The sequence below is a fragment of the Ahaetulla prasina genome, chromosome 2 (genome assembly GCF_028640845.1).
Source record: "Ahaetulla prasina isolate Xishuangbanna chromosome 2, ASM2864084v1, whole genome shotgun sequence".
Classification (NCBI taxonomy): domain Eukaryota; kingdom Metazoa; phylum Chordata; class Lepidosauria; order Squamata; family Colubridae; genus Ahaetulla; species Ahaetulla prasina.
Window position 1 is genome coordinate 82,056,202 of NC_080540.1, and position 69,115 is coordinate 82,125,316.

Sequence of the window (69,115 nt, forward strand, 5' to 3'; positions counted from 1 at the left end):
GTAGCTGGGAAGCCCTCGTCGGGTGAAGGATGTTCAGCGCCTACTGGGCTTCGCCAACTACTACCGGACCTTCATCCCGGGCTTCGCCACACTGACAGCTCCACTTACCCAGCTCCTCAGGAAGAAGGTTGCATTCGGTGGGGTCCCCGCAGCAAGAAGCATTCACAGCCCTCAAGAAAGCCTTCGTCACGGAACCCGTCCTGAGGCATCCCGACCCGCTCCGGCCTTTTGTGGTGGAAACGGACGCGTCAATGTGGCTCTGGGAGCGGTGCTGCTACAGGCTCCGGCGAATGGTGGCACACTTTTCCCTGCGCTTACTACTCCCGGAAACTCAACCCTTCCGAGCGCAACTACACTATCTGGGAAAAGAGTTGCTGGCTATCAAGGCTGCATTCGAGGCTTGGCGACACCATCTGGAGGGCCCGACATCAGGTGGAGGTCCGAGCGGACCATCGGAATCTCGAGCACCTCACCACAGCTCGGAAGTTAAACCAGCGGCAGATCCGGTGGTCGTTGTTTTGCCGGTTCAACTTCCGCGTGACCTACATTCCCAGCGGTCACAACCGGAGGCGGATGCCCTGTCCCGCAAGCCAGAGTACCTCTGCGCCAGGACCCCTTCCTCCACGGACAGTGCTGCGGCAGAAGCCTTGGCCGCAGCACGGAGCCAGTGGACTTGCGGGCCCAGGTGCGAGGCGCAGCGCCAGGACGCCTGGTCGCAGCAAAGGAGAGCGGAGGTGGGCCCCGTCTCCTTGGACCTTGGAGGAGGACTTACTCAAGTTTGGGCGATTATATGTGCCCACAGGACCACTCCGAGCCCTCGTCATGACCCAGTGCCACGACAACCCTGCAGCAGGACATTTTGGGTTCTTCAAGACCCTCCACCTGGTGACACGGACCTTTTGGTGGCCCCGAGTGCGGCATGATATACATGCCTACGTGACATCCTGCGTACCGTGCCGGCAAGCCAAGACCGCCACGGGGCCCCTCCGGGCTCCTCCAGCCCTTGCCGACACCCGACAGACCCTGGGGGGCGATCTCTATGGATTTCCTGACAGACCTGCCGCCGTCCTCTGGGTTCACCACGGTGCTGGTGGTGGTGGACATGCTCACCAAGATGGCACACTTCATCCCATGCCGCGGACTGCCCACAGCCGCAAAACGCCCGTCTCTTTCTGCAGCACATCTTCCGCCTCCATGGTCTACCGGACAGGGTGGTTTCGGACCATGAGTTCAGTTCACAGCCCGCTTCTGGAAGAGCCTGATGGCGCGTTGGAGGTGCAGGTATGTCTGTCGTCATCGCACCATCCGGAGACCGACGGGGGTACAGAGAAGGTCATCGGTATACTGGAACAGTATCTCCGTTGCTTCATCAACCAGCAACAGGACAACTGGGCCGACTACCTGTCTCTGGCGGAGTTTGCTTTTAACAACTCTCAGCACACCTCTACTCAGATGACCCGTTCTTTGCCAATGTGGGGTACCATCCGGCTCTTCCCTCTGGCACCACGGACTCTCCTGTTCCCGAACGCAGACCTTCCTGACGGAATTGCATGCGGTCCAACAGTTGGTACGTCAGCAGCTGAATCGGGCAAAGGAGGACTACAAGCGGTCCGCTGACCGCTCCCGGCAACGCCCCGCTGGCAGTTGGAGACCGGGTGTGGCTCTCCACCAAACACCTCCCGTCCGACCGCCGGTAAAGAAGTTGGACCACCGATTCATCGGCCCGTTCCCTGTCGAGGCAGTCATCAACCCGGTAGCCTACCGACTGACCCTGCCACGATCCATGCGGATCCACCCGTTTTCACGGTCCCTTCTGGTTCCTGAGGCCACACGAGTCCCCTTCGGTGCCCAACAGCACCCGTCACTGTCGCCGAGGGCGGGTCGGAGGAATCTGAAGTCCACAGCGTCTGAGACTCTCGCTGGCTAAAGGGTCGTTTCCAATATTTGATCGCGTGGAAGGGATACGGGACTGATTTCTCCTGGGTAGATGCCTCCGGCGTTCATGCCCTGACCTGGTGCAGGCCTTCCATGAGCAGAACCCAGCCCGACCGCATCCCGATCGTCAGCCCCGGGGGAAGGGCCCTGCGGTGAGGGATAGTGTTGTGACCCAGGTTCCTGGACCCAGACTCCTGGACTCGGATGATTCAGAAAATGAGGGAGAAGACCTGGCAAGCCCTGCTTCTCTTGAGCCCTCTCCCTCCCTGGCACCCACTCAAAGGGAGGGGCCGGCAAGGCCTGATTCTCCGGGCCTTCTTCTGATTTGTAGCGCCCCAAGAACAGTTTTGGAGGGACGCAAGATTACGAAGGCTTGATCGGCGTGCGCAGCAGCGGAAGAGTTGGGACAAAGCCAAGTCATAATTGTCATGCAGTGACATCTGCAGAGACTATAAATAGGAGGCGGGACTTCCTGGTTTTTTGTCTTGGACAAAGTAATGAGTTGGCGCGAGCTAATGAATTGGCGCGAGCTAACTGTTTTAATGGAGGGAAGAATATATTCGTGAGTAATTCTGGCCTTATCTATAATTTCCTCGTTATCTCCAGAAACTTGGCAGGCCCGTGGGTAGACGTGGCCAGGACATGTATCTATGTAAATAAAAGGAAAAAAGGAAGGCCTCTGACGGACTCTTTGCTGGGAGTATTGGGGGAAGGGAAACAGAACATTGGGTCTGGTGTCATTCCTCATGTTAGGGACTCGTTTGTCAATAAGGGCGGGTTTCCAAATGGCTGGTAGGTGGGAGGTATCATCTCGTTTGTTCATGCTGTGTGGGTGTTTTTCTATCTCAATGACTTCTCTGATTATTCTGTTGTTAAAGTGTTCAGTTTTGGCGATAGTTCTGGTCTTTTTAAAGTCAATATCGTGTCCTGTGGCTTTAAGGTGTTGGACCAGGGAAGAAGTTGGTTCCTCTTTTTTGACTGAGTTCTTGTGTTCTTCAATGCGTGCACTTATTCTTCTGTTGGTTTGTCCGATGTATGTGGTGGGGCAGGCGGTGCATGGGATTTCATATACTCCTTGATTTTCTAACTCAATTTTGTCTTTGGGGTTTCTTAGGATGGTGGATATTTTTTTGGTTTGTGCAGAATGCTGTCTTGATGTTATGTTTGTGGAGGATCTTGCTGATTCTGTCTGTGGTGCCTTTTATATATGTGCTTTTTATATATATCGAAATGTCGCCAAGACATTTCCAATTTTACGCGGGAGAAAACCCGAATAACCAAAGACCTACATACAAACACCCGCGAAAACCTCAGAAAACAAATATATATTTATATATATATTTTATATATATATAAAATCTCAATTACGTATTTGATACTGTTGTGATTCCTGGTGCATTATTATGCTGTTCTTTTCATTGCAGCCATAACCCTTCTATGAAAATAACATTAATAATGACATGAAATAATGTACATTTAAACTATGTAACATATACAAAATCAAGATAATAAGATGAGAATGAAGCGGTTGAACTGATAGCAATAGCAATAACACTTAGACTTATATACCGCTTTACAGTGCTTTACAGCCGTCTCTGAGCAGTTTTACAGAGTCAGCATATTGCCCCCAACAATCTTGGTCCTCATTTTACCCACCTCGGAAGGATGGAAGGCTGAGTCAACCTTGAGCCTGGTGAGCTTTGAACTGCCAAATTGCACTCAGCAGAAGTACTGCATTCTAACCACTATGCCACTGACGCCACTGATGTACGTCATCAGGACATGGGTGAGATTGGACTGATGCAACTCTTCTTCCCTTCCGTACCCAGTGCAGAATCAGCACTGATTGGTGAAGTGGGGTGGAGTAGCTGCAGTGCTCTCAGAAGAGGAGTCCCTCCTTCCATGTGGGACTGGCATATTTGCACGAGCAGTTGATCTACTGAGCTAAAGTATGAATGCTGATTGACCCAGAACATGGCATTTCTCCTGGAGATAAGTTAAATAATCTTCCTTTCATCCCGTGTCTATTATTTTAAATAACCAAACATTCTGACATTTCACTCCCATTTGGATTAGTTCAGTCCCCAGAAGCTATGGGTCAAGTGTGTGCTGCTGTCTGAAGTCATTCTTAATAGAAAAACTGAAGGTGGATCTTCAGTAGATGCTGGCGTCCTCCTTGCTTGGATGTGGGAGATGACTTTCCAGGACTGAGATATTGTGTTTGAGGAGTGAATGTTTTGTGCTGTGCCCAAATGGATGTGTGCCTCGATGCTCTTATGTCCTTTTTACTGCATCTGAGGATATGACAGCCATCCTTTTTCATGGAAGGAGCTCCTTTGACTGCAGAGGAATTCTGCCAATGTCCCTTCCTACAGGCAAGGAACCTGTCACAGCTGCCCAAATCCACCTGCTGCAGCGCTTGCATAAACAACTTGACGTGAAGGCTGACTCTAAAGGCTGATGGTTGGGACAAAGAAATGGAAGGCAAAGTGGGGGGAAAAAATAGTAATTCCTTCGTGCACTCGGAGAAGGGCTGGTTGCACATTAGCTCTGACAGCGCCAAACTCACTCACCAGGGTCAGTTGTGACAGAGTTGGCATTATGAACAGAGGGGGCAGGTGGGAAGAGGGAATCTAAGAATGACAGCATGCAGTTCCACTTTCCAAGACCCAGCCTGCCACCTTCAAACAGGTCGGGTTCTTTCTGAGCTTTGCTGTGTTGATCTTAGAAGACATTTTGCCTGCCACATGCCCAGAGAAATCACGGCATGAATCATCAGGACAACCAAAAGGGTTGGATTCCAACTCCCATGATCGTGACCTTCAGCCACGGGAATTGCAGCCAAGCCCATGAAGCCGGCCCTGGTTCCGAAAACTTTATCTCTTCTTGTACAATGTGTGTGTTGCTCATTTATGAGCGCCAATCTTGGGGAGAAAGAGTTGAAGGAAGACAACCATTGCAGAGCAATGCTTGGGTTGCGCAACTTGGTGTGCTTATTCAATGTGAATGTGTGCTGCATATGGAGTTGGAGTGTATAGGAAAATGCCAGGCTTAAAGTGATTTCCTTTTAAATGCCAACAATTCCAGAGGCAATTTCCCAATTAAGCCTGCTGCTCTTCACTGAAGCAACGTATCATGCCAAGGAAACGCTGGAGAGGTCCCACTCAAGAGCTCTTCCCAGCCCACGTTTTCTCTGGCAGTGTTCCTCAGGGTTCAGGTGCAGCGCTACTTCTGCGAAACGCAACCCACTGCAGCTAAAGTAAAAGGCGAGGGAGAACGATGAAATAAGCAAACAACATTCATTTGGGGAACACATCAATATGAGTGCTGAAGTAAATATTGTTATGAAAAGCTCAGGGGAGAAACGGCGTGGAAGGCAAAGAGCTACTGGCCTTAGCATTTGGCGTGTACCTAAAACATCCAAGAAATGGGCACTGTGCCAAACTCCTAAAATGGGGAATAAGGATGTTGGGGGGGGGGAATAAGGTGATGGTGGGGGGGGAGAGAGAGAGAGAGACAGAGAGACGGTTCTCATGATTGAACCATGTGCGCCTCCAAGTGGCAGTTCCTATTTTCATGTGAGCTTTCGGCAGGAACAGCCATTTCCAGTATTTTTTTTATGCACAAACATGCAGCTTCCTGACACCAAACCGTGAAAATGCTGAAGTGCAATAAAATCACTCCAGGATCAGGGGCTAACAAAGGAGGAGAAAATTAATTTGGAAAAAAGGAAGTTGCTGGACCGAAAACAGAATAGAATAGAACAGATTTTTTTATTGGCCAAGTGTGATTGGACACCCAAGGAATTTGTCTTGGTCCAGTATGCTCTCAGTGTACATAAAAGATATCTTCATCAAGGTACAACACTTACAACACTTAATGATAGTCATAGGGTACAAATTTAACGCTTAATCTTAATTAATTAATTACTTAATTAAGCAAAGAGTCAGGAGCCTGGATCTGGCCATGGGAGCCTGATGTGAATCGGATGCTCTCTTGAGGCCTGTTCCTTGCTAGCTTTCCATGACACTCTGTTATTGGAGGCTTCCTGACCTAATAAGATTCCTGTCTCCTTCACACCAAGCAAGAGGGATACCTCACACGAAGTTATAGAGTGCGATTCCTTTTACTTGGAGTCTTGTTAAGTAATCTAGAGCTTAGCATGATGTGAGCACAGTCCATCTGCTGTATGCTCTGCGGTAATGCTCTTACAGTCATAATCTGGCTTACTCTTGCACATGTCATGATGGTGAGCCAGCCCAGATCGTTGTTCCTTACAAGATTTTAGCTTTCACTTCTTGCTTCAGTTTGCTCTTTTCCAGCAATTTACAGGTTTGTTTTGTGCTTTTATTTGTAGGTTCTAGTCACTGAAGCATCTTTTAATCTAGATTATTTACTTTTCACTGATATCGGTGGTGGGAGGAGCACATTCAGCCAAGTAGTGACAGTACATGGTGTAGGTGAGAATACACACACACACACACACACACACACACAAACACAAACACATACATACACACACACACACACACACACATATATTTTGAGAATTACCATTACATTTTTGTAGTAGGAATATTACCAGTCAAATTACTCTATTATGTTAAATGTTTAGCACTTCAATCTAAGGAAAAGTAGGACAATCGGTGTAGGATTTAGAAGGGTTATTGATCACCCTACTTCGCTGTGTGAAATGTGCGCACAGATTTGGGAGGTGAGCATTTGTCAGAGATTATTATTATTTTTTTGCATAGAAAAAAGGTCCATCTTCACTTCTGTTATCTTCAGCTAATATTCATTATCTTTGTCTAGCAATTTTCATTATTACAAATCTCACAGCTCTTTCTGCCAGGGCTATTTGGTAGGACGACTTTGGTCTCCGAGCTGCTTCTGTTCTACTCAAATAGTCTGGCCTGTGTAATTTAGCTTGTCACATAAGCCTCCGCTCTTGCTTCTACACATGCTTGTAAGGTCATATCAGGAAATTATCCTCTAGTCTTGTGATGGTTTTAAGGTAAATGGAAAACTCTCAACAATTTCTTCCTGGATAGATGATCAGTTCCCGGATCACCCAAAGTGATCCAATAATTAAGGAATCCAAACCTGATTCAGTATAGAGTTTTACTTGGAAATAAGCTAGCTATATGTATTGTAGTGGGACCTGCATCAAGTAAGGATACATAATATTGCATCCCATTGCTTTGCTGCACATATCTCTTCAAAACATTGTCTCCACGCTACGTAGTGTGAAAGTAGAAAAGACAGAACATATTAACTGTGTAAGAAGATAAATAAACAGATGCTGAGCAAAACTAGGGTTATGATATCAGATGTTCAGCAAAAAGAGGACATGTCTTCCTTTTATGTCCTCCATCTAGCAGGCATAGCCTTAAAATCAAGTATTATCTGGTTGTTTGGGGGTCTTTTTATTTTTTGGACCATTTTCACAACACTAGTCATTCAATGATCATGTATTATGACCTTGTAAATAGTCTGCTTCTTTCTTTCCTTCGTCTGTTGACAGATTCAACAGTCTAGATTTACTGGTACATTTTAAAATTTATTTCCCGATTCTGGCAATTGGATTTAATCCAGCCCCTTCAAATCTATGAACATGGTGGTCTGTAGGTCACATGTGTTGTCACTTCTATGGTGAAATTTGAAGAGTGTGTTGTCGATTCTACATTATTGCTTAACATGCGTTCTTGAAAATAAAGATTTGTTGGACAATATATTGCAACTGATAATCCTTTCTGATGCTGGAAAAGGTTATCAGAGGCCACAAAAAAGGCTGGAATCTTTTTGATGTTGAAAAAAGCAGTTTAATATACAGGCAGAGTACATTTCTGCATTTTTTTGCTGTCACAGATACCAAGGAAGTCAAAGATTTAGAGTGTCCTCCTTCCATTGTCTGGGTCTTACCCTAGACAAACTCTGTCTTCTTTCAAGCTATTTACCAATCAAGATTTTTCTTGTAACGTAGTACAGGTAGTCCTTGACTTATGACCCCAATTGAACCCAAAAGTTCTGTTGTTCAATGAGACATTGGTTAAATGAGTTTTTCCCCATTTTACAACCTTTGTTGCTGTAATTGTTAAGTGAATCACTGCAATTGATATGTTAGTAACCCGGCTGTTAAGTGATTCTGGCTTCCCCATTGAATTTGCTTGTCAGAAGATCGCAAAAGGTGATCCCATGATTTTGGGACACAGCAACAGTCACAAATATGGACCAGTTGCCAAGCATCTGAATTTTGATCACAGGATCATGGGGATGCTACAAAGGTCTTAACTGTGAAAAATGGTCATAAGTCAATCTTTTCAGTGCTGTTTTCACTTTGAATAGTCACTGTCGTAAGTCGAGGACTACCTGTAGTTGGACAGAAGGCCAGTCTATGGCTGTATCTTCAGTTTGAATAGTTTGCTGCTGCAGTTACACAGGATGAAGAAGGTCGGTTTTATTTTCCCTTGGTTGATTTGTTTGCATCATGTCTTGATTGGCTGAGCATGTGGCTTTGTTGAAATCTGCTCATGCTCACTGTCTTGTTCATACCCATTATGTATATTTAGCAGGCTAACAATTCTAACCTGGGCTTCAGGTTAAAACCGACTTTTTCTTTTCTTTTTCTTTCCCAAGCAAAATTGGTTCCCAGCTTTCTTGCTTGTTGAATTCCATACTTTCTAGTGGCTTGGATAGTGTAAACCCTGCTGGTTGTGGATTTGCCAAAGAGGAAGGCAGTTTAGCAGTCATAAAGTACAACAGAAACCATTCCAATTGATTTCTTGAAAATGCTCCAGCATAGCACTTAGCACTAGCACTTAGACTTATATACCGCTTCACAGTGCTTTACAGCTCTCTCTAAGCAGTTTACAGAGTCAGCATATTGCCCCCAAGAATCTGGGTCCTCATTTTACCAACCTCGGAAGGATGGAAGGCTGAGTCAACCTTGAGCCTGGTGAGATTCAATCTGCCAAACTGCTGGCAGCCTGTGATCAGCAGAAGTAGCCTGTAGTAATGCGCCACCATGGCTCTTATGGGTTGCAATGGCCACCAACAAGGCATGCTTTGCTTTTGACTGTACAATCAATCTCTTTCTCAACCGCGAGATGTGAATTCCACTGGGTTCCATCTGGTCTTGGGTGTGTTACAGAAATGTGCCAGCTATGCCTTAGGGCAGCATGATTTCTGAATGCATGTTGACTTCCTTTTTATTCTAATTCTTCCTCTGGGATATCAGTGGTCAAGGAGCCTTCCTGGGCGGGAGCTGTTCTTTGTAAGGGAGCAAGGAGGTACTTTGAAATGCTATTTTAGAAGTTGAAACATTCAAAATAAAATCATTTTCAGTAATAGAGAATCATCTCATTTTGGCTAAGGACCAGTTCAATTTAATACTTTTAATTTCTAAACTGAACTTTCTATATGTCTTTTCTTCCTTCCTGTCATTGCCAATTGTTTTACCGAGGACTGAGGTGGTTTTGAGCCTCTATTTGTTTGCTCCTTAGAATTCTCAATACTTTTCCATGTGGACAGGCAGTGAACATTCTTGGCATGTTCTATTGCCTGTGGATTTAGAGGTAAAATTAGACAGCCCAGAATTTTGCTATAGCAGTTCTATAATTGATGCGTCAAAGGCAGCAGTGATTCAGTCAAACTCATGACACACTTCGGGATTAAGCCAGTACAGTGGGCTTCTGCAGTTAGTAACCTCTAGAAGGGTTGGAAAAGAAGAGGAAATGGCACACAGCCAGCACAGGTGGGGGTTACAGGTTTTTTAGTCCAAACATCTCTGGAGAATACAGGTGTGGGATGTGGGGATACAGAATATACGTTATGCTGGTATATTTATGAAGCTATTAAATAAACTAAGTCCTTGAGAGAAAGCTAGTGCAGTCTGATGTGACCAGAATGAACATTCAATTTCCCTGAATCGTATTGTGATTGGCTTGGTTTGAAAATATAAGGTAAAGGTAAAGGTTCCCCTCGCACATACGTGCTATTCGTTGCCGACTCTAGGGGCGGTGTTCAAAAATTGTTATGCTGTAATGCACCAGGAGCAGAAGCGATTTCGACTTTCTGCTAGCTTCCTCTTTGATTTCACTTGTGGGAAGCTGGCAGAGAAATCATGATCACATGACCATAGGGATGTGGCGATGGCTGGAAATGTTCAAATGGAAGTGATGTGAACGGTGTAAAAATTTCAATTCCACAAGAGTAATGGGTCGAGGAATATTTTTATGCATTCTTTAAGTGAGCAGATTTGAGCTAACTGGATTCAGAAATTGTTCCAGTACAATGTGTAATTTGGGCTAATTGGAAGGTACAAACATATAACAAGACAGGAGAGATTTAGTAGTATACAGATTGTCTCCATTAAATTTAGCACTAATCAAACACATATCTTTGAGCGTCTGTTAAACTACATTCCAGTTTTTTTCAGGTTTTTCTGATGTAATCTTTCTCCTGTCAATATTACGCAGCTACAGGGTCCAGTTCAAAAGTCTCCCTTTCTCAGCTACACCTATTGTTCTTCCTTACTGAGCAACGATAACACAAACAAAAAAGGAGTCGGGGGCTTTTGCTGGTAATGTCTCCCTTTGATTGTAGCATGGATATCTGCAAAAAACAAACAAACAAAAAACAATGCAAAGGCTTAGGTGGTGCATGACAGCTATTTTAGAATGCTGCAGGATGTACTATTTCAGTTCCAAAACACAACAATGTTCAGGTTTCAAGGCAACGAGTATGATGTGGCAAACAGAACTAAGATTATGAAAATAATTACAGTCTTTGAAATTGTAAGGAACACAAGCGAAGGTTCATATCTATAAAAAGGGTGGTTAAAAGCTGTTGCCATGAGACGGAGTCGCATTGCTTGGCTCATACTGTCAGATTTAGCAGGACACTGTAATCCCAACATGGCACAAGGAAATAGATTTCTCTTCTAACTGCACAGTAAATGAGCTCCAGGGTTCAGAACCAGGGCTGTAGCTAACCACTGGCTTGTACAATTCCTCAGAAAAGTCTAGGCATCCTGCTCAAATGCTTCCATGACTCCTTAATAAGATGACACAATTCCTACACGGTAGAAAGTTAAACACAACATCTTTTTGCAAATGTAAAAGCATACTTAGCAGTTATGGATACAGATTTGAAATAAAATAACATAACAGTAATTATGGCCGGCGAAGATGTTTGGACATCTTTCTATCCTTTGGAGCACCTCATTTGGCAGAAATAACACTTTCTCAACATTTCCTGGATCCACTCAATATTATTTCTGGATTTCTTCCCCCCACTCTTCCTTGCAGTACAGTTCTAGCTCAGAAATATTGAGGTCTCTGGCAGGTACTGCATGTTTAAGGAACTTCTCGCAGATTTTAAATAAGATTCAAGTCTGGAGGACGTGAAGACCATTCTAAAGCTCCTATAAGTACTTCGTGGTTGATTCAGAAGTGGGGGGGGGATTGGATCATTGTCTTGATGAAACATCCAATCTTCTTTCATATTCAAATTATTCACTGACTGTGGGATATTTTAATCTATTTCTACTTTCTGAAGCAGAAAAAATGAATATATTAAAACTACAGATAAAAGACAGTGGTATTAGTGGGAGGATGGGAAATGACATTTCTTCCATAGTAGATACACGCCCTATACTAGCCAAGGACCTGCAGCAAAGCCAGGTCTTCAGGGTTTTCTTGAAGGACAGACACAGTTAGGGCTATCCAAAAGTTGTAAGGGTAGTGGTGGTGTGTGGGACTGATTCTTGAGCATGTTGATACTTAATTGAATTCATTTTCTCTTCCACCCACACAATATTTCCTGTGGTATTGGCTGCCACACAATTCTAAAGCACAATAGAGCCACCCCCATACTTAATGATTGACAAGGTGTTATTTTCTTCAAAGGCACCTTCCTTTTTCTCCAAATGTATCATAATGTTTGTGGCTGAACAGATCAATTTTTGTTTCCTCATTAGCCAAAAGCCCATAGTTCCAAAATATTCTAGGCTTGTCAAAGCTCTCTTTTGCACACTTTATGCGACTTTTGTAAAATTGGAGAATAGATTTCCTTCTGACCATTCTCATAAGCAATGCTGTGCTGTGGACCTGTGGATAAACGCCCCCCCCCAGCCCCCGTGTTAACTTTTCAGCAGATCATTTCAAATGATCTTCTCTTTTGCAGATCTGACCAGTTTTCAGATAAAACATTTTTTTTCTTAATCTTCAGGCGATCAAATCTTTTTCCTGTCAAAGGTCACATTCTGCCTTTGAATAACATGTCAGGGAGGTCCCTGCGAGCAGGAGCATGATGAAAACTAAATTTGATTTAAATGTCAATTAACACCAGGTATTTCCCAAATGCAGACATCGCTTTTCAAAGTGTGGCGCATTTGAAGGTTAGCTGCTGCTGGGGAGGAACTGTTTGTCTGATAAGGAGGCATATATGTGTGCAGATAATTTTACACATTTATTGTGTGCTGAGAATCTCTAGTATTTTCAACTGAATTTGGCACTCCTAAAGGGATAGGCTGGAAAAACTGGGTAACAAGCAGGATTTTTGTCTCTCTGTATATATTGTTTTTCAGTTAACTCTCTTGGGAGAGAATTAACTTAATTTAGGGAACATCCTCCCCTGGATAAATATAGTTCTTGGTATGACTCTTACTCACAGAACTAATAATTTTCTCCTTTGATCTTATTAAAATATGATTTAATGGAAATTTTTCAGGGGCCCTGGGATCATGCGGAAGGCTTTGTGAGGTCACATTTTGTATACTTTAGCGTTATTTTCTTTTAGCAAAACGGGGGAGAGGCAGACATTTCTATTACAGGCAAAGGTCAGGGGCAAGAGGGACTAAAAGTCTAGGTGGGCATTCCTCATACCTGAGTATTTGCTGCCCCCTCAACCGTCCCCCCCACCCAATAACTAGCTCATTGGCTTAACAGCAGGACCAGCAGCGTGTTGGTTTCTGTTTTTAATATCCTGGTCTTCAGTGCTTACATTTGACATAAAAAGATGCCGAGGGATGGAAGAGATGTTATATAATAGAAGATGGGATTAAAAGAAAGAAGACACTGCCTTATATAAACTCAGAATGATTATATTAAGTCAAGTGGATCAATCAATCAGGACTGGCAGCAGTTCCCCAGAGGCCCCGTCAATGGTTCTTTGCAGCTTTGTCTCCAAAATCTGATAAGTGGGGACACGAGGGACAGGCCTGGCACTTCATACATGTAATGCATTTATCGACCAGAGTGATATTCCCCAGGGAGATCCAGTGCGTGCATGCAAAAGCCATTATCCTGAATTCCCAACAGCAGCAAATGCCTTTCATGCTCATCTAAATACCATCTGCAACGTATCAAAGGGAGATGGCACTCTTTGGGAAAATCAGGTGGTAGGAGATATTAGAAGATATATCCACTTGAAGTAAAACAGAAAGCAATTCTCTTTGGTGCTAGAAGCGCTGACCTCTAGGAGGGGAAAGTAATCAGAAAAAAAATGAGTGCTTTCATAGGCACAGAAGATCTGTGTCTATAAAGGCGTGAGAGGATATGAGAGCTAATCCTTTTTTCATTAGCTTGCTCAGTGGTCATCTCAACGGCTCAGTTTGGCAGTCCCACATTTAGAAACAAGGTAAAGAATATGTAGATAGAACACAGCTTCTGCAATTCTATGCAATTCTTTTTTTTTTTACTGGTAATAATCCTAGTGTATTTCTGCATCTGCATGCACTGGGAAGCATGTAGTGGGTGGACAGGTCCTATTCTGGACTTTTAATATCGATGCTGCATTCCACATCCCTGTGCTCAACCCCAAGACCTGGTTTTTCAACTGCAATGGCCTAGTTTTCTGTTGCTACTTCATGCAAGGTTAACTTATCATAAGCCCCACCGTGTCTTAAATGAGAGGGCTGAACTGGTATTCATTACTGAAAGCTGATAGGGTGCAAAAGAGGAAGGGAGCTCCCCTTCTAGAATGTATGCTCTCCTGGGCTTTTACTGATACCCGCCATCACTTTGGACCAAATATGGGGTTATGGCTGCTGTCAGCCAGAAAACTCTTGATGGCTTTCAGGAGCATTGCTTGGAAGATGTGAAATCTTCTTTGTGAAGCTGGGGGCCATATGGATAATCAGATAAGATTACTGTTCATATACTAACCTTCATCCTGTATAGCAGCTTCCCTGCCTAAGCTTCTGGATTATCTTTAGTTGCACCACACTGCAAGGAAGGACTTGTTTGATTGGACAGCCACAGGTGACTGATGGACCCAATGGTCTTCCAAAGGGAACTTAATGTTATATCCAATTTGGTTGTACACTCCTTAGTCATTGCCTGAAATGAGCAGGTGACAAATGCCTTGGATCAGATCAGCATTGTGCAGGTTCTCTAGAATTGTGGAGCTTCTCAATTTTCCAAGGAGCTTAAAGAGTTGACATAGGATTTTCCTGATGAAATAGGCTTACTTTCTGAATCTTTTTTTGGGTTTACAGTCAGGCTGCAGTCCTATTTTTGGTAACCTTCTATAAACAGGGGACAAAGGAGGCCTCGCAAGCAAGGTTGCCATGAGGACTATTCCAGGCATCTATTCAACTAAGTTGCTTGCATCTGTACAGAGATGGACTCTACCTGGGCAGATCCTAGAGAGGTGATTGAGACATAGTGTTGCAAGGTTATCTGGGATGAATTCCAGCCAGTTAGTGCTAAGCACATGGAGTCCCTGGGGCTATGAGTTCTGCCACTGTTTTAAGCTCACATCCCTCCTGGTTGATCAAAGCCAGCCAGGATGCGGCATCTACTTGGGTCCAAGTGATAATAAATACTTCGTTGTAAGAAGGATGTTTCTACCTGCAATTAAAGTGGTGGTGGTCTATCATCTCAAGAAGCCTTCCTTCCTTGGACCCAATAGCACTGGATAATTTTTATCCCATATCCAATTTCTTCTTTTTAGGGCAGGTTGCTGAGAAGGTGGCAGGTGAACAGCTTCAAGGGGACTTGGAAGAAGCAGATTACCTGGATCCCTTTTGGCTGGGTTATAGTATAGGCACCAGTGGTTGTGCTCATGAGAGTTCATAATGCATTGTGGAAAAACCCTAGGGGGGCTGGGTAAAGACGTGCTACCAAGGGAACAGCCTGTCAATGTAGTATTTCAATAAAGTAGAATTAGCTCATCTGGTTGCAATTCTTGCAAGTCTCAAAGTACAACACACACACACCCGTCTCCTTTATTTCCTGAGAAACTAGGGGAAGGTCTCTTCTGAGCTTCTTGCCCTTCTGATTATGTAGCTGTAGGCTATGCTGCCCTGATCCCTTGATACCATCTCTTCGCCCATATCCCAAGGTCTTTCTCACATTTCATTACAAAACCCTTCACGGCACAGCACCACTTTACTTGAAGAACATCTATCCCAGGGAGTGTATACCCATTCTAAAGGCATGCCCTAGACCAGGGGTGTCAAACTCAATTTCATTGAGGGCCGCATCAGGGCTGTGGTTGATGGGAGGCTGGGGCCAACTGGGTGGGCATGGCCAGCTTGATGCCACTCCCCAAAGTGCTGGCATGTTTCCTCTTCTCACTGGATAGACTGGACTGAAGCTAGTTAGCCTGATCTTTCCTCTTCACATTGGGTAGACCAGGACGGCCCCACGGGCTGATCCGACCACATCACGGGTTAGATTCAGCCCATGGGCCTTGAGTTTTACACCCTTGCTCTAAACACTCTATTAAGCAGCAGCATCTTATCAGATTGAGGAAACAGGTCTACTTTCTGCTCATCTTCCCTAGTGAGATTCAGAGGGCCTAACACTTGGGGCACCCCTGGAAGGCCATGAACAGATGGCTTTTTCTCCAGATGCTGGAACCAGGATGTTAGATGAGCCCAATACAGATGTATCTCTTTTGTTAGTTAGTACTTGGTGCCTTTGATTTTTTCCCCTTCTGTATTGGACTAATTTATCTTTGTTTCGTGATCTATTTCTTTGGGTTTGGGTTTTTCCTCCTTCCTTTGATAAATTGGTAGCTTGCCAGAGTTACATGTCTGAGTGGTCATATAAATAAAACAAATACATGAATGGGAGGGCATAGAATATAGCAGTCAGAAGCATTTCATGCTGCCACTTAACTGCCTCACCCAAGGAGAAGCATTTGGGTGGGTATTTCTTTTTCTGGAATGCTTTTCTTCACTGCTCTCCACCAGATCTGACCCATTTTCAAACACAGTAGGGTTTTCTGCCAGCTTCTTCCTACCCACACACACAAATACACACACATTAAATTTGGTCCTGTTCCAAGAGTTTCCATTCTTATGACAGTCTTCCCCCTTTTTTTTTTACAAAATTTATTTCCAGTATTTCACTGGAAAAATTATCAAAAAAGAAATGCATGCAGAGTGTGGCTTCTGGAAGATCTTTACCAGCAATGGTTTACTTCTCTTCACCCCACAAGTGGTCCTGTTCAGGTTTAGGCTATATGGCAATCTACTATATACTTGTTAATCTTAGGTACCGCACAATATTCCATTAGATCAGAATACATGTAGTCCTTGATTTACAACAGTTCGTTTAGTGACTGTTTGAAGTTACAAAAGCACAGAAAAAACATGACCTATGACCATTTTTCAGTTACGACCCTTCCAGCATCCCCATGGCATGTGATCAAAATTCAAACGATTGGCACTGGACTTCCGGTTTGGCACCGTAGGTGATGGTGGTGATCTTTACGATCACCAACCTCTGGATTATGTGGAATTGCTAGGACAGCTTAAATCTGCTGTCCAGCGGTTCGGAAAACCCCCTCTTCGGGAGAAGGAGAAGGTGGTGAGCTGAGGGCAGAGGTTGAATTTCCCTAAAGCCCCTGAGAAAAAAGGGGTTTGAAGGGTTAAGTTCCCTCCAGTAACCCGAAGTGCTCCAGATCCGAGGATTCTTCTGCTTTGGCGGAACCAATCACCACGACCAAACGCCGAGATTTATTTTGGACAATAAAGGATTATACCGGACAGAACGAAAGTGGGAGAACTTTATGCAAGTAGCCAAGCCGATTCCCGATACTTTGTAACAAGCTTGAAAACAGTAAAATGGAGGCGAATTGTTAACAAGTTAACGAGTGGAAAGCGAAAGTGATACTTTCAGCGTTGCCGTCTGCAGTTGGTAATTTGCATGTTACTTGCTGCTTTACTCTTTAACTCTTTGCTGCCTGCTGATAGAATCTAGGGAGATTTTTAAATACTGCTTTAAAGACTGTGTTTCTTAGAGGTTAAGAAGATTTAAAGTGAATATTAAGTTGGAAATAAATAAATAAATAATTTTATAGAAGATGGCAGCCAAACAATTAAAGTCTACTGTAACAAAGAGCTCTGGAACTTTATCAGCTGGTGCCTCTCCAGCTCATACAGCAGAGACTAGAACATTGAATTTAGAGGCGTTACAAGAGAACTTAAAAGGCTTTATAGAAGAAAAATTTAAAGTAATAACTGATGAGATGTCTGAAATGAAAGAGCAGATATCAGAAATTCAAGTGGGAAATAAAGAAGTTAAAGAAGGATTTGTAATGGCAGTACAAAGTTTGGCAACGAATGTGATTTTATTGGAAGAGGAGGTTGAAGAAATTAAGCAACATAATTTAAAATTAGAAAATAAAATGGATGAATTTCAAAGTAAAATGGAAAAACAGAGGATGAAATAGTTTTGATACAATATAGAAATATGGAATTTGCTCTTAGAATTCGAGGTTTGAAAGAAAATAAGGAAGAGAATTTAAGGAAATTTTTCTGAAGTATTTGCTGAGATATTAGCAGCTCGTCCAGCAGATGTGGCTTATCAAATTGATAAAATATATCGTGTGAATTCTTGGATAGCAAGGCAAAAAAGTTGCCAAGGGATGTTGTTATTTATTTTACAAACAGAACAGTGAGAAATCAGATTTTGCAAGCTTCATATAAGGGAGAAGATTCAGATTGCTGGTCAAGATATTTTGATATTAAAGGAAATTCCACCAAAAATGTTAAGGGCTAGGAAGGAATTTGCCTTCCTGGTGAATGAACTTAAAAACATCAGATTGAATATAGATGGGATATTCCAACTGGTATAATAGTATATTATGCAGGAAAGTACATCGTTTCAATACAGTTGGAAAAGCAAGAGAATTTTATGTTGAGGTATTAAAAGTTGGAAGTCTTCCCCATTGGAAGCTAGAAGAAGGAGGCTGAAGTGAAGGAAGAGAAGTGAAGCAGGTACAAGAACAGATTGTGATGGAAGAAGATTTATTACAAGTGTTGGAAATACCTACGACGGGTTTAGATTCAAAAGAACAAAGGCTGACAAGAGCTGCTGCTAAACGCAAGGAACAAGAGATGAAGGCACAACAACAACTGGCAACTACTACAATGGAAACAGTGGGAGGAGCAAGGCCTAAAGTAAAATGTGATCTGCGGCTGGTGTTCCAAAAGTTTCCTTCGGCCGATAATGGCAATTAAACTATTATCTTGGAATGTTAATGGCCTGAATTCACCGTAGAAGAGAAGGAAAGTATTTCATTATTTGAAACAATTTAAAAATGACATTACCTGTTTACAAGAAACACATATTAGATCTTGCTAAATGTTGGAGATGCGATTGTGAAGATGCTACTTATTACCATATATGGTGGACTTGTAAAAAAGTTAAAGCATTTTGGATTAAAGTATGGTGGATCATGCAGAATATTTTGAAAAAAAAGATTAAGTTTACTCCAGTTCTTTCTACTAGGAATAATTATGGACTATACAGCTATAGAGACTAAATTGATTTTGAACTTAATAACAGTTGCAAGACTTTTGATTGCTCAGTATTGGAAGAAAGAAGAATTACCTACAATCGAAGAATGGACACTCAAAGTATCAAATCTGGCAGAGATGACAAAAATCTCCGCTTACTTGAAAGACTATACACTAGAAAAATATATTTTAGAATGGAAAATGTGGATTGATTATATTTAAAATAAGTATCAGATAAAAAAAATATCGAATAGCATATGAGTAAATTTAGGAAATATTTTGTATTAGATATATTTTTGAAGGAGAGGGGAATTGAGAGTGTGACTAAGTGTGGTGTGACTAAGATTATAATTTAGGAATTATTGTGGAAAAATCCTAGGGGGGCTGGGTAAAGACGTGCTACCAAGGGAACAGCCTGTCAATGTAGTATTTCAATAAAGTAGAATTAGCTCATCTGGTTGCAATTCTTGCAAGTCTCAAAGTACAACACACACACACCCGTCTCCTTTATTTCCTGAGAAACTAGGGGAAGGTCTCTTCTGAGCTTCTTGCCCTTCCGATTATGTAGCTGTAGGCTATGCTGCCCTGATCCCTTGATACCATCTCTTCGCCCATATCCCAAGGTCTTTCTCACATTTCATTACAAAACCCTTCACGGCACAGCACCACTTTACTTGAAGAACATCTATCCCAGGGAGTGTATACCCATTCTAAAGGCATGCCCTAGACCAGGGGTGTCAAACTCAATTTCATTGAGGGCCGCATCAGGGCTGTGGTTGATGGGAGGCTGGGGCCAACTGGGTGGGCATGGCCAGCTTGATGCCACTCCCCAAAGTGCTGGCATGTTTCCTCTTCTCACTGGATAGACTGGACTGAAGCTAGTTAGCCTGATCTTTCCTCTTCACATTGGGTAGACCAGGACGGCCCCACGGGCTGGATCCGACCACATCACGGGTTAGATTCAGCCCATGGGCCTTGAGTTTTACACCCTTGCTCTAAACACTCTATTAAGCAGCAGCATCTTATCAGATTGAGGAAACAGGTCTACTTTCTGCTCATCTTCCCTAGTGAGATTCAGAGGGCCTAACACTTGGGGCATCCCTGGAAGGCCATGAACAGATGGCTTTTTCTCCAGATGCTGGAACCAGGATGTTAGATGAGCCCAATACAGATGTATCTCTTTTGTTAGTTAGTACTTGGTGCCTTTGATTTTTTCCCCTTCTGTATTGAACTAATTTATCTTTGTTTCGTGATCTATTTCTTTGGGTTTGGGTTTTTCCTCCTTCCTTTGATAAATTGGTAGCTTGCCAGAGTTACATGTCTGAGTGGTCATATAAATAAAACAAATACATGAACGGGAGGGCATAGAATATAGCAGTCAGAAGCATTTCATGCTGCCACTTAACTGCCTCACCCAAGGAGAAGCATTTGGGTGGGTGTTTCTTTTTCTGGAATGCTTTTCTTCACTGCTCTCCACCAGATCTGACCCATTTTCAAACATAGTAGGGTTTTCTGCCAGCTTCTTCCTACCCACACACACAAATACACACACATTAAATTTGGTCCTGTTCCAAGAGTTTCCATTCTTATGACAGTCTTCCCCCTTTTTTTTTTACAAAATTTATTTCCAGTATTTCACTGGAAAAATTATCAAAAAAGAAATGCATGCAGAGTGTGGCTTCTGGAAGATCTTTACCAGCAATGGTTTACTTCTCTTCACCCCACCACAAGTGGTCCTGTTCAGGTTTAGGCTATATGGCAATCTACTATATACTTGTTAATCTTAGGTACCGCACAATATTCCATTAGATCAGAATACATGTAGTCCTTGACTTACAACAGTTCGTTTAGTGACTGTTTGAAGTTACAAAAGCACAGAAAAAACATGACCTATGACCATTTTTCAGTTACGACCCTTCCAGCATCCCCATGGCATGTGATCAAAATTCAAACGATTGGCAAATGACTCATATTTCACATGATTCACTTAACAGCTCTGGCAAGAAAGGTCGCAAAACGGGGGCAAAACTCATTTAACAAATGTCTCACTTAGCAACAGAAATTTGGGGCTCAATTGTGGTCCTAATTTGAGGATTAACTGTATAACCCATAAGCCCTGCAACAGCATCACATATGCTCTCACCATGCCGTAACATCACACTACCTCTACTTTGTTGGGTTCACTTCCATCCAAGTGATCCAACCCAATGCCCAAAAGAAGAACAAGGCCTTCATCGCCTCCTAAATAGCTAATAGAGTGAGGATCCTCCAAATCTCAGAGGATGGGAGATGTTAGGAAGGTTTGAGAAAGCCACAGAAAAGATGTGTCTTCGCAATCCTACCAGATGGCAAAATTTAAGGGAAGACACCTGGAGTGCACCCATTGTGTGCTGACCTGGTAGAGTGTGCAAAAGACCTCAGAAAGGGCTGGTCCTGCAAAAAAAAAAAATGGCCCAAGCCTTGTAGAGCTTTAAACGTAGCAGTAGCAGTTATCCTGCTGATTGACAGAATTTCAAACTCCATTAAATGGTGTCTTGCCAACATCCCCATTATTCCTGCCAAAACCAAAAGAAATAACCTTGTGTATGAGAAAGATTAGATGAGAGTCATTAGTTACAAATCAAAGAGACCTATTCGGAAATTACAGACTATACCTGATCTACACTGGATTTAGTTCTTGTTTTTGGGTACACCCTGTGCTGTAATTCACCAAGGGACACGTTGTGCTTTCATTTCAACGATTTTACCAAACTATATTTGGTGGTTAACCATGACAGCTGAAACCATTATATTTAGTGATAGGCCCCCAGATTAACAAGGCTGGAAAGAGTACCCTCCCCCAATCTTTTGTGGACTTCAATTTATGGATTTTGAAATAAGGTAACCCCAAATGCTGTACCTACCTCCTCCATGCGCACAAGACACAAATTGCATGTATGTTTGGCATTAGATGCTTGTTGTAAAATACGTTTAGTGCTAACTGCTGCCTGAAATATTGGCCTGAAATATTAATGCATTATCAATACCTAGGCAGCAATTTACAATCTGGATATTTCACATTACCAGAAGATATTACATTTTAGCTGAATAATTGCCTTTAAGCAGAATTCAAATAATTAAAAAGCATTTATTTCTTATTGATTTATATTGTCTAAGTGATGCTAAGCATAATTGAAATTCTTTCTTGATGGGCTTCCAGATGCCAGATCTTCCCACAATGTTCCTTCATTTTTCAGGTACAGAAAACTCATCCAAATTTCCACTCTTGGAACTTTTGTATAGGTATTTGAGGTATTTCATCTTTTTCTACTTTTTACCTAATTCTGTTTGTATTTTATAATGTGTGTCTATTCATTCAATCATAGCAGGTAAATGACCTCCCATTGCTGCTGCTGCTTATTTTGCACTTTTTGTGTATGATAGCTGAACCATCATTCCAGACTGTTTATATTTTATTTGCATTTGACTTGTTTTTTTTCAATCTACATCCAAAAGAAATACATCAGTGCCAACACCTTTTGCATTCAATCAAGCACATTCCAGTCCATAAACACCAATACTGTTAAAAATGTTGATTTTAAATGGTGACACAAAACAACTTTCTTTTGCCCCAACAGTAACCAAAGCAATTCCCCTTTGCAATTAATTATCTTGTACAATTTTCCTCGTATTAAGTCATCTTGCAGTCATAACTGCAGAATGGCTACTATAGATGTTCTTATTTATTTTATTTCAGGAGGGCTGTTTGCTCTATTTTTAAATTATCTGGACAGGTTTAACATAAAATCAGTTGACAATTTGCTGATAATCTTGTAATTGTCACCTGTTAATATTTAGCAGCCCAGATGGAAAAGAACATTTAAAAAAGCTTTTGACAGTAGAAAAAGAGCACGAGATCATCACACACCATTTTTAAATTAAACATCTGACTTCCTTCTACCAAGGAAATATATAAAACTAAACCAATGTATGATTGGCAGCATTTCAAACTGAAAAAGAAGCTGCAGTACGATCAGTGATACACAAACCTGAGTCTTGAAAAGCGATCAACAGCAGAAGTCTGATCACCCAACTCGAAACACCCATTACAGTAATTAAAGAGGTTTTATGTTTTAAAAACTCTTTACAATTTTGGGATAATAGTTTTAGTATTGTACTGTAAAACACATAGCAGCAAGAGGATGCGAAGGAAGTGAGAGAGTTAAGCTGAAAAAAAGACTATCAAGTCAAACACAGGAAGAAAACCAGAAAGATGCAAATGAATGGAATAATAAAAAAAGGAAGAAGCAGCAGCAGCCGTTAGCTGCCAAGGCAGCCTGTAGTTTCATTGCATGTGCATCTTATTACTAAGCCCAAGAACGTTTACAACAGTCAAGTGTGGAAGACGTGAAAGTAAATCTGCTTAGCAAGTTATCCTTTGGTCTCTGATTAACATATCGTAGATAGGTTATAACTTTTGCATATGCAGTGAGCTTCGTTTTCATACATGTTGACAGCTTCATAATGGCTTTCTCTTCTTTTGTGGGTGGGGAAAGGATGCTGCTGTGAAGTACATCATCCCATGGGTTTCAGCTGTCAGAGATGACAGGAAATAGGAGACCCAGGGCAAATGGGAATCCGCTAAGCTTTCTCATTCCACCACCCTCCCTCCTTGCATGCATGCGTCACGGCCATCCTCGTAGAGTGCATCTCCCCACGGTTCATCACAACAAAAAAACACAAAAACCTCCACACAAACAAACAGAAGCACAGCCGCACAGGATGTTCTAACAAAAAGGTGGCCCTGGATTTTAGAACATATCCCAGAAAAGATTAGACCTCATCTGTTTCAAATACTCAAGAAATCCACCACATTTAGAAGTTACATTATTTAGGGAAAAGTCTTCCTTTCAGGTAAAACTGTAAATTGGAGGATTGCTAGTCAAGAGCATCCTCACGTGGCCAAAAGCTGCCACTGCAGTCAGAGCATGCAGTAGTTCTGGAGCATTAAAGTTCAATCTGCAAATCCCTGGCAGAAAAGTACAATATACACAACACTACTGTCTCCTTCCCACCAAGTACAGAAAGCTCTACTAAGTTTGTGGGGAGGAAGCAGCAGTGTTTATGTACAAATGCAACAGAAAGCATGTAATGCACTCATTTGCTTACTGAACAGTAACAGATGCAGAGGTCTGAATCCCATTCTTTCCCAGTATAAAAGGCCTTTGGTGCAATGCAGATCCAGCAGTTCTTCGTGAAGATACCAGTCCCATTTTCCAAACACAAGTCTCGTTCTTTCAAAAGATCTAGACTTGGGTACAAAAGATCCTAGTAAAACCTGACCAGTGCCATAGAAAGGACCTGTTGGGCATTGTGCATTCACATATCTCTGCCGATGCCCAGTTCCTCCTGCACCAGCTAAAATGGTATGGAGGGCAATTCCTAGCAACAAGAAGGAAGGAAGCAGGTAGAAGCTGGACAGATCTCCTTCCTGACAACGTCAGCAACCGCATTTGAAGTGAGCCAGTGTCTGTTGTAGCAAAAACTGCCTTGGGAAAATAGGGGGAAACCTATTTTAGAACTGGAACACTAAGGACAAACTTAAGCTGCTTCAGCTGGTGATTATGCAGAAACAACTTCACAAGGATAAATCACATAAAAACAGTTACTGGGGCAGGCTTAAGCCGTGGTTGGGGGCATGTGAAGATGAGCCTGTAAGTTCCAGTACAAAATGGGAGATTAAAAATTCAATCACAATTCAATCCCCGCCCTCCCCATAAGGAATACCACTGTATTTAATTCAAATCCATGACACAAACTGGTCCCAAATCAAATTGGTCCTCTTCAACAGAATTGCTCAATAAAGGCTCAATAAAGTAAAGGTCCCAGAAAAACATGTGCTAACAAGTACTTTATGGGGAAGAGTAGGGCAACATACCCGAACAATCCTGCCGGCAACAGAGTCTAGAGAGATTAAAATAAACTCCTATCAAAAAGAAAGGAAGTAGTGGAACCTACATAATAGCAGTGCAGAGAGATGCATCTTTCTCAATATTGTGCCATTCCATGAAACACAAGTACTCTGTAAGGCTATGAGCCAACTACTGGAACAAAAGGTTGTATTATATCCAGCCAAGGACAAAACTTGGTTCAAAGGTCTAGAATTCTCTTTGAGGGGCCCTTCAGAGAAATAGATATTGCATACAAAAAGCTGCACATTTGTCACACAAATAATGGGGCTGATTAGACATATCCAGATTTACCTTCTAAGTTCAAGTAACTTGTAAGATTCTGTAATGTACAAATGGGTGCAATCAAATGCTCAGAACAGATTCATTTCTCTTACAGTGTCATGTTTTTCTAAGCTAATAGAGAAAATTTTAGTTTACCATTGGTTTATTATTTGTGGATTGGACTGAATTGACCTGCTTGGGTCTGACAGGCTTTACTCCCACTGGAATCCACATCTGCCAGAATTTAAGCCTTAAAAATCAAGGCTGAAGATTACTGCCCCCAACGAGATATGATAGCATCTTCCCAATAGCTTGCTTCTGACCTCTTAGGACAACAGCAGAAACCAACAGTATGATCCGCAAAGTAAGATTTGAATTTGACTCATCTAATTTGAACAAGGGAACTCAGGCGTGAGTTACCCCTAATTTAATCTCCCTGATTAAGCAGGAGAGCAGAGCAGAGCAGAGCAGACAGTGAGTAGAGGGTAGAGAATTCAAGTAGAGGCATAGGACAGGTACAAGTGTGAAGCTGCTCCAGGCAGCAGGATTAGGACACTGTTTCCACTAGCTTCCTCAGTGGAAACCACATGAGAAATGCTACCTCATCAATAGGGGCTTCCGGTGGTCACACAACAAAATCCAGAACTGCTTCTAGGCTATATGCATAAGAGATGCTTCTAATTCCACAGTTTTTGCAGTGGGTCAAAGGAGTCTCCAGAAGCCCAACATAAATACTATTTACATGACGTGTGTGCCCCAGTCAGGAAGAGAAAGCTATGGAAAGTCATCAGGTAGTTATTAATACTGGTGACCCCAACCTCAACCCACAATAGGAGCCTGTTGGTGGCTTAGCAGCACCCAGTGGTTGTGGCTTGAAGACTTGGCTTCAGTCCTTCAAGAGATCTGGGAATCTGTAGGAGACAGGAAAATCTCTCTTCTGGTGTCACCAATTGGCTTTCACAGCATTGATGTCACTCACTAGGTTCTGTGCCAGGCAGATACCAAATATCTGAAATACAAATTGAAGACACGGTTGTGAAATGTTTGTTATTGTGGCGCACAAATACCCAATACACCAGCCTTCCTAATCTTTCAGATGTATTTGCAATTCTAGAACCTCCAGTCAGAAAGTTTGGGGGGTGCAGTCTTAGCACCTCTGAAAGACAAAATGGTGCAGCACGAAGATATTTATTTCACTCTCATGCTTAAAGCACTTAAATCATTATTACTACAGGACAAGTGACAGAAAAGCCTGGTCAGCTTTGCTCTGCCAGTGAACAGCCTCTCTCAGTGGTGTCGAACCTTTTAGACACTAAGTGCCCAAACTGCAAGGTGTGCGCACATGCACACGCGCGTGTTGGAGACCCGAAGACCAGCTGGCCAGCAGGAGGCATGGCATCACAACATCGGCAGCTCTGCAAGAGGTGACATCTTTTTCTTTCATGAGCTTCTGTTTCATCGTTTGTAGGGAAACTTCTGTTTCTCTGCAATCGATGGCGAGAAATGCCATGGAGATACGTCACGGACAAAGGCCATGGAGCTGAGCTGGGCGACGGCAAGCGTGCCCACAGAGAAGGCTCTGAGTGCCACAGGTGCCATAGGTTCGCCACCAATGGCCTATCAAAGCTATAGAAAGGCAGCCTCAACATGTGGACGCAAGTTTCTTTTCCCTGTAACCTAATGATTACAGAAATGTAATCTATAGCACCTGTTCCCCTAGTTATTATGAGTTAGACTTCAATAAGAAATTTTTCCTTTGCAATCCAATTGAAATGAATGGATCAGGTACGAATTACAGTCATTTGACTGGAACAAAGATATACAAATGCAGATATTCTTTCCATTTTGTTGACTTTGAAGTTCCCTACCTTTGATTGCACCCAAACACAAATAAGCTATTTTATCATGCCTAAGATGAAGCCACATTTATGCATGTGCAATTAATACAAATATTAACTATCCACTGAAAAGCAGCTTTTGCAATTCTTTCCACCTCGTTTATCAACATATTCCTATGAAATGAACCATCTTGCAAGATTCACGACTGACGGGTATCCACATATCTTGGATCTAATCTCACTGCCATCACAAAACTAACTCTGAAACAAATAGGAGGCAGGAGAATTAAATACGTTTGCAGTGTTAAACTGAGGGAGAAAGAGATAAAAATATACTACTACTACTACTTTCATTACTATTCGCTATTATGACCTGGATGGAACATGAAAACTACGCAACTTACTTCTCTCAGAAATTGGCCCTGTCCATACCTGAGTGTAATGGGGTGCCATTAGAATAACCTTCTAGTAATGAAAAAATATCACATCCACCCCGAACATATGTGCAATAGAATTTCATTTGGACTAAGTACTTGCTCTGTCAGAGTATGTGACTTGAGAACAGAGTTAATCTTCCAGTAAAATGCTCTAAATAGGACAAAACTAGTTATCAAATTTAGGCACCATAGTGTGGTGGTAGTATCATTTTGAGGTTGGGGGAAATTGAAGGTTCTTAAAAGCAACAATGGAAACAGTTTACTACTTTAAAACTTCCTACTTTCACTCCAAAATTGGTCCTTTCCCCTTCTGTAAGATCACTGTATGTCTGATAACTTCTGGCGGTTCTCCTGGTCAATGGATGAAACTGTAGCCTAGAGTCCTAGGAAAGTTGCATATCAAGGATGGATGGATGGATGGAATTTCCACGTGGGGGTTCCTTGAAGAGGGAATTCTCAGTAACATGGAAGCTCATACCTGTAGAAGTGCCACACCTACAAAGGTCCCTGCCACTACAATGAGATTGTCCTGGACCCACTTCTCAAATTGACCAGCACACCCTTTAGTGTGAATGAAGCTCTGCTGCTCCAGCTCCTGCAAAAAAGGTACAGAACAGCACCTGAAGAACTCTAAAAGCAGCACAAAGTGCAGTAATCATTTCCCGGCAGCCCAAATTCAGAAAATCCAGTAGAATTTTTTGTAGCCTAATTAGCAGCTTTCCCTTGAACTTATGGCCAAATGCGTGTGCTCTGTTGCAATCAGTGGCATTTTAATACTCCCATGCAGTTCCTTTTCAGAACCTGTGCTCTTGCCAGACCATTCCTTTATGCTTAGGCTAGCCCTGCCCTTTTTCTGGACAGCCAGCCACCTCATTCTTTCCACTAAACATCCCCACCACACCAACCTGACCCTCACCAGTTTAAGGCGGACATCATAGCCACACTGTGTATTGAGAACATCCTCCTGTCAAAAGAACAGACACAAAACTAATTGAAATCATCCTTGGAACCCAGAAAAGAGATTCACTGGGTCTCTCCTAAATATCTTCAGCATTTACTTTTCATTCAACAAGCTTTCAAATAATTTGCAACTTCTACCTTCAGCTTTAGCTCTTTTCCTCTTTTCCGCCTCCATTCTACCCTATCATGGTGAAGGAATTCCACGGAAAGACAAATATATGGATGACACCCATTTTCTTATTTATTTATGTTTTAAATTTGTGTCCCACCTTTTCCAACAGCTCAAAGCAGCAAACCTCTTTACCTGCAACCTGGGTTTCCATGCTCCTAGTCCAACAGCTCAATCCCTACACCACGCTTGTTCTCCAGATTAAAATTATCATTTTGGATAAGGCTGCATTTAATCTACGTACTATTTTCCTAACAATTCACACAATTAGATTCCTATGTTAACACAAGGACCTTAAAAAAAACCCTGCTCAGACATTATTTAGGTCTACAGGGGATGAGCAAAGTGAGAATCAATCTCACTTATTTCCATATTTCAATTCCTTACCGCAGGATCTTTGAGACAGCAGGAAAAGGGTACCCCACAGCGCTCCCTGCTGGGGTTGGAGTCAGTGCAGTTGAAATAAATGTTGAGATTCCAGTCATTAGGTCCATGAGCCCCACAGCACGACCACTGCAGAGGGAGACAGGGTTAGACTGGAAGGAGTGCTCAGAAAACTGCAGCGCTCTGCAGCACTGAGCAAAAAGAATGAATGAACTTTGACCAGGCTGGATGTTTTGAAAATAAAAACAGGAGAGGGAGAAATGATTTAAGAACGTGTAAGGTTTAATACAGGGAGCAATTTTGCAATGTTGCAGGTTCATTATCAGCCATGAGATGGCACGTTTACCTCTGGAGTGGCCTTCACACCTTTTAATTGTCTAATGGTGAGTCCCCAGCAGGAAACAGGAGAACTCCTACACTCATTATTTGCTCTGCACTCTTAACTCACTTGGTGAGGTTTGTCTGCAATCATGCTTTCCAAATTGCTGCTCTCCTGTATTTTCCTTGTTGTTCTTCTCTCTCGTTTATATAACAATAACCTGATGCATGTGGGAAATGACATACCTAAAATTACTCTTCTGTCTTATTTTCAAGAAGCATCTGGTTCACTTGGAGCAATATAGTGTGTTGCTATCAGCAAGCCCCTTCTATTATCAGCATTTGTGACACAGTCAAGTAAATGAAAGGGTGACAGGTCTGTGCAGGATTTTTAAAAATCCATTTTAATCACTTTTAATCTTAAATTTCTTGTGCAAAATCTCATGATTATATTTATAGCTTTTTGAAAGGAGTTCTTGAAAGCATTTTAGTACTGGTGAAAAGAATTTGACACCCACCCACCCCCACAAAACCCCACAGTTAAAACCATGCTGACATACTGGCTTTTTAAAGCTATAAACATTAAATTCCATTGTGTAAATAATGCAATTACATTTCTTTAAAAAATAATTTAGGGAAAAAAGGTATTTCAGTTCAAATTATAAAACTGAAGCACACATATTCACATAATTTAAGAATGGTATCAGGAAAGATTGGTTACAACGGGGGTCCCCAACCCCCAGGCCATGAACTGGCACCAGGCCATGGTATGCCAGCAACCGGGCCACACAAGCAAGTGAAACCCCATCCGTGGGATCCAGGCAGCATGAGAAACCAGGCTGCCTCTGGTCCGTGGAAAAATCTCTCTCCATGGAACCAGTCCCTGGTGCCCAAAAGGTTGGGGGTCGCTGGGTTACAACATGGTTAAACAAAGTTGTCAAGATATATCCAATAATTCACTGGATACATAAAAAATTATTATTCTTAAGTATTTTAATGAAGTATTTACACAGTAAGGTTCCCCTCGCACATATGTGCTAGTCGTTTCCGACTCTAGAGGGCGGTGCTCATCTCCGTTTCAAAGCCGAAGAGTCAGCGCTGTCCGAAGACATCTCTGTGGTCCTGTGGCTGGCATGACTAAATGCCAAAGGTGCATGGAATGCTGTTACCTTCCCACCAAAGGTGGTACTTGCATTTTTATGTGCTTTAGAACTGCTAGGTTGGCAGAAGCTGGGACAAGTAACAGGAGCTCACCCCGTTACACGGCACTAGGGATTCAAACCGCTGAACTGCCTTTCGATCAACAAGCTCAGTGTCTTAGCCATTGAGCCACCGTGTCCCTACCATTTACACAGTATTGTTATCCAATTTCTGATTTATGCATTCAATCTCTTCTGGAATAGAAAAAAAATATGATCCATATTTGCTTTGTTCTTTTTAAGGACTGAAAAGCGACAGAAAATAAGATAGTATTATCTGGTCAGATGAATATTTATTCAGACTAAATACTCAGTGTGCAATAAGCACACACATATAAAATATGTATATAAATATATTTATACACATACATATTGAACGATAAATTGTGGTGCATATTTTCTTATCATTGCTACGTTAGCACAGTGATTTTCACTTATTTTTTTAATTTATGTTTTAATTTGCACTAGAATACAGGTTTGTCATTCTCAAAAATTATAGAGATATTAATGCGAAAGCACTTGAAAAGAAAAGCTTTTTAACACTGTTTTAAACACTGATTAAACAACATCTTGCCTTTCTGATCAAAATCATCTTAGCATTCTGTTGTTGTTTTTTAAATATTGTTGATTATATAATTAACACCAAAACACATTTTTGCTCACCTTTCTCTAAGTTAAAAAAAAAAGACTTTGGAAGTAAAGTTGCTTAATGCTTAACAAAACAGACTTTTCCTCAAATTTAGGAGTAAAAAATAATGGGTGATATAAAAGGATATTTTCAACTAAACTGTCCGTGTGCATATTATCCAATGGGGACAACGCCTAAAACCTAAGTAGGTCTTGCCTAAGACCTACAAAACCCCCACGAAACTACTTCAAGTTAAAAAGAAAATCTCAAAGTAGGAAAGTGACAGTAAAGTCAAAAATCATATATCCTAAAGTTAAATGTATTTAAGACATTATTCCTACTTTATTATGCAGATACCTACTGTGTCTTATCCCCTGTGACTTATTGAATAATGTAGCTTCAAGGAATATATCTATAATGCTAAGCATCTGGATTATTATCACAACAAGGACCTAAGATAATAATTGTTCCTGCACCTACAAGGGATTTAATGCAGCGCTGGAATTCTCCCTTCTCATCTACATAAATATTTAGTACTCATTATTGTAGCATGTTTCAAATAAGGAACATAATCCAGAAGAATTTATAATCTCCTGCAATACCTTGTGCAGTTTAGAACAGAACAGTGTTTGAATAAACACACCAAAAATTGGGCTTAAAAGCATGTAACAATAACAGCCTCTTGCATTTCTATACTGAAACTCTGCACAATAATTTATACAAATGATATCTCCTATATCTAAAAGTGAGAAGTAGAAGCTGAATTTGGGCAGGAATATTTCCTCAAAGGATAGAGACCAAGCATATATGTATACATACACACACACACACACACACATAACATGAAGAGATCTTTAGGGGTGGCTTTGTAAACCCAGGGTATTGGGGACTGATTAATATTTCAAAAGCTGTCATGTTACTACCAGGATTTTTCCAAAGAAGCACCCTATCACCTGAGCATAAACAAACATTACAAACGGACATATTGCTCTAGGTAATTTATATAACTCACATATTCCTGAGCAAAGTCTATGAGGTTCTGGAGGTCTATGTCATCGCGATATGCCTTGACATTATTGTTAATAAAGAAGTTGAGCTGATCCTTGATCCAGTCCTTGAAAATGAAGGCCAGGACACCAGCTGTCAGCTCCAGGAAAAAGATGAGCCCCAGGAACACAGAGAACTGGTGCCAGAAGAGAGGTACATAATTAGTCTGCAAGGCCAAAAGATCTCCCATCAGGGTGGGAGTATAATATCCTGCTTCAGGGTTAAGACTCACTCTCACATTGACTAGATAAGCACAAGTTGAAGGAAAGGAAGCTTTGCTTGTCAGAGGAAAGCTGATGCACTGAAGGACAAAATAAAATAAATGTTGTATTGCTGGTTAATTTTTATGTTAGTAAGCTATTTTTTAAAGTTCAATTCATATGGCCATATGGCTTCATAGCTCTATATTGTTTTTCTGCCATGCCAATAGAAGGAAATTGAGTTAATACTTTATTTTTCTTCAGATCTCCCAGGAAAAATATAATATCCACTAATAACATTGGTGTATTATCATTTACTATCATTTAAACTTGTATTATGCCCCTTGCTCCAACTTGTATATCCCTATTCATTTCTCAAAGATAAACGTACCTTTCCTGCATAATACACCAATTCGAAGCATTATGTCTTGTTTTCCTTCCAGGGCCAAAATAAAACTCACTTTCTATTATGCTCCCATACAGCAAAGCCTACATAAAACTTTCTAGGTCCTTGCCTAGTTTCCAAAGTCCAGTGTCAGAATAATGCGACACTAAGAATTACCACATTATGTCTTGTAAGTGCTCAAAGGCAGGGGTGAAATCTAGCAGGCTCTGGAGAACTGGTAGTGGAAATTTTGAGCAGTTCGGAGAACCCGTAGTGGAAATTTTGAGCAGTTCGGAGAACCGGTAGTGGAAATTTTGAGTAGTTTAGAGAACTGGCAAATACCACATCTGGCTGGCCCCAGAGTGGGGTAGGAATGGAGATTTTGCAATATCCTTCCGCCAGGAGTGGGGAGGGAATGGAGATTTTACAGCATCCTTCCCCTGCCAAGCCTACCAAGCCATGCCCACCAAGCCACGCCCACAGAACCGGTAGTAAAAAAAATTGGATTTCACCACTGCTCAAAGGGCTAACGTGAATTTTCTCCATAATCCTGTAATATATACAGTCAGTCTTCAACTTACAACAGTTCATTTAGTGACTGTTTGAAATTACAATAATACTGCAAAAAGTGACATGACCATTTTTCACATTTATGACCACTGCAGCAGCCCCATACTCATGTGATCAAAATTTGGATGCTTGATAACTGATTCATATTTATGGCTGTTGATATGTCCCAGGGTCATGTGATCACCTTTTGCAACCTTCTGACAATCAAAGTCAATGGGGAAATCTGATTCACTTAGCAACCATATTACTAACTTTAGAACTGCAGTAATTCACTTACAACTGCGACAAGAAAAGATGTAAAATGGCCCAAGATTCACTTAACAACTGTCTCGCTTAACAATAGAAATTTTGGACTCAATTGTGATCATAAGTCGAGAATCTGTATTACTATGACTATTTTCTTCTGAAAAGAGAAGTGGATTAAGGGTAGGAAAAAGAACTGTTTGCCAATGTCACCTTGGGAGTTCTTAGTCAAGTCATGTTTTCATCCACAGAAGCCCAGTTTACATTAAGCTACACCAAAAAGAAAAAAAAACAAGAAGAGAAAAAGACATACGAATTTGAGGAGCAACGTATTCTCCCTCAATGCCCCAATACAGCCAGCAAAACCCAGCACGAACATCACCCCTCCAACCACAAGGAAAAGCCAGACTGGGTCAAAGCCACCGAGGTCTGTGATGGATGACAGATTGGAAAGTACGCCCTGGATAGGGATAGAGAAAGACAAAAACACAAAGCTGAAGTTGCCAGCACAGCCAAATTCCCTCTAGCAAAAATCAGTTTTCCTATATATGGATGAAAAAAAACACCCAATGGCATAGAATTTCCATTGTTGAGGTTATGTACATAATAGTTACTATACCAACTGCTTGATGGTGTGTGAAGGGTAAACTATATATTTATATCAGCCTCCCCCAACTTGGTATCCTTCAAATATATGCAGATTCCTGACTGGAAATTCTGGGAATAATTTCCAGCTCTACAGATTGTCTGGAGAAGGAAGTGGTACATTAATCACAAAGCCAGAAAGGGAATTAACTGAGCAAACCTTAGCTTAGACTTTTTTTTTTTTTTACATTTATATCCCGCCCTTCTCCGAAGACTCAGGGCGGCTTACAGTGTATAAGGCAATAGTCTCATTCTATTTGTATATTTTTTTTTTTACAAAGTCAACTTATTGCCCCCCCAACAATCTGGGTCCTCATTTTACCCACCTTATAAAGGATGGAAGGCTGAGTCAACCTTGGGCCGGGCTTGAACCTGCAGTAATTGCAGGCTCTGTGTTCTTAATAACAGGCTTTACCAGCCTGAGCTAAACCGGCCCTGATGATGTTACTAAACTTGCACTGATGATGTTACCTAGTTTGGGTAATGAAACGTCTGCAAGAAAACACGCAAGCTCAAGACAGCACCAAGGAACCCTCAAACCTTAGCTTACCCAGAAGAATTTGCATAGTTTTTAAACATACACGTGTATTCTGCATATTTATTTACATTGTAAATGATTTTTAAAAAAATATTATATATATAAACAAAGTGATGAAAAAGAAAAGGTGAGCAGGTGCAGAAAGGAAAATAAGCTGTTTTTTTTAAAATTATGTACATAGCTAAACAAAAGTTTTAAGCAGGCTGCTTTTAAGTAGCCAGAATTCTAGCAGGGAAAAACATCTTATTCTTTGTTGCTGCAGTGGTTACTAACAGCATTCCAATTATGATTTAAAGGACTGATTTTGTTCTATAAAACCGCATGGTTTTGGCTCCAGATACCCTCAGGGTCCAACTGTTCCATTCTCTGCATCAGATGACAAGGACACAAAGCCAAAGATAGTGTTACATCTGTGCTACACCTAGCATCCTCTTCGGTGACATTTTGCAAGATGGTAATTGGGTGTTTGGTGATTGTTTTTAGTTTCTTTTGGGAAGTTATAATGATTGGGCAGCTATTGGGGGGGACAGCATATAGTTATTACGCTATTTTATTTTAATATGATTTTTTAAATTATGTAATCCACCTGGAGTACTATGAGGGGAGCAATATATACTTTTCTGTAAACAAGTAAATAAACAGACTAAAATGTCCTTCTCATCTGGGCTCAGTGCCAGTTTCCAAATGAAAATCCTCTACCTTTCGGCTGCTGTTTGTCATGAAAACTGCATCAAGCAACAATGTTTGGTGGCAAATGGGAAGGTGAGCCATTCTCAATAGGAAATCATTCCAATGACCACAACCTACACTGCTTTTTCACAAAATAAAAATGGTCAGGCATGGGGGGGGGGGGGAGAATATATATAAATTTTATTTTATATTTGGTTTCAGAAAATCAAAGTATGCTGGTAGTAAGTGAAATGACTGGAGACAAAAGATATAACATGATGAGGCTCATCAGCTTTTGCTCAGCACATGTTCTCAAAGACCTGACTCAGCACAGTTCATTGCGTTCTAGGCTCATACTTAAGCTATAAAAATGATTGAACAAATGGAGGGTAGGAAAATAAAAGCCACCTGAATGAAATTTACATCTACAGAGATAGTAAAACTCTGAAAAACAAGTATATAGAAAACAACTGAAAACTTCTTATATTCAAAAGAATTTGCTCCTTAGCTCCTCATGGGCACTTAGCTGGCTATTTGTAAATAATGTTAGACCAGAAGGACTCATTATTTGATCCAGAAGTATAATCTAGAATAGAATAGAATAGAATTTTTATTGGCCAAGTGTGATTGGACACACAAGGAATTTGTCTTGGTGCATATGCTCTCAGTGTACATAAAAGAAAAGATACGTTCATCAAGGTACGTATTTCATTCAAATGTGTATTTTTAGCCAACTCCACAGGTTGCGTACAGACCCAAAGCCTTTGAGTAAAATTCCAAAAAATGGTTACCAAATTTCAATTCCTACATGTAACTGAACTACTGAATTAATTATGCATATTTTTATTGAATTTAAATAAAACTTAACATTTTCCTGAAGCCACCCCACTATTTTTTGAAGGCTGGTCCACAGCATTCCACTATAAAACCAAATGTAGCCCTTGGGTGAAAAACAAACATATATCTACAGTTATATCTAGGTTGATCATGGGTTATCAAAAAAAAAAAATTCATTAATGTTTCTAAAACTCTGATGGGTGCAAAAATCCCCCTCATCAAATGCTTAATAAAGGCTTAAATCCCAGAATTTAAGTACAATTTACTTACTGATACCAGTTAAAACCTATATACAATGTATGTTTAAGATTGCAGCATAAGTATTAGTTCTGTCACCTTTTACTTTTTATTTTAAATTTGAATCTTAACTATTCTTTACATAAAATAAGTAAAATAAACATTAATAAATGTTAATCGCTAATGTATTTAAAAAAAAACAAGTAAGGCAAAAAGAAATTTCAGTGTAAGGAAGCAGCAGGAAAGTGATACCCTCAAAGGGCTCAGACAACAAGATATGTGAATAATTTGTCCAATTCACATAATCCAGGTATGGTTCATATACTCATACCACAACAATTTATTACCTGGATACCAAGATGGGATCAGATACAGCAATCAGAAAAACATTCCCTTCCTGGCCATACTTACCTTTTCTGCCCAAGCCCACAAACCAATGGCTAGGAAAGCTGCCCCCAGCAACTGCAAAAGAGAAAAGGCCACCATCATGTATATGATAAGAACAGGGAGCAATTTAGTTCTATACTAAGAATGTAGAAGGACTGCAGAACCAGGGGGAGGGGCCAAAAGAGGGATCCACTTAGAATCCCTACATAGCCACAAATTCCAACCCCCCTTAAATGCTGTGGCTTTTAGCAATAAATCATCTTAATTAAACCTTCATATATAGACATGGTCTTTCATGTGGTCCTGATAAAGAATGGCACAACGCCTTCCTCATTTTATAGTATTTTCTGCAGAAAGACAGATCATGATTCACCCCAATGTTTGCCTCCTATGCTGACTCATCTTCTATTCACAGGATAGGTGAAAAATAAGATTAAGAGATAATGTAACTGGCTTGCACACTGAAGGTTCTAGACTCAGATGAGGTCTATTTCTTCAGAGGAGATATTCTAGTTTGCCAGGGTATGAATTAAAATGAAAACTGGAAGTTTAAAGACAAGTTAAACAAATACATATTTTGGCATAAAGAAATTGCCAATTATTTGCACTCCATTCTATCAATATATGTGGGGGTAGTTCTTGCCTTATAACCATTCATTTAGTGAGCATTCAAGGTTACACTGCACTGAAAAAAGTGCCTTATGACTGTTTTTCACACTTATGACTTGCAGCATCCCCATGGTCATGTGATCAAAACCTCAATGCTTGGCAACTGACTCATTTTTATGAATATGAATCTTAACTTTCTCCCATCAAGCAAAGCCAACTTTATGGTTGTATACATAGGCTAGATCAAACTAAATCCTTGTCATTTGCCACTGGCGGGATACCCATCATTTGGCTATGGAGTCTAACTTGAGAGCCTTGGAAAACAGAAGGCTGAAAACACATCATCTGGGGCAGTTGCAAGCTTAGCACTGTATATAGACAATGGCTATACTGTTCCCATAGTAAGAATGGAACATTTCTAAAACAGCAGCAGCATTGATCAGAGTTCTTCCCCTGCCCACAGAATAAATCCTGCCCTCTTTCAATGTCAATTGCTATTTGTTTGCCATTGCCTATGGGGCTTTGTGAGGGCTATCTCAGTAGATGGAATGTGAAGAATTCAGAAATCGGACTTATACAAGGCCAATCTACACCAGGAATCAAAGAAACAATACAATATGCGGAATATTATTAAAAATAGGACCAATGTAGACATAATTATATTGGTTTAATAAGAAATAATTAAGGTAATAATAAGCATCCTCAATGGTTCTCTTATGGATAGCTTAGACCACAATCTCCCCGAACATGAGAATGGGAAAACTATGTTTTATTTCATTTTATTAATTCTGGATATAAAATCAGAATCATATTTCAGTTCACTTCACATTCACCTTAGTAAAATAAGATTAAAAAACAAGTCTAATATCAGAAGAATGCCAAACCTCAAATCCTGGTTTTTCGCTTATTTGATTTGATATGGTAAAATAATAAAGGCAGGGACAAAAATCTAATAAACAAATTGTTGGGGGCAATAAAAGTTGACTTTGTATATAATATACAAATGGATAAAGACTATTGCTTAACACAGTGTAAGCCGCCCTGAGTCTTCGGAGAAGGGTGGGATATAAATTCAAATAAATAAATAAATAAAAAATAAGCAAATATTCTTAGGTGATTTTCTCACATGAAATTTCTATGCCAAAAATTTCATTCCAATTCAATAATACCAGTCAGCAACACTTGCCGACTCACACAAATATAATCTATATTGTGCATTACTAAAAATATAAAATTCACTCAGTAACTTTTTCTTGTAAAAAACATAAAGTCCCAGGCTAATCAAGAAAAAGCTGGAAATGTTATTTGGGCTGTTCTTATTGCCCATCAATTTTAGGGAATCTTTTTCTGACTTTAACTTTTTTCTTTTCCTTACGCCTTACGCCAGGGGTGTCAAACTCACGGCCCATGGGCCGGATGCGTCACGCGCTGGCCACACCTACCCCCATTTTAGCGAAGGGGGGGAAGTTGCGATGAGTCACGTGATGATGTGTCATCACAAATTTGACACCCCTGCCTTAAGCCATCACATCATGCGGCAATCTAAAATTAAGAAGAAATTTCCTGAGAGAACTTTAGTGGAATGGCTTGCCTCCAAAAATTGTGGGTACTCCATCACTGGAGGTTTTAAAGAAGAGAATAGATAACCATTTGTCTGGAATGGTATAGGGTCTCCTACTTGAGCAGAGGGTTGGTCTACAGGACTTCCAATATCCTTCCGTTATTCTGTATTCTGCGTCTAAACAGTAGGTTCCTGCCAACTCATAGCCAAAATGAAATTTCACTTGTTAAACTTTCCTAGCTTTGCATCCTCCAATACTGATTAGGAGTTCTGGAAACTGCTGTCCCTACACATCTGGAAGACTGCAGATGGCAGTGGCAATGATTCTTTCAAATGGATCTTGAAGAAGCAGAACCGACATTTCTCTCAATATTAATTTCTGGTTTTCTGGTGAGTTTCATATCTGGCGGAATTTAATTTTTATTTGGCAAACATTGTTTTAACGTATTCTCTTGCCAACTTGCTCTGATCATATCCTTGATGTATACAAAGTATTGATATTTATGTCTTTGCTCCTTTATTTATTTTGCTTCTTTGGTTTTTCCATCAACCTGTAAGTAATTACAATAGCAGTGTTCAAACTGGGCACAGTTCTTCTTTAAGAGTGGGAGGAAGCAAGAAAAAAATAGGAAAGTAGGTGTATGTTGTACGAAACCAGTAAATCTTCTAGAGGAAAGATAAATATTCTGCATAATAAATAAAGAGCTTCTATTCTGTCATTAAAATTTATTAGGCTCACACATCAGCAACCATAGCATTTCCTTCCTAAAACAGAATATGATGCTTCAATACAGAATTATTGAATTATTATCATTCAGCTCTCAATTATTAACCTATTTGGAGTCCTAAAAATGGCCCCAAAATTGGAAAGTAATGTATGTATATAAAATCGGAATACCACTCATGCATCATCACGAAATCTCCAGAACCGTAAAGCCTACAATCTTGAAATTTGGCACATATGTTCCTCTTGGCTTCTAGGTGCTTGCTAAGAAAGAATTTTTCAAAATGACCATCAGATCATTAGTATTTCTTATATTATTATTTTTATGTTCTGATCAGTGGTGGGATTCAGCCAGTTTGCAGTACTTCGGGAGAACCATTTGTTAACTTTCTGAGCAGTTTGGTGAACTGGTTGTTGGAAGAAATCATTAGGGCAGAGAACCGGTTGTTAAATTATTTGAATCCCACCACTGGCTCTGATGCTAAGAAGTTTTATGCCCCCTCTCCACCTGAAAAGAACTCTGTTCCACCTGCCACTTGGGCTGTGAGCGTGGCCAGCATGCGGCTCATCCGGCCTGTGGGCTGGGAGACATTTTACTCCCCACCTGAAAGAGAGAGAAGGGGATAAGATAGGAGAGGCCTCTGTGGGGCAAGCCTGAGGGAGAGAAGGGGAGAGGAGAGGCGGATCGTAGCTACTCATTAATTTTCAAGCTGTAAATGTTGATTTATCAAGCCCGATCACATAGTTTCATAGTGGAGCATGTGTATCCAGCTAGTTTGCTCTATTCCCCACACCTCCATATAGTAACCACACCTCCCTGTATAGTAACCACAATTAGGACCAGCATATCCATTGTTAAGCAAAATGGCTACTCGGTGGGAACTCACATGACCGCAACTGTCCTTTCTGGCTCAAAACTGACAAGACTATTCATGCCTTCTGCTTTTGTTTGCCTCCTGACCACTCCCTGCTCACTCTGACACTAGGATAATTAACAAGAAGAAAAATATTTATCTGTTAGATTTTTATCCCAGCCATTATTACTTTATAAATAATTCAAGGTGGCAAACATACATAATACTCCTTCTCCTATTTTCCCCATAACAACAACTCTGTGAGGTGGTTGGAATAAGAGAGAATGACTGACTCAAGTTCATCTAGCCATCTTTCATCCCTAAGGCAGGACTAGAATTCACAGTCTCCTGGTTTCTAAGCTAACACCTTAACCACTTGACCAAACTGGCTCTTAATTAACTAATTAATGTTTGTATTTATATTTATTGGAGAGGAAGGGATTACAAGAGAGTAAGCAGGCATACAATAAGGAATACATACTGAAAGCAAGGGCCTGGTGTTACAGACTCTCTGATGTCTGAAGTGCAAGGGGGTGGGGATCAGTGGTGAGTTTCTACCGGTTTGCGAACTGGTAGTGGCCACGGCAGGAGACTCTGCCCACCCACCCAGACATCATCACGGATGCTCTGCACATGCAAAGTGCCGTACATGAGCAAAACAAGCGCACTCACATGCGCGTTCCGGCCCCAACCAATAGCAAAGGTAAGTGAAAACCACTACTGATGGGGCACATGGATAGATTACCTACAGAAATCACTTGGTTTTTTATTTTTATTTTTTTTTGGTTTACATTTATATCCCGCCCTTCTCCGAAGACTCAGGGCGGCTTACAGTGTATAAGGCAATAGTCTCATTCTATTTGTATATTTTTTACAAAGTCAAGTTATTGCCCCCCCAACAATCTGGGTCCTCATTTTACCTACCTTATAAAGGATGGAAGGCTGAGTCAACCTTGGGCCGGGCTTGAACCTGCAGTAATTGCAGGCTATTGTGTTCTAATAACAGGCTTCTTAACAGCCTGAGCTATTCCGGCCCCCATATACTCATTTCTTGACAAAAGTCATTCTAGGAGACAGCCATTGCAGTTTTTTACTTGCATTTGAATTGAAATTAATCCTCTCCATAAATAAATTAAAGCCAAATTGATTTGGTAAGTAATCCATCAATGATGCAAATTAGTAATAAGACAATTCTATGTTTCATAAATTCATCATGCAGGTTAAAATTTTATTTGTATCCCTGAGGAACTTTGCACCCAAAAAGCAACCATGGCCCATTTTATCTGCTCTGCCAGATCCTCTGTTGATCAGAAATTCACCAGAGATGCCTTACCCTGCCTGTCAACAGATTGAGTTTAGTCCTAAAACTTGCACAATTTTGGCCACTTCAGATAATCTTCCATGCTGGAATTCTCCGTAGCACCCAAATAAAGTTCATCAAAAGTTGTTCAATTAAGAAAAAAACCTGTAATTTGTTTTTTACAGAAGCAATAAAGTTAACACTGTTTTTACCTTGATAATGAGGATTTTGATCTAACAGTTTTCATTTCTGTTAATTTCCAGGTGCTGTTGACAACTGCTAGTTTATGAGTGTTTATCTTTTGGTGATTTTGTTGTTTAATCTGCATGGTGAAGCATTTACAAGTAGTAAAATAATTCATTACTAATTTCTAGTACTACTTATTTACTATGCAAAATAAATATTTTATGTATAAGTTAAATATTTATAAGTATATACTGTAAAATAAACAGAAGATAGAGGAGCATGTTGTATATTGGATAAGATTTATTTTATTTATTTATTTATTATTTTTATTTGCATTTATATCCCGCCCTTCTCCGAAGACTCAGGGCGGCTTACACTATGTTAACAATAGTCTTCATCCATTTGTATATTATATACAAAGTCAACTTATTGGCCCCCAACAATCTGGGTCCTCATTTTACCTACCTTATAAAGGATGGAAGGCTGAGTCAACCTTGGGCCTGGTGGGACTTGAACCTGCAGTAATTGCAAGCAGCTGTGTTAATAATAGACTGTTTTAGCAGTCTGAGCCACCAGAGGCCCCTGGTGCATGGCCTAGTAGTATCTATTAAATAGGAGATATGATATGGAAATTTCTCAAATTAATCTGTTTGCTAGATGAATATAGGCATCTACTTCAAGATGAGATAATTCTGATTCAAACGGGACCAGCAAAATAAGGGAAAAAAATCAAAACTACTACAATCAACTGCTGTTCTCAAATTCCCTTCAACTGTAACACAATTACCATATATCATAATTGTCTTTTAGGGACAAAACTAAGCATGCAGTGAAAGTCATGAGTAGGTAATCCGGTATACAAATACACAAGTGCAAAAGAAAACAAAAATAGTACCAATAGTAATAGGTGCCACAGGTGCAATACCAAAACAACTGGAGCACCGCTTAAACACCATTGGCATTGACAAATTCAATTCAGTCAATTGCAAAAGGCAGCTTTACTAGGAACAGCTTAAATCCTGCAACATTTCCTTTAGCCCCATCAAACATCAACATCTGCTATCCCAGGTCCTGAGAAGAACCCAATAAGTGGATAAAAATGCCAAATCCAGTTTTTACATTTTGCTAACTATGCAACGAACCATAATAATTTATAATACTATTATTTAATTAAATTATTAATCTATTGAATTTATCAGATCGTAACATCCTAATTTTATATAAAAAAGACACTCCACTCTGCTTGAAACTGCCTATGCAGTGGTTCCTGCCACTGTTAGGAACCAGGTCATACAACTGGAAGTGAGCGGCGGGTGAATGAGCAAAGCTTCATCTGTATTTGCAGCCGCCTCAGTTCCACCTCAGATCATCAGGTATTAGATTCTCACAGGAACGCAAACTCACAAACCCTACTGTAAACTGTGTGTGCGAGTGATCTAGGTTGTGTTCTCCTCCTCCTCTCCCCTCCCCAATTCGTAGAAAAATGGTTTTCCATGACACTAGTCCCTGGTGCCAAAAAGGCTGAAGACCACTGTTTAGTTTTTCCTTATATGTTACCATAATAATACTTAGGTCCTTGATTAGGGCTTGAACTATTGAATTTCCACTGCTTAGACTATGCATGTAACAGCAAAATACCCACACATTTATTATTATATAGTAGTAGTTCATTATCACATTGTTGTAAATAATTTATTAAATATTTATGCAGCCAGAATCCCATTACATCCAAAAACCTATAAAGTATAGATTGGGAATTACACAATGTGCTAAGTCATGGCTCATTTAACCCCCGTTTGTTGAACAAGTCATGCTGCCATAATCCATATTTACAAAGCTCAGTGACAAAGAGTTCAGAAAATATGTGACCACCACATCACACCTCACCAGCTGTGAAGGTGAACCCAAGTTAAGATACGCAGAGTACTGGGGTTTACAATAGACATTATGTAAAATATGTGCAAGAAAGAATGAGGTGGGGCAGCTGTACTGTTTTCACAGTATCAACTTCCTCAAAACAAAGGGATTAAGGAACTTCGGAGTGCATGTCTACCAAAGGAGCTGGCTTTTCAGGATAAGATCTAAACTATGCCGGCAGTGAATGGAAGCCAACACACTGCTAAATAGAGTCATAACTTTTTCCCCCCAGAGGAGGGTGATAGGAGAAAACAATGCTGTGTCAGAAACAAGACAGGCAAAGGATTACATGTTTGGTTTTAAGAAAACCTTTCCCGCTTCTCCTGGAAATTGCCGAGAAATCGAAGCAGGAACAGGGGCTAGACTCGGAGCAAGACAGCGGCCGGTCTTCAGATACAGACCGGACGCAGCGAGAGGCTTGGTGGGAACCAAGGACGTCCTTGGCCAAAAACTTTCCAGCGCCGAATCCGTCACGCTCAACGCGGCGCGGGACCATCCGGACGCCCCGCGAGCACCCGCCTGGCGTGACGAGCCTTTGCCAAGGATTCCGCAGCTAAGCGAAGGGCAGCTTCCCCTCCTCTCTTTCCCAGGAAGCCAGCGACCTCCTCCCCACCCGCCGCCCCCAGACCCCGGACTTCACTACAAACGCCACGGGCGCGGGAACTGCAGCCAAAGCCCGGTCGCTCCATCCGTCCTGGCCTCCTCCCCACCCGCCCAGGTAGAAGCAATGCAAGCGCCGCTCCGACCGACCCACCGCACTGCTTCCGCGGGACGCGATTCGCTCGCTTGCTGGCGCTCACCCACCCAGAAGAGCACATTGGAGGCGAAGAGCAGGTATTTGGCGCAGCAGCTGACCTGAGGACCCTGGAAGTGCTGGGCTTTCCCTGGCATGGCGAGCGCGGGGCCTGAGCTCACAGCCCCATGCTGCCCCTCAGCCGAGGCCCAGCGCCGCCGCGGGACCGCCTCGTCGAGCCCGCCCCCTGGCGGAATTGAAGGAGAGCAGCTGCAGCGGCAAGCGCGTGCCCGGTTCCTCTATCCGGACTTCGGCAGCTCTTTCTCACGCCGCTGCTGGTGCTGCTGCTCTCCGCTGGATTCTCAGAAAACGTGTGCCGTATGGACGCTCGGGAGAACAGCTGCAGGATCTGCTCTGGCCTGGTCCTTCCCCAAATGTCTGCTGAGGCCCGTAATGCAAACGTGAAGAAATTAACGTTTATTTGCAATAAATGTTCCCTTCTTCCTCGTCTTAGTTATAACTTGTATTTTATTGCAGTTTTATACATACATACATACATATATTGACCATATGGGGAGAAGGGTGGCACGCAAATTTAATTATTTAAATAAATGAAGCACATCTTTAAAAGTTAGCCTCCCCCACCCTCCTACCCCCGAATTGCACTTAGTGCTTCAGTTAGACTACAGCATGCTTTTCTGCTTTCCATCATCACCTTGCCCTCTCAGAAAAAGCAGCCCCTTTTAGTCACAAAAAATTCCAGTCAACCTGCTGTTGTTCCACAGACCTCTCCCACCTGGAGAGCTCTCTGCAAAAATGCACATTATAGATACAGAAAACTGCACCTCTTTAAACAAGTACTAAAGGGGAAATGGCCATGAGTTTCTGTCATGAGAGTAGCTGCCCTTCATGACATCTTAGACCAACTGCTGAGGATGTGTTGCATGCTCTCCATTTAAAAAGTCCAGACAACTTTACATTAATAAACAGGAATTAATGATATTAGTTTAGGTATTGTAGGGGGCAGGGGTGAAACCCAGCAGGTTCTGAGAAGTCCTGGAGAACCGGTACCAGAAATTTTGAGTAGTTCGGAGAACCAGTAGCGTAAATTTTGAGTGGGGTGGGAATGGAAATTTTGCAATATCCTTCCCCCTGGAGTGGGGTGGAAATGGAGATTTTGCAGTATCCTTCCCCTGCCACACCCACCAAGCCATGCCTACAGAACTAGTAGTAAAAAAAATTGTATTTCACCACTGTTAGGGGGGCTCAGGAGACCTAGATGCTGAGACCACTTGAGCCATGGAGGCCTACTGGGCAATTTAGGGCAAACCAGAGGTGGGTTTCAATAGGTCCTGACAAGTTCTAGAGAACTGGTAGCGGAAATTTTGAGTAGCTCTGAGAACTGATAGTAAATATTCTGTCTGGCCCTAACCCCCATCTATTCTTTGCCTCCCAAGTCCCAGCTGATGGGGAGGAAATGTGGATTTTGCAGTAACCTTCCCCTGGATTGGGAAGGGAATGGAGATTTTATAGTATCCTTCCCCTGGAGCAGGGTGGGAATGGAGATTTTACAATATCCTTCCCCTGCCACGCCCACCAAGCCATGCCATACCCACCAAGCCACACCCACAGAACCGGTAGTAAAAAAAATTGAAGCCCACCACTGGGGCAAACGTTTCCTTGGCCCATCATAGAGTTGTGGGGTAAAAATAGAAATGATGTTACTCTCTTAATCTGGAAAAAAGACATTCAATTAAATCTAAAAAAAATAAGTTATCAAAACGTATGGCAATTGGGGCCAGAATTTGGTGATGAATCAAATTAATAATAATAAATGAATGATCACAGACTCAACCTGGTTTTATGACCATTTTTACTGAGGTCATTAGGCAAATCACACCGTTATTAAGTTAATCCAGTTAAGCTTCCCCAATTGACTTTGGTTGTAGAAGCTGGCTGGGAAGGTTGCAAATCAGATCACATCACCACAAGATACTGCAACCATCGTAAGTGCAAGCCAATTGCCACATGCCCAAACTACAGTAATGCGACCACAGATGTGATGCAATGGTCATAACTTCGAGGACAGACCCTAAGTCACTTTGTCCAAGGTTTCCAAAGTAAAATCAGACTTGGCATACTACATCCAGGTCACCATAATACGAAGATGATGTTGAATCTCTAGAAAGAGTGCAAAGAAGAGCAAAGATGATCATTAGGAGTCGGGGGGCTAAAACTTATGATGGATGGTTGCAGGAGCTGGGTATGTCTAAGCTAGCAAAAAGAAGGACTAGGGATGACATGATAGCAGTCTTCCAATATTTGAAGGGCTGTGATAAAAGGTCAACCTATTCTCCAATGTACCTGAAGGCAAGACAAGAAGTAACAAATGGAAACATATCAAAGAGAGATCCAGCCTAGGAGAAATTTTCTGACAATCGATGGTTTGCCTTCAAAAGTTGTGGGTATTCCATCACTGAAAGTTTATAAGAAGAGATTGGACAGCCATTTCTCTGGAATGGTGTAGGGTCACTTGCTTGGCCAGGGATTGGACTAGAAGACCTCCAAGGTCCATTCCAACTCTATTTTGTATGTGTGTTCCATAATCATATCATTGCCTTTGAATAAGAAAGTAAGTGGGGAGAGATGTTTAAAGAAAGGATAAAACATTCAAGCACCTCCCTAAAATGATTAATGATGCACTACTACTACATTATATTGAAATACAATACTACTTCACATCTTTCTTATCCTAGTAACTTTGGTTACTTCCTGTCTTCCACAAAATGGTTCCCCCCGTCCTTTACTATATTCTTCCTGTCAATTTATCTACCTAGTCCCTAAGTGAGTTTTCCTCCTGACAGCTATTTTAGTAGATAAATCATTAAGGTCCTATTTTGCCATTTCTTTGCCACTTAACATTTATTAATAATTTACTTTTCTTCTTTTATCTATTATGTTAGCACAAGTGTTATTTAGCATGAGACAGGAATGTACTCATTTAAAAAAACTTCCCGCCTACATATCTGAGTAATAGTGTTATCCATTACCAACCCATATAAACTTTATGTACCAAATTTTGAGCATAGGAATTAAAGCTGCAGTGGGCATTCTCAACATAGGATGTATTTTTTTGTTTTTGTAATTAAAGGTAAAGGTAAAGGTTCCCCTCGCACATACTTGCTAGTCATTCCCGACTCTAGGGGGCGGTGCTCATCTCCATTTCAAAGCCGAAGAGCCAGCGCTGTCTGAAGACGTCTCCATGGTCATGTGGCCGGCATGACTAAATGCCAAAGGCACGTAGAACGCTGTTCCCTTCCCACCAAAGGTGGTCCCTATTTTTCTACTTGCATTTTTTACGTGCTTTCGAACTGCTAGGTTGGCAGAAGCTGGGACAAGTAACGGGAACTCACCCCATTATGCGGCACTAGGGATTTGAACCGCTGAACTGCCAATCTTTCGATCGACAAGCTCAGTGTCCTAGCCACTGAACTACCGCATCCCTTTTTTATAATTAACCCTTATTTAACCTAATCCAATCAGGCAGTTTCCCCATATCAATATTTTAAGCATTTTTTAAAAAAATAGAGACTTCTGATGTACAATCATTGATGTTCTCGTTAATCATTAAAATCCATTATCCAAGTTATTGAACTCTGCATGAGCCAAGGCCCAAAAGACCTGAGCAATAAAATTGAGAGTGGTATCAATTAATTTTAGGTGCATCTGAACTGAAGCCTTTGGAACTTGTAGTGTGTCTTGAAAGTTACTATATCTTTGTCTCTAAATAGATGTGAGATGGGTAGCACATATAGATTAAGTTAGATTCCATACCAAAGAGAGTAACAGTGCTGCTAATGGCTGATCTAGCAGAGATAAAAGTGGGTTCTGATTTCGGTCTGTTCTTCATAACTTAGAACATATAAGGTCTGGAACACATAAATTACCATTCCCATCCCTAAATATGTACATTTATTTGCATCTTATAGAATTGTTTAGCTTAGGCTGTACTTTCCCCCCTGCAGATGGCCATATTTGTGTAGGCATTCCAGGGCTAGTTATTACAGGCAAACATCCTGTTGCTTGCATTATTCATAGCAGTTAATGAACAGCAGTGTTGAATTGCCCAGCACAAACCTGGTGTCATCTCGATTGCAGAGGCTAATCGGAGGAAGTCAGCTCATTGCCCTTCAAGTCAGCTGTGTAACATTCTTCACAACTACACAAGCTGTTTCAGGGTAGACTGCTATCACTGCCTCTTTCGGTTCAATGGCTCTTGCACCCAGCTCATTCAGTATATGGCAGAGGAAAGGTTTAAACACTGGTGGCTAAAGTTAACAAGACCACAGTATGTTTACGTGCTACCCAAATTCTGTACTTAAGAACTGGTTCTGTAAGGCGGAGTACATAGTACATGGATCTTCAACAGGAAAAAAAATTGCATGATTGAACCACTTTTTCACATAATTTTGGAAATAGCAAAATGTATCTTTTTATTGGAAATAAAGTATTTTTTCTATGTAGTACCTCACCTTGAGTCCATGTAAATCTTGAAGGGAGCCTAGTTTTAAGAAACAGATTAGAAGCAAACAGGCAAGTTCTGTTTCTTGGCAAACTATTCTTCTACCTTGGTACCAAGTAGTTCTCACAATCCTTTTGACCTCATTGTCTAAATCTTTTCAGATTACAGAACCAGAAAGTTACACAAAGCACATTCTGCTTTAAGTGACACTGTCTTAGCTTAAAGGTGGCTAAAAATTGAGGGTAACAGAAACCATTTTGCCCAAGTATAAATACTTTCTATATAACTCCACTCCAGTCAAGAATCCAAAATACTTGGTTACAACATTTTAATGGGAAGAGTGGATTCATGCTAAATCTTCATGTAGCTCATCTTTAGCCATCCTGCCAAGGATTGAGTTTAAGCCCAGTGAGGTCACACGATAAATCTGTTCTTCATAAGGGAGCCACTCTTGGTAGCTGTGTCTGCATGAGCCTGATAACCAATCACCACTTTTGAAGAGAGCCCCAGGTGTTCCTTATACACACGCCTGAAAGCCAGAACAAAATAATTTTGTGTGAGCGCCATTAAAGATATCAATCCCCATTTCATATGATTCCTTTTAAAGAAACCCCATTTAAGAAATCTAGAGCCATTTACAATAAAATAATTGCAGTGAAAAAGGAAACACAATAAAAAGATACATTAAGACATTTTGTAAAATACAAAATACAAAGTGAAATCTATAAGATATATTAAAATGTGAAGAAAAAGTAAAGGCAACAAGTTAACATCGTGGCCACACTCTGACTCATGATATTGGTTGGTTCATTGTTGTTTGCTTGCTTGCTTTCTTAATGTCAGCTGATTATATGTTTGTTGTTTTTTTAAAAAGTTGTGTGATTTATGTTTTTTTTTTAAAACAGCTGCCCAGAGTTATAAATTTGAGATCAGCAGCCATATAAATTGAGAGAAAGAGAGTGAAGGTGTGCCTAGGAAAATTAATCTGTCTTTCCTAGGGGCCAAAAGAGCAGGAAGCATGGCATCAGGCTTTCTAAAGCCCTTGGGATCTGCCACTGAAAAGGCCATCTCTCAGATAAGTACCCACCATACCTCAGTTTGGGAGGGCCCTCTGAAGGTGACACTCACCCAATATGGATTACTCCATCCCGGTTCTCTGCCTCTCGGGTCCAAATGGCAATTTTGTCCCCTTTGGCACGAATATTGATAACTGCCCCACAGACATCATCACTGTAGTCACAGAACATCTCTCCAATCAGGCACAGCAACTATAAAAAGGGGACAGGAAGAAAATCCACATGAAATATACAGGGAACCAGATGACAACATTCGTCTGATGTATCAGGTTTTTCCTGCCCTAAAGAGTTTAATATTGATACTGAGGGGGAAAAAGAGCAGAATCTTGAAAGATAAATAAGAACTAATCTTTTCTACACACTGCGAACCTAATAAGTGAAAAATACTTAAATCAAAACCGTGTCTATATTCTTGGGCTGCAAGAATCCAAGAGACCCACACAACATTAACAAAACAAAAAAAAATAGTGTTTCCTCTATGTAGTTAGTTAGTTCTCTTAAGTTGCCTACTGAAGGTCTGGTTTGTGCGACCCGTATCTGGTAGCCCTACTGTGTTCAGGGTTAAACAACCTCTGTTCAACATCTTCTTTTCTCTTTTTTCAATATGTTTTTCTTCTTCTGTCCAGTAAGCTGCTGGAAAAGAGGGGAAAGGGAAGCACACCAGATGTCTAAACTAATAGCTTTCAAACACCTTTTAAATTAGTCTGAGGGCATATTGCCCATCTCAGAATAAGCTAGTATGGTCTCGTTTGTGGAAGGAATTACTGAAACAGAACAATTACCATATCTTTTGGAGTAGAAGACGCACCGGACTATAAGACGCACCTACCTTTTTTGGTGAGGAAAACAAGAAAAAGAAATCTGCCTCTGCCTCCCAGCAATTTTGCCTCCTTGCAGCAAACAGCCTGCTTTATTTTCATTTCCAGCATAGTTTGATTAGCACAAGGAAAAAAAATCTGCTCCCAGCAATTTACCTCCTTGCAGCAAGCAGCAGAGGCCCACGCAGCAATAGGCAATGGCAATCTCTGCAGCCTGAAACAGCTGAGAGTTGGGGACAATCAACTTGTGCTAATTAGGCTATGCTGAAGCTGAAATGGGCTGTTTCTTCTTGCTGCTTGCTACAAGGAGGTAAATTGTTGGGAGCCAGAGGCCAAAGGGTGGAAGCCAGTGGATGGGAGGGGCTACATTCCGTGTATAAGATGCCCTGAAATTTCCCCCCCTTTTAGGTGGGAAAAAGGTACGTCTTATACTCCGAAAAATATGGTATGTAAGTAGTCCTACTATTAAAGAGAGGCAGAGATGAGCTTTTGGATCCATTACAGAAATATGGCCACAATCCAAAGAATCACCTGGTTTGAGAAATTAATGGACCAGAGGTGGAGGATATAAACTGAATTCTGCTTACTTACGGTCTCTAACCAGAAACGGTCAAGTTCTGTACGTCGCTGCTGCTTAGCCAATGTGATAAGCCAACGACCACCATGCTTGTTCCAGTTATCTTCCCACATGGGTTCAATACCATCCTGGTAGAAAAATGTCAAAGATAATAATTGCTTGCCATTTACAGAATAAGGAAGATGATCTAGATGAAAATATTCAAGTTCTGTTGCCAAGCAACAAAAAATAAAACATGGTTTAGGTCTAGAAGGAGGAGGAGGAAGGACAACACAGTCAGATTTATAACCAGTCTCAATAAAAATAATTTTACGATTCTTGCTGTTGATTTCTTTGTCTGGCCTATCTAATGGAGCTAATATCACCTCATATGAATCATACATATGAGTCATACACATTCCCTACTGGTTCTGTGGGCATGGCTTAATTGGTGGGCATGGCTTGGTGGTCAGATGACTAGGTGGGCATGGCCAATAACAATAAATAATAACAATAATAAACAAAATATACAAAAAAATAAGAGGTACCAAAAACCAACTTTCACACTTTACACACACACACAACAAAACACAACTGACTCACACACAATGTAAAAGCAGCTGCAACAGCAGGAACCTCACACAGCCACAAAAACCTCAAAAACCAACTTTCACACTTTACACACACACAACACAACACAATACAACTGACTCACATACAATGTAAAATCAGCTGCACCTCACCCAAAATGGCCCCTGAAACAAGCAGGAACCTCACACAAAGCTGGCTGAGGAACTCTGGGTGTTGAAGTCCACAAGCCTTAAAGTTACTAAGGTTGAAAACCCTTGTTTTAGATAAAAGCAGCTAAATTTAAAACTTCCTCAATTTTAAATTACTTACCCAATCGGAGGCAGGCAGATTGAGTTGCTACCTAATGCAACTGATTGCAGCAGCAGAAGCAAAGCAAGGCTTAGCGACCCCGAAAGAAGCAGCAATTAGGCAAGTGGGGACGGGGCGATTGGGTGGGCATGGGTGAGGGCTCTTGTAAGAGGTTGTAAACAAATGATTTTAAAAGCCTGTGATGATCAGGCAACTCAGCTGTGATCGCCAGAGGAAAAAAAGCTTTTAAAAGGCTCCTCTGACGATCCCAGCTGAAGTTGCCTGATCGCCAGAACCTCTTAAAAGGATTGTTTTTAGGACTGTCTTCGGCAGAAGAGCTTGTTGAAAACATGCTTTTTAAAGGTTCAGGCAATCAGGCAACTCAGCTGGGATCACCAGAGGAGCCTTTTAAAAGCTTTTTTTTTTTTACAATCTCTTTGGCCGAAGAGGTTGTTAAAAAAAAACTTTTAAAGGGTTCTGATGATCCCAGCTGAGCCGCATGATCATCAAAGGCTTTTTTTTTTACTTTTAAAAGCATTTTTTCAGCTGAAGAAAAAATGCTTTTAAAAAAAACCCAACCACCTCTGATGATGGCACGGCTCAGCAGGGGCAGGGGGCGGGGGCAGGGATTTTGGCTACTGGTTCTCCGAACCACCCGCTGCCATCACTACAGGATCAGGCGATCCGGTCTGAACCGGGAGCATTTCACCCCGATTCTCACTATGTATTAGGCTATAGATACATTCAGATGGGAAGCACTGGTTTTATACCAGCAAGCAAGGTATAAAATTACATCATTATTCCCCAATATGGACAACTTCCAAATATGCTAACTTCCCAGCCATTATTGCAGATAAGGTAAAGGTAAAGGTTCCCCTCACACATATGTGCTAGTCGTTCCTGACTCTAGGGGGCAGTGCTCATCTCCATTTCAAAGCTGAAGAGCCAGCGCTGTCTGAAGACGTCTCCGTGGTCATGTGACCAGCATGGTTAAACGCCAAAGGCGCATGGAACGCTGTTACCTTCCCACCAAAGGTGGTCCCTATTTTTCTACTTGCATTTTTATGTGCTTTCGAACCGCTAGGTTGGCAGAAGCTGGGACAAGTAATGGGAACTCACCCCATTACGCGGCACTAGGGATTCGAACCGCTGAACTGCCGGCGTTTCGATCAACAAGTTCAGCGTCTTAGCACTGAGCCACCACGTCCCTTTAATGCAGATAAAGTCCTTTATTAGGACAATGCACAAGTTGAGAGAGTTAAGCTTCATAATAAAGGGATCCAAAGTCTCTCTATTTACCTTCATATAACAGACCTTCATGTCACAATTCAATGGGTTTGGGGTCAAGTTGTTGGGACTTAAGTTCTGGAGAAAACTTACTTTGAAAAGAGAGTAGTCACAGCCAGATGTCAGCTTGCTCGCTAGTTGGATATGGCTATACAGTCTGCAATTTCAAGAACAGGAGAGAGTTGTTAGCAATATAATTGATTGACATTATTCCAATAAGAAACCAATTACATAGGTATCTCCAAAACTCCAATTCAGATTCTTTTTTCACTAAATCCAGGTTCATATCACAGAAAAGCATTATTAACTTCCTACATCACCCATCTGGCCTAGCTGTATTTTACATATTTCAGGTGGAATTTTTAGCAAGGAGATACAATTCATTTTCCAAGCATTACTGTCAGTGCTATCCATTTTATCCTCATAATTATTTAAGGAATAGTTAAATTAAGATATAGTACTCAATGCTTAGAATTTTCTCTATAGAATGAACCAGTGAGAAGGAAAGGAGGGAGGGAGTTTTTTTCAACAATGATGTTATGGGTGAACAGTTTTCTCATTGGCTCACTCTGTCTGTAGGTGTTTTAGGTGACTTAACATTGATTTTACAGGTCCTTAAAGGGAAGAATTGGCTCAATGGCTTCACATATACAGTACTCCATCACAGCAATTGCCCTGATTTGGGAGGGTGAGTGCATATGATCAGACAAATATACACTACCCTTCTGATTCCACTTTAATATTCAGACAGGATTAATGCAGGCTACAGTATTTTGTGTCTGCAGATTCTTCTCAGACAAAAGAAGCCATGGTGAAATGGACCAAAAAATGGATTCATCTGCCCTCTTTCTTCCACAGTAGATAGCAAGACTGTTCCTTTTTTTCCTTTCCACATGGAAGCTCTTGTGTGCAAAGTGGTGGTGGTTTGCTATTCCAGGACTATCTCTCCTTTTCCTAATCATTAGCAACCTTCAACACCCTGTTCCTAGTGCAAGTTTGCACATAGTTCTTGGAGAACATATCTTCCATTTCTCCTCCATTATAACTACATGTAAATACAGCTATAGCTACTGGGGAAAATACCTGATTGTAAAATTACAATCAGCTGTACTTTAAGCAGTGGTTTTAAATGCATTAGAAGAGTAGTAACTTCCCAGTGATTTCTTTTTCTAGTAACTACTCAGATTTTTCTTTCTTTCTTTCTTTTTCTCTCTCTCTCTTTCTCTCTCTCCCTCCCTCCCTCCCTCCCTCCCTCTCTTTTTTCTTTCCTTTCCTTTTTTTTGCTAACAGCAGCAAATGCATGCTAGATGTTCTGGAAACATGGGTGGAAAAGACAATGTATTTTCGCTTTTTGTGTGAGGTAGGGGAAGTAGGATATTTTTGTTGCTCCAGGACAATTAGTAGCTTGGGATAGGAAACTAGATGAATGTTATTAAACAACAACAATAACACACAGCTATTTATTAGCTAGAAGTCCACTGGTGTATTGCAAAGTATGAAGCAATTTACAAGAACGGTGCTACTGGAATTGCCCACAGAACTGGCATCAATTTTTGTAGGCTGCAGTTCACTTGGGAGATACGGTATAGGACTGTTTTTGCTACAGTACTGTAGGCTCAGGTACTTACTCTCCTGAAAATAAGGATCCAGTCTGCATCTCAAATGCAGATGCACCTTAAGAATTCTTTAACAGGAAACTAATACAAGTGGTCCTTGCCTTACAGCAGTTCGTTTAGTGACCGTTCAAAGTTACAATGGCACTGAAAAAAGTGACTTATGACAGTTTTTCACATCTTTCCAGCATCCCCGTGTCATGTGATCAGAATTCAGATGCTTAGCAACTGGTTCATACTTATGACCATTGCTGTGTCCCAAGGTCATGTGATTCCCTTTTGTGACCTTCTGATGAGCAAAGTCAATGGGGAAGCCAGATTCACTTAACACTGACCTTCGGACATTCCGTCGGCAACTGAAGACACATCTTTTTATTCGCGCGGGGCTGGCTTAAATTGATTTTAACAAATTTTTAAATTCTTAGAAATTAATTTTAAATGGGGTTTTTTAGTTTATTATATATTTTACTTCTCAGGCCAATTTTAAAATAAGTTTTTTAACTGCATTTTAAATTTGTATATTGTACCGTCTGTTTTATTCTTGCCTGAGTCCTTCGGGAGAAGGGCGGTATAGAAATCAAATAAATAAATAAATAAAATAAATAAACAACCAGATGACTTAACTTATCAACTACAGTGATTCACTTAACAACTGAGGCAAGAAAAGTCATGAAATGGGGCAACATTCATTTAACAAATTCTCCCTTAGCAACAGAAATATTGGGCTCCCTTGTGGTTAAAAGGCAAAGACTACCTGTATTGATCTAAATGCCATGTAGGAAAGAACTGCTTTCCGTAACTGATTTATTTAGGAAGACTTTGGTATCCACTGAGTTACTTATAGAGCAAGATACCCAAGAATTTGGAATAAGGGAGACCTTTCTCTATATCAGTAAACTATATTCTAACAAGTCCCTGTATTTGTTGCCAGTGGGAGAAAATTTAGCAAGGTGGCATTTGCAGTATTAATAATTTATATAGAAGTTCTCCAGAATCCTCTATTTTTTCTCCCACCAATGTGGACATATTGCTGCTTGCTCCAAATGCTAAATGACATAACCTACAATCATATTACTTCTTCAGGATTGTATGACTGAAATATTAGCATGCATGGAAGAAGATAAGGATACACTCACGCCCAGAAGTCCTCCACAGTATCAAACTTGGTAACAAGCCGCAAGTTATCTTGCCAGGTTTTGCGCTTGTCATTTTTGAAGAACCACAAGGCCCACCTATGAATTAAAGGAATGTACAAGTGAAGTTACTAACCAGAACAAAGTCAGGGAAATGCTCTTTGAAATCCAAGCCAAATTATCCTCATGCTTCTTAATGCTTGTTTTGGGGAACTGATAAGTGCTCCATGCTCAGCTCAGTCTAAATGTAATCAGAATTGATATTTGTAGCCAATACATACTAAATTTTCAGTTTAAAATACCTGAAAAAAAGATCAGGCTTTTCTCTATTTCTCCTTTTTTTTGTAAAGAAATATAAACATGGAAGTTGGAGTATCTTAAGTGTTCGATAATGAACAAATACATTGTTTGGAGAATGTGATTCCTGCTCATAAGAGAAAAAAGACTGAGGACAGTTAATACACCTGTAAGCTGAGAGCATTTTCTTATGTGATATCTATAAAACCCGCAGATGTACAGAAGTTTCTTAACAGCTTTTTGAGAACAAACCACCAAACATTTCTTGAAAATATATACAGTATATCTGTTCTAGTATAATTAAATGCTTCCTTTAGCGACATTTAAATGTATATGTTCAGGACACTTATAGTTCATAAAAGGAATGGCAAGTAAGAAAAAAGAATATTGAAGTCCAAGAACTGGACATTGGACATAACAAAATAAAATGGTTTTATTGCTAATACCTGTTCTGCAGGGGATGCTTGGTGATGTGTTCCACAACTGTCTCCCCTCTCTTAGTCTTGTGCTTCTGATGTTCGTCATGTGTGCTTGCCTAATGTTTGAACAAAGGGACAATGCTATGGCAATTGACAGGACAGACATTTCCCAATTTTTTTCCTGACTAAACAATAACACAAGCTAAAGATGATAAACCCTGTAACAAGGCATTGCAGATTAAATAAAAGCCAACAGTTTTTTTCAGAAATTGAGTCGCCCATATATTTCAGGCCCATGTTCTTTCTCAAGAGCAAATCCAAAACTAGAAAGCTTTTATCTGGACATACAACATTACGAGACAAAACCTATCTATGTGCCTTTTCTCCAGAATGGGAGAAGCAAATTATTTCTCAAAGTTTAGAAAGGCATACTAAGATTTTTTTTTCCAAGACCTGTTCTAGCTCCAAGGAAAAACTGCTCTATTTCATGTGATCCCAAACAGACATAGTTCCTGCAGCATGAAACATCTCCTGAAAAAGGCTGAGCCACCATCTCAAAGGATAGGCGACAGAGTGAATAAACCAAGACAATTCTTGGCTGAGCAAAATTACAAGCTCCCAAAATGTCTAACTTTTTCCAAATCTTTAGTCAAAGTAACAAGAAAACAAAACAGTTTGATGCCCCAGACTTTAGTACCATCTTCATTTTATACAACAATCCCTAAGGCAAGCAGAGAAGGTGGCTGCCATTGTAGGTTTTGTTTAAAGAGCTAAGGAGAGTAAATAAATCTATGAAGGAAGGCTTACCGCTTAATGAGCTGATGGCCTCCTTTTCATATTAGCTAGTTTACGCAAGTTATCTTGGGCCTGCTTGTATTTTCTTCAAGCAACAGCTTGAAAATTGTTTTCATAAGCAGAAACTTTATATTCCTGTTCCCTCAGTCCTCTCCATTTAGTGTTGTAGAATCAGTATAGCATGGTAGACACAATTTATATGTTCTCCTAGCATAGATTCAGCACCTTTAGTAGGCCTACTATCACAACTACAATAACAAGAAATGAGATTTCCCCAACATGCAGAATTTCTTTTGTAATATTTAAAGATACAGGAAATCCCCCATTATAGTTAGGAATACAGGAACTTTGCTAGCTAAGTCATAGAAAAGCTTTCCATGCAGTTTAGGCCATATAATGTAGGTCTTCCAATTTATCTAAGCAGTGAAAGATCATTGTCTGGAATGTATGCTAGGTTAGAAGGGTTCCTTTGTGTGAATTTGCTTGGAAGTATACTGTATCCCATTGCATCCACTTGAATTTAAGCCCTGCATGCTACAAAGCAGAACTTCACTTCCAATATATGAATCAGCCTAGCTCTATTTCTCCCCCAACCAAAATGAGTTCTCAAGAAGTTAAACATGGAGTTGAATAATTAAGACTCCATTTTTGTGAATACTATCTCTGCAGCTTGCAAACTGAGAAAAAAGGAGAGAAAGCTCTGTAAAAATAACTAAATTCTGTATTACCTACCGTCTTTGCTGCTGCCATATTCTACACAATATTTTTCCCAATTCTTTTTACCAAGAAGATACTTGGAGAATTTCTTTAAATTCCCAAAGAAAGAGAGGCTCTTCTTCAAAAGACAAGAGAGTTGAGTGTATTTCATTTGTAAAATCAGTTAACTTCCTTTATTGGGTGGAGCATAACATGCATGACAAAACAAGGTCATTAGAATGCCTTTAAAGTTAAAGGACCTGTGTCCCTTTCTCTATGACAAAATTAGAACAAAAACAAAATAGAGATCTGGGCAGGTGGGAGAGAGAGTCACTGTGAAACTGAAAACAAGAGGAATGCTGAACAACAGCAATGGTAGAGTAGAAAATGGATGTGAGTTTATTATTATTTTTTTAAGAGGCTAGCATTTGAAGAACAGGTCACTTTCCCACGTCAAATTACACCAGATCCCATCAAGGATTTAGGAAGCTCTTGAGCATCATGATGCCAGTTATCATCTATCAGCCTGTCTTTGTCTGCTCATTCGGTGTGGGCACATCCCACATCAAGAGAGGACAAGATAACTGGATGCTGTACCTAGGAAAAGCTTGGGACATTTTCCTGTTTCAGGCCAAGAGAATAATCCTCCTGTCTCCATTCTGCCTAGAGAACCCCCTGACTGACACAAGATACTGATCTCTGTTTCATCCGGCCAGCTAGCTTCATTGAGCTTTTACAGGGCTGGCCACTTGGCCCAAACAGTTCTAATAGCTGTCATTTGTTTCAGGTATTGCTGCTCAAGGCAATGGCATAATAGGGTGGGTGGATGGGTGGGGGACTACTGATGCTGTTTGCTTGCTTGCTTCCTCCTTTTTGGAGGAAGTGTTCCTCCTTCTTGGATAGTGTGGGAGCAACCACAGATACTAGCATTCAGCTGTATGCCTGCAGCTGTCTCAAAGCAGTTCGACTGAAAACAGCATTACAATTTCCGAAGGGTAACAACAAAGAATCCAGTGGCACCTTAAATTAATTTAGTGCAGCATAAATCCTTGTAGCCCACAGTCCACTTCATTATGTACATAAAATTTATTTAAGTTTGCACATGTCCATGAGTGTATTGGTAAACATGATAAGCAGCTAAATCAGGTTTTAAAAGGCTCTTAATATTATGTCAGTATTTCAAGTGACTATTGAAAAATGGTCTTGACCAATCTTCCCTAGCTTGGTGTTCTTCAGATGTGTTGAACATCAGCACCTATAATTCTTAAACCAGAAGACTGGGATAACACACAAACATCAACACTGTCAAACTATTTACTAAATCTGAACTATTAATCTTCTCATCGTTCCCCTCACCCATCTCCTTCCACTTATGACTGTATGACTGTAACTTTGTTGCTGGTATCCTTATGATTTATATTGATATTGATTTTTTCCTGATTGCTTATTTGTACCCTATGACTACCATTAAGTGTTGTATCATTAAGTGTTACATTTGTACCCTATGACTATCATCAAGTGTTGTAAGTGTTGTACCTTGATGAAGGTATCTTTTCCTTTATGTACACTGAGAGCATATGCACCAAGACAAATTCCTTGTGTGTCCAATCAGACTTGGCCAATAAAATTCTATTCTATTCTATTCTATTCTATTCTATTCTATTCTATTCTATTCTATTCTATTCTATCCTATTCCATTCTATTCTATTTTCACTGGTAAACTAATTTATCCATTCTTTCATTTAGTGTCAGGCTCCAAAAACCAAGAAAATGCCTTATACACTGTAAGCCGCCCTGAGTCTTCGGAGAAGGGCGGGATATAAATGTAAACAAACAAAAAAAAATGTTGCAGAGTTACTTCTAAGTAGTTTCCTTTATTGTTCCTCTCCTATAGACAGAAATATTGCCCAGCTAAAGAATAGAATAGATAGAATAGAATTTTTTATTGGCCAAGTGTGATTGGATACACAAGGAATTTGTCTTGGTGCATATGCTCTCAGTGTACATAAAAGAAAAGATACCTTCATCAAGGTACAACGAGGTACAAATAAAGCAAGTTCTTGCATCATTAAAAATATACTACAAGAACTTCTAGGAAGAAGCTCTCTTGATTTATTTATTTATTTATAATTTAATTTCTATACTGCCCTTCTCCCGAAGGACTCAGGGCGGTTTACAGCCATATTAAAAACACAGAATACAAACAACAAATTTAAAACAGAATTAAAACCAAATATATAATAGGCCAAATCAGCTAAAACGGTCATGGACCGACATAAAACCCATTTAAAATTTCGATTTAAAATTTCACTTAGGCTAGTCCCGCACGATGAAATAATAAGGTCTTAAGTTCACGTTTGAAGGTCCGGAGGTTGGGGAGTTGGCGCAACCCCGGAGGCAGCTCATTCCAAAGAGCCGGTGCCGCCACAGAGAAGGCTCTCCCCCTGGGGGCCACCAACCAACATTGTTTGGTCGACGGCACCCTGAGAAGGCCCACCCTGTGGGAGCGCACAGGTCGCTGGGAGGCTATTAATCTCTTTCTCCCCAATCAAACTATCTAAACTTTGCTGTCTCTTGGTCCTCTGGAATGCAGTGCCTCTCTCCTGGGAATCCAGGCTATATTCAATCACATTTATGCCATAAGTAATAGAATTCCAATTAATAAGCTGTACTTCTGTGATTTTATGCTGGAGTTTCTATTTATAGCTCCCTTTTCAAGAATGATCACTGTAGGGTTACCATATTCCACAAACCAAATTGTTCTTCTGCTTTCTCAAGTTTTCTGATGTTAGATTTATGCTAGGGTTTTGTTTTCTGCTTTTCTTCACCCTGTGTATAGAGAGAGATCTTAGTCTACAGGTATGTGCATTTAATGCAGTAAGTATTTCCTGGTAATAGTATATCCTACTGAAAGATGAGAAGGTGGCTTATATTATTAAGCATTAGTATTATTACCTGAAAAGATTCAGGGATAAGATTGGCATCTAGTTTTGTGCTAGGCTGTTGTCCCAATACGTAATCCTCAATTTATGACCACAGTTGAGCCCAAATTTTTTGTTGCTTAGCAAGGCATTTGTTAAATGAACTTTCCCCCATTTTACAACTTTTCTTGCCACATTAGTTAAGTGAATCATTGCAGTTGTTAAGTTAGTAACATGATTGTTAATTGAAACTGGCTTCCCCATTGACTTTGCTTGTTAGAGGGTCGCAAAAGGTGATCACATGACTCTGGGCACTGTAACCGTCATAAATATGAGTTAGTCGCCAAGGGGCTGAATTTTGATCATGTGACCATAGGAAAACCGCAATAGTCATAAGTGTGAAAAACAGTCATAAGTCACTTTTTTCAGTGCCATTGTAACTTTGAATAGTCACTAAATGAACTGTTGCAAGTCGAGGACTATCTGGATTGGTGTCTTTTTATTACACATTCTGTTTATGCTGATAAGCAGCTTTTATAGGGGTACAGTAATATTGTACGTATGTAATATTGTACAATTACAGGAAATAATATACCTATTATTTAAACCTTAAGAGAAAAGTACTGTGGACCTGTAAGTCACTGATGATGTATTAGGCAGCAGTTTTTATTGGAGAACTGGCAATATTCTCTCCCTTTTTTCCTTTCAGATTTTCCTTGTTATTGCTGAGCATCTCAAGGATTTGGTGATCTACTTTTCATTCATTAGAAGGAATATGATAGTTTCTGTCCCAGGTTTTGCAATCCCTGTTTGTTGCTCATCAGAAATGCAGATACATGGCCTTCAGGATTGGGAGCTATACTACCAAGCATCAGCACTTACGTGGGTGAAGGAGTGGATTAATTCGAGGAATACAAGATTACTATCACAGGAGGGTCATGATTTGCAATTGGGATGGCATGCCTTTCTATGGTACAAGAAGGGTGAGATACATAGCTACTTCCAGAGGAACTACGTTAGAAAGGCATTACTGCTAATATGGACCAAAATCAAAGAGCAACATTATCTGAAAATACCACCTTGGTTATCTACAATGGAGGCAGTGATAGACCAAAATGTCATAAATAAGGGGAAAAAATCACAAGATATTAGGACATACTAAATGAAAGGGGATAACTAAGAACTAAACAAGAACTAAACAGATCAGGGATTGACCTATCATGGTGGCCACAATTATAAAGACAATCTAGATACGAAAAAGACAGGAAGGCGTATGGGTTTTGTAAAGAACCAAATGAGCTAGATCAGATGCTAATAGGAGCAGATGAAAAATTAATTAACAGGATATATAATTATTTCATAACCATTAAACTGGAGGAAGAACAAGTAAAAGAAGCTATGATAATTTGGGCTGAGAATTTTGGCTGTACAATCAAATTAGACAAATGGCAGAAATTACATAATAGAAACTACAAGCTTACAATGTCAACAGCGTATAAAGAAAATTTCTATAAAATGTTTTATAGATGGCACTTGTCACCTGTAAGAATAGCGAATATGTACAAAGATAAATCTGTCAAACTTTGGAAATGTAACCAGTTTCATATTATTACATGTGGTGAACGTGTCCCAAAGCAAAAAAGATATTGGAAGAAAATTTGCATATGACTAGAAGCTATGATAAAACAACACATAGACTTGAAACCTGAGATATTCCTGCTGAGCATGCTACCAGAAAAGTAGAAGGGTAATACATACTTAATTTTACCTATTTTAACAGCAGCCAGGATTGTATACGTACAATATCGGAAAAATGAACAAACCTCCACAGATGGGAATATAATCAAAAAAATAATGAAATGTGCAGAAATGGATAGGTTAGCACTAAAAATTAAAGAAAAAGAAGATTCTGAATATTTTATGACATGGGAGCTTTTTTATAAATGGTTAGTCGATAGATGCAGCGATCAGATGGATGGGTTTATATGAAATATGGATTATAGGAGAAAGAAAAATTGATTAGTAAACATTTTGATGCTTATATAATTGAAGTTAATATGGATGGTATACTTTATAACAATGATTGATAGTATCTACTATATGTTTGTATGTTGATATGATCATAATGATTATGAGGATGTTTAAATTTCAACACTTTTGTTACCTAGAAAACACATTGTTCAATATAGAAATGGAATTTGTGATATAAAAACAATTTTTAAAAAAGGAATGCAGATACAGCAGCTAGCAGATCTGTATTTGCCCCAAATATATTTGGTGGGCTGAGATTTTGTACTGTGTTTTGAGTAGAACCTGGAACCATGTAACTATGTATAGAGAACAATGTGTCCCTTCCCCCCCCCCCATCCAACTACCCATCCAGTTTGGCATAGTGGTGAAAGTGCTTGGGCTGGAAACCAGGAGACTGTTAATTTCTATAGCCAGGTTGGTTTAAGACAGTGGCTTAAATGCTTAGGCATGAAAGTCGGCTGGGTGACCTTGAATCAGTTGCTCTCTCTCAGTTCAAGTTACCTCACATGATTGTTGTTGTTGTGAGGAAAATAGGAGGAGGAAGGAGCATTAGGTATGTTCACTGCCTCAGGTTATTTATAAAGTAATAAAGGTGGGATAAAAAATGTAAATATATAACAAATAAATGGTTAATAGTTTTCCAAAGTAAAGTAGACTTTTCAATTATGTAATCAAAAAAGTCCAGCAATGAACTAATTAATCTGATTTTCAGGTTTCTGAACAGAAATACATAATATTTATATGTAAATATATTTAAATAGAATACAAAAAATGGAAATATTTATTTGAAAAAACAATGTTTAGTGTTTTGATTTGGCACCTCTTTGATATGGGCAGAGTGCTTGAAGTTATTTATAAACTGCATGAAAGGCAATAATTCAGCTGGCAGAAAGGGTAAGCTTGGTTCATTTCCTGCATGTCCTGCATCTTTCTTTATATATATTTCTATTCCTTGCCAGGAAAAAAGTGCAATCCTGTTTTCAAAAATAGAGAAAAAGCAATTTTGTTTTTAAAAGCTGTCAAATCCCAAACACCCTAAACTCTTCAGTGGTAAATTTAGTATACGGAAATAACATGCTTAAAAAGTATAAGGCTTTATTGTCATTTGTTTACACATCAGGAAATAATTTTTTAAAAGTTTCCACTTCCGTTTGTTTTTATACCCAACAAATATAACTTTAGGTTGATTTCGTCTGATTTTATGAGAATTAGCTCTTAAGTACAATGACAAGATTCACACATTGTATTAAACTATGCTATGATTTTGTTTGGCATGTTATGTGAATTTGGCATTGTGTTTCATAATTATATTTATGACTTTAGAGTGTGAAGAAAGTTAGCACCCACCCCCTTCCTAGAAGAATGAAATATGTTAGGAAATATTGAAAAGGCAGAATATTATATTTCCCTGGATGAGAAAGGGAGAAACGTTTTAAAGACAAATCAGCTCCCTGCCCCTCCCACCCTTCAGCTTCAGGATGATGGGATTAAGACAACCTATAAAGTTACCCCTGCATGGCCCCATGGGAATCTGACAATCAATCGGAATACATTTCTTTCACAGGAATAGGAACCTCCAAGGCGGGGCCCAAGAGAGGGTATAAATCTCCCTCTCTCCCTCCCCCATGTGCTCATTTTGCTCAGGACCCAAAAAACCCATGTGGTCCTGTCCACCATTAAACTATCTTTCCAAGTTGTCTCCATGTTTCCAATGTCTGTCTCCCCACTTGGAACTGAACCCAGATGGACATTTCTTCCAACAAGTGGTTTGCACCAATAGCAATAGCAATAGCACTTAAGACTTATCTACTGCTTTATAGTGCTTTACAGCACCCTATAAGCAGTTTACAGAGTCAGTGTATTGCCCCCAACAGTCTGGGTCCTCATTTTATCGATCACAAAAGGATGGAAGGCTGTCAACTTTGAGCTGGTCAGGATCAAATTCCTGGCAGTTGGCAGAATTAGCTTGAAATACTGCATTCTAACCACTGCACCATCACACTTCGTCAATCCAGGCACCTGAACTTATTCAACAAATTATAGTTAAGGAAGCACAGGAATATTATTACAGGGAACCCCTGACAAGCCTAGGCCTCGGTAACCCACTTATGCAGAGAGAATATGGAGTAGTAGATTTGGGGCTGAAACCGAACCAATTACAGAAAATCCAGAAACAATGGGATTCATACAAGCTTTCTCAGATAAACACTCCAGGAAATATTTGAGATGGAGCAGTCACCTTAATATACAGAAAAGAAAGGAGATAGGATAGGAATAAAGAGAAAATAGTAAGAAACTATACAGATAGGTGGATAAGTCATCATCAGTGCTTGGAATACTTTACCTGACTCTGTGGTCTCTTCCCATAATCCTAAAAGCTTTAACCAAAAACTTTCCACTATTGACCTCACCCCATTCCTAAGAGGACCATAAGGGGCGTGCATAAGCGCACAAATGTGCCTACCGTTCCTGTCCTATTGGTTTTCTTTTCTTCTTCCTATATATATATAGATGCTTATACCTCCTAATATTTACTCATATATATGTTTATATACTATAAAATCCTTTTATATGATGTGACAAAATAAATAAATTAAAAAAAAAAGTCTTAAATTGTAAATGCTTGGAACTCATAGTTGTCGCAGGAGTGAAACAAGAATCCATCTGAAGATATGAGCACCTAGGAAGTGCAAACATCATAATGGGACAGAAAATAAATCATTGCTATAGCCCAGTGTTTCCAGTGCTGGCTGGGGAATTCTGGGATTGAAGTCCTCACATCTTAAAGTTGCCAAAATTGAGAACCACTGCTATAACATATTGAGATGAATGAAAATGCAATTTTAAATTACATTTGAATAGCAAAGGTAGTAGAAAGAGCAGATCTCTGAGATCTAAAAAGAGAAAAAAAGAAATGTCCAGAAAAGAAAATGACCTCTTCAAAGATAGCCCATTTCTAACATGTTTGCTGTGAATAAATCAAAGTAAATATATATCTTACTTAATCAATTTGCAGAACATTTTTATGGATAAATCAACATTCAACAGCTTAATGGCTCACATCTCTTTTGCTCAGGTGGACAATAGTACTTTAATACTAATGTTTGATGTATCTATCCACCAGTGTATTTAGTAAGTTGCTTTTATTTTAAATTCCGGTCCTCATAATCAAGCATGTTGATCCTTCACCAATACTGTTTGCTGCTCTTTCCTGCCTGTCCAGAAATTTCTTTTTTGGGTCAAAATGAAGATCAAGAACCCACCCCCAACAGAGTCATTTCTCCAAAACATCTGCTTTGTTTAAAAGTACCAAACAGTGGTACCTGGAGATTCAGAAGAAGTCAGCGGTGAAATGCACTTACCTTCACTACCGGTTCAGGAATGTGAGCACATGTGCCTCTTCTGTGCATGCACAGAGCTTTCTGCGTATGCGCAGTGGGTCAAAAGCAGGACATAATGACATCCCACTGGGTGAGCAAAGCCTCCCGTCGCCGGTGCTACTGGTTCGCGCGAGCCGGATAGATCCAGCTGGATTTCACCGCTGGAAGAGGTATTATTATTATCTCTGAACTTCTGGAATTCATTGGCTGCCTTTAAGGATATGCAGTGCATCTAGCCCAGCTTCACCACCCTAGAGTGGAACAGAAATCAATATACAAGTTTTTCAAAAAGCTCACAATATGTATCTTGTTTCAGAAATCCGTATAATAACCATCGCCCAGATGGATGCTTGAGCAAGCAGAAAACAGTTTTGGCCATTCTAAGCCAGCATGATAACATTGCAATTCCTAGGACTAAGACTTATTTGTATACATTTTCTGTGAACTTTCAGTTCTTACACACATTGTACATTGCCCCAATTGGATGCAAAGCTCCAAAATGTTTCATGAATTTAAATTTTTATTCCTATAATAATGTTTCATTCCTGTGTCCTTCATTTGAAAGTCTTATATGTTTTATCTGTATTCACCGACATTTGTATTGATTCAGGTGATCCATGATCTAATCTCAGTTTCTTCAGGAGAAAAAGCAGTGCAAACCCCCTAATAGTAAAGTCTGCTTCTTGTAATTCAAGAAGTAAAATTTTTCCTACAGATGGAGACTCAGCATTAACTTGATTTCAACACTTTTCTCCATGGAACACTAATCCATTCTTCTGTCAATCATGTCATCTGCAATCCAATATGGTACAAATACATAATGCAGAGCAAAGGCAGAAAAACAAATACCAAAATACATGAATTGCATAATTCATTTATTATAAAATGTACTCCTACAAATGTAATATATTACATCTATTCAGTGGCGTATAACCTTTTAAGTTTTACATAAAGTTTGTTGTTGTTAGTCATGAAGTCGTGTCCAACCCATCGCACCCCCATGGACAACGTTCCTCCAGGCCTTCCTGTCCTCTATCATCCTCTGGAGTCCATTTAAATTCATGCCTACTGCTTCAGTGACTCCATCCAGCCACCTCATTCTCTGTCGTCCCCTTCTTCTTTTGCCCTCAATCTTTCCCAGCATTAGGCTCTTCTACAGTGAGTCCTTCCTTCTTATTAGTGGCCAAAATATTTGAGCTTCATCTTCAGGACCTGGCCTTCTAAAGAGCAGGCAGGGTTGATCTCCTCTAGGACTGACCGGTCCTAGGGACTCGCAGGAGTCTTCTCCAGCACCATAGTTCAAAGGCCTCAATTCTTTGGCACTCAGCCTTTCTTATGGTCCAACTTTCACAGCCATACATTGCAACTGGGAAAACCATAGCCTTGACTATACACACTTTTGTTGGCAGGGTGATGTCTCTGCTTTTTAGTATGCTGTCTAGATTTGCCATAGCTTTCCTCCCCAGGAGCAAGCATCTTTCAATTTCTTGGCTGCAGTCCCCATCTGCGGTGATCTTGAAGCCCAGGAAAATAAAATCTATAACTACCTCCATTTCTACCTCATCTATTTGTCAGGAATTGAGAGGGCCGGATGCCATGATCTTAATTTTCTTAAAGTTGAGTTTCAAGTCAACTATTGCACTCTCCTCTTTCACCCGCATCAAAAGGCTCTTCAGTTCCTCTTCACTTTCTGCCATTAAAAGTGATATCATCTGCATATCTGAGGTTGTTGACATTCCTCCCGGCAATCTTAATTCCAATTTGTAATTCACCTAGCCCTGCCTTTCTCATGATGTGCTCTGCATATAAGTTAAATAGGCAGGGCGACAGTATACAGCCTTGCTGAACTCCTTTCTCAAGTTTGAACCGATCAGTGGTTCCATGTCCAGTTCTCACTGTTGCTTCTTGACCCACATATAGGTTTTTCAAGAGACAAATAAAGTGGTCTGGTGCTTCCATCTCTTGAAGATCTTGCCACAATTTGTTGTGAGCCACACAATCAAAGGCTTTAGCATAGTCAATGAAGCAGAGGTAGATGTTTTTCTGGAACTCCCTAGCTTTCTCCATGATCCAGCGTATGTTGGCAATTTGATCTCTAGTTCCTCTGCCTCTTGAAATCTTACCTGCACTTCTGGTAGTTCTCGGTCCACATACTGCTGGAGCATAATTTTGCTAGCATGTGAAATGAGTGCAATGATGCGGTAGTTTGAACAT

The 69,115-nt window shown here is 40.4% G+C and overlaps 2 protein-coding genes across 8 annotated transcripts; both read right to left on the reverse strand.

Moving 5' to 3' along the window:
• Nucleotides 1–8,862: 8,862 nt before the first annotated feature.
• On the reverse strand, nucleotides 8,863–44,922 carry TSPAN17 (tetraspanin 17). Of its 7 annotated transcripts, none has more exons than XR_009153382.1 (9): nucleotides 44,550–44,912; nucleotides 36,619–36,669; nucleotides 33,595–33,741; nucleotides 31,849–32,019; nucleotides 28,695–28,820; nucleotides 28,095–28,142; nucleotides 27,657–27,773; nucleotides 25,732–25,912; nucleotides 8,863–10,548 (listed from the first exon to the last, which is right to left on the reverse strand). XR_009153382.1 is itself a non-coding variant. In XM_058168544.1 (8 exons), the coding sequence occupies exons 1-8, from the start codon at nucleotides 44,561–44,563 to the stop codon at nucleotides 10,444–10,446; spliced, it is 783 nt and encodes a 260-aa protein (XP_058024527.1). In that variant the 5' UTR covers nucleotides 44,564–44,919; the 3' UTR covers nucleotides 8,863–10,443. The 7 variants fall into 7 exon arrangements, 5 of the variants coding, with proteins under 5 accessions (XP_058024527.1, XP_058024526.1, XP_058024525.1 ...); XR_009153381.1 differs by having other exon boundaries at nucleotides 10,425–10,548; nucleotides 25,722–25,912; XM_058168544.1 differs by lacking the exon at nucleotides 25,732–25,912 and having other exon boundaries at nucleotides 44,546–44,919.
• A 4,313-nt stretch (nucleotides 44,923–49,235) lies between these two features.
• EIF4E1B (eukaryotic translation initiation factor 4E family member 1B) lies at nucleotides 49,236–58,729 on the reverse strand. The gene is made up of 7 exons (XM_058170197.1): nucleotides 58,606–58,729; nucleotides 57,106–57,194; nucleotides 56,366–56,461; nucleotides 53,710–53,773; nucleotides 51,486–51,599; nucleotides 50,129–50,268; nucleotides 49,236–49,529 (listed from the first exon to the last, which is right to left on the reverse strand). Exons 1-7 carry the CDS (start codon nucleotides 58,621–58,623, stop codon nucleotides 49,415–49,417), a joined length of 636 nt encoding a protein of 211 aa, XP_058026180.1. The 5' UTR covers nucleotides 58,624–58,729; the 3' UTR covers nucleotides 49,236–49,414.
• Nucleotides 58,730–69,115: the final 10,386 nt, after the last annotated feature.

Excerpts from the sequence above, each read along its gene's own strand:
- TSPAN17 (XM_058168541.1), bottom strand. The coding sequence starts at position 44,636 with ATGCCAGGGAAAGCCCAGCACTTCCAGGGTCCTCAGGTCAGCTGCTGC. Across the intron at positions 28,821-31,848 it reads TAGACTTTGCTCAGGAATAT|TGGTCGTGCTGTGGGGCTCA; the intron begins GTGAGTTATATA and ends CTCCCTCTGCAG. Across the intron at positions 25,913-27,656 it reads TAGGTGTGGCACTTCTACAG|ATATTTGGTATCTGCCTGGC; the intron begins GTATGAGCTTCC and ends TTTGTATTTCAG.
- EIF4E1B (XM_058170197.1), bottom strand. Across the intron at positions 53,774-56,365 it reads ACTGTGGAGGACTTCTGGGC|ACTGTATAGCCATATCCAAC; the intron begins GTGAGTGTATCC and ends TTGAAATTGCAG. Across the intron at positions 50,269-51,485 it reads ACCGTTTCTGGTTAGAGACC|TTGCTGTGCCTGATTGGAGA; the intron begins GTAAGTAAGCAG and ends CCCTTTTTATAG.